Below are 68,111 nucleotides of genomic sequence, written 5' to 3'. Positions count from 1 at the left end.
AAAAAAAAAAAAAAAAAAAAAAAAAAATTCTAATAGATCTCTAAACTTTCAATTTTGTCTCCATCCGTCACTAATTTCTTTGAAAAATTTAAAAACCAACTGATTTATTAGGTTTGATATTGAATTTTATGCTCTAATCTTTCAATTTCGTGTTAGATTAAGAATCTATCTTATATTTTAGTTTAATAATGTTCATAAAATGTAAAAAATGAATCCGATAAACATATTTTTAATCATTAAAATATTACCATTAGAGTCTTAAAATTAACTAATTTAATTTTTTTAATATGGCCCAAAAATCATTATATATATTTATATGTGTTGAAAGGTGATGAAAATATAATCCCGTCTCCGACCCTTAATGGCCTCGACATTCTCTTGGACATGATTACTTTATCTACTCCTCGCTTCTAAGAGTGAAGATTATCTATATAGATCGACACAAGTCTTTCCGACATGTTTTATTTTCACTTACATGCATCTTAGGAAAATCATTCTTAAAATTGGTCTGAATCAGATGTGGTCTGGATTTATATATGTATCTCTCTTCTACTGGAAGTTGGTCTATTTAGTCCTAATGTTTTCATAAAATTCTAATAGGTTCTTAGGAAATTTATAATCCGACTATTTAGGAATCAATGTTGGAGCTGCTGATGTACACGTGGCGCCTTTTAAGAGCTCCAAATCAGCATAATTAATTAATTAACGATTAAATTCAATTCTCTTCAAAAGCAAAAAAAAAAAAAAAGAAACCGAAAGCCCTTTTTCCAATCTGCTTCTCTGTTTCCGAGGCAGAGCTTCTTCCCGTTTCAACAGCATGACAGGTTTTTCTCTCTTTCAATTTTCATTCTCAAGTAGTTGAATCAATGGTTGTTTAGATATGGTTTAAATTCGTAATGCACTCAGAAATTTGATTTCATTGATGCTTAGAATCATGGAGAAAGAGAGACGTTAATGGAATTCTCAAGCTTAGATTTCTGTTTTTGCGTTTTTGTGTATTATTCTGAGGCTCGGTTGAGTTGAAATTTTCCTTGTTTTCTATTTAGGTCTTTTCGTTGAGTTCTTGACGTTCATGGCCTACTGTTTTATTAGGGATTGTGGGTTTGAGTTGTTTGGAATGAGAGTGAAATCGTGTTTGATTCTTTTTGTTTTGTTTGTTCATTTAATGCTCTATTGTTAATCCATGATGAATTGATTTGAATCGTTTGATCGAAGTAGCCCCGTTAGCAATATGTTAATTCCTACCTGAAGAATGGTTTCTGACGGGATTTTTTTTTTTTTTTTTTAATTTTATATACTGTTTTTTTGTGATGTTTGGATGGCTAATTGAAGTGGCCTCCTTAATGCTGTACAGTCTCTTTTGATTTACTGGTCCGATTATACACATTCTTCTGGCAATCTCTCTTTGCTTTTGAAAAGAGGGAGATTGAAGATTCTTGAGAGTTTTTTTTTTTTAAGAAAATCTCTCTGTCTTTAAATATGTTCACTTCGTGGACACTGGCTTCTTCCATTGAGTCTATGAAGTACTGAAACTTCTGGTTCTTTATTTTCTATACGCTCTTTATGTCATGGTCATGGCCGTACATCGGATTTCTCGGTCATGCTTGTCCAAGACGTGTAATCATGGCCGCATATCCATTCCAAACCCCTTTTACATGCTTTCATCTTAGATAAACTTTTACTATTTAATGTTGTATCAATACAGGGGTGTATGATCCTTCACTAAAATCATGTGTACGATTGTCAAGGCTAAAATATCCCAAAATGTACTATAGGGGATATGATTAGTCATCACTTCTTCTGACCTGGGTTATATGCTAGCAAAACTGTTATTGTTGACTGATCGCTTTTAGCTTATAACATTGTTTTCAATGTATTTTCTTGATCACGTTTTTCAAAACATTTCTCTCAAACGTGACTTGAGGCTTGAGCATATGCCAACGTTGTCTGCGAAGTCCGAATTTCTCACGGCTGACTTGTTCGTTGGGTTAAAATAGGTGCTGCACAATCGCTGTCTCTCTACCATAAGAATGTGATTATGACCGTTGTCCTTGTTGCCCCTGTATCTTAGTATTTTTTAAAAAACTAACGTGTCAGCCTGTTTGTGTTGAACCGTGTGTATATCTTGTGTTTGTGTTCGTGCTTCTTTTCCATGACTTTTATGTCTTAGTTTAGCTTTTGTTCCTCAATGACCATCCTTTTTCTACCCCCAAAATACTTGTTTGCACTGTCAGTTCAATTATCCTCATGATCTGATTTCAAAAACCTATCCAGTTTCTTATTTGCTAATTCCATTTCCTTTCTACTCGTACCTAACTCTTTTCATTTTTACTTTTTTCCATATCAAATACAGATAACCAACAATCAATAGTGGAAGAAGAGGGAACTTCTGGTAATGAACTTCCTTTAGCTAATCTAAAACTCTTTTTATTTTTATTTTTTTCTCATATCAAATACAGATAACCAACAATCAATACTGGATGAAGAAGAAACTTCTGGTAATGAACTTCCTTTAGCTAATCTAAAACGCTGGGAATGGTGGCTCTTTGTGTCACTCAACATATTTTTCCTCATTGTGGGTCAAGCTGCTGCTGTTTTGCTAGGGAGATTTTACTATGATCAGGGTGGGAGTAGTAAATGGATGGCAACTATTGTTCAAACTGCTGCCTTCCCAATTCTTTTTATCCCCTTCTTCCTTATCCGTTCCCCCATGGATACTTCTTCTTCCGCTAACCCACCATCCATGCTAATTCTTTTGTTAATCTATTTTTCGCTTGGTTCCCTTATGGCTCTTGATAACTGGTTGTATTCAGCTGGGCTGGTGTACCTTTCTGCCTCCACTTACTCACTTGTTTGTGCTAGCCAATTAGCTTTCAATGCAGTTTTCTCCTACTTCATCAACTCCCAAAAGTTCACAATTTTGATTTTAAACTCTGTGATTATCCTTTCCTCGTCTTCTGCACTTTTAGCTGTCAACGATGATCCAGAACATCCTGTTGGAGTCTCTAAGTCGAAATATTTCATTGGATTCATTTGTTCCCTTGCAGCTTCAGCTTTATATGCTTTAATCCTTTCTCTTATGGAGCTTTCCTTTCAGAAGGTTATGAAGAAGGAGACCTTTTCTGTGGTGTTGGAAATGCAAATCTATACATCTTTGGTTGCCACAATTGTCTCTGTTTTAGCTCTTTTCGCTAGTGCTGAATGGAAGAGTTTGCCTAATGAAATGGCAAGCTTTGGCAAGGGAACAGTTTCTTATGTGTTGACTTTGGTCGGGACTGCTGTGGCTTGGCAGACATGTTCGGTCGGCATCGTTGCCTTGATTTTCGTCGTGTCGTCCCTCTTCTCCAATGCTATCAGTACTGTGTCCTTAGCCATTACACCCCTTGCAGCTCTTATAGTTTTCCATGACAAGATGAATGGTGTGAAGATCATTGCTTTGTTTCTCGCCATATGGGGTTTTTTTACTTATTTATATCAAAGCTATATTGATGAATCCAAGGTACAAAGAAGGCTAAACGACACTAATGAACCCCGTGAAGAGAGGTTCCTTTGTTGATATACACATCTTATGCAACCTGCGGACAAAGTCTTCTCGGTTCACAGGTATGTTACACTGTATTTTGTTATAAGTTTATTAGATAAGACCATTCATTTGGTATAAAAATTTTGGAAGTAAACAGGTTAGTCTTGAATTATTACTCTTCTGTGGCACTCATGATGTCCCATAATTTACTTAGTTTCATGGCAGTATGAAAAGTTAAGAATTTTGTGGCTTTTAAGTTTGTAACAGCTGACACGAGGTCGACGAGTTGGTAGAGATGACGAAATAACTTCGTCAGAGATGACGAAATAACTTGTGTGTTTGTAGTCTTTTAAACTTAGAATGCTGTTGACTGCTGCTGAAGTTTGCTTTCTTGCTTAAAGCGCATGAAACAATAGGAAGAACAGATTATTATTATTATTATTATTGTAATCTTAAAAGAGTAAGTTCTCTTTGTGCTTTGTTCTTTTAAAGACATTTGTTCTACGAATAAATATCAAATATTCTTATTCTGGTCATTGTTGTCTGCTTCTATATTTCAATGTTTTGGGATATTTGTTTATGGGACAATGTTTGAGGTTGTTGTTTATGGTGTTTGGAACTATCATGGATCCATATGGATCGGTCTTGTGGAAACAAACGGGTGTGTAAATAATGAAAAGCTTGAAAAAAAATTGATTCAAGTTAAGACTACCTAAGATCTAATATCCGTCAGAGTTGAATGTTGGGTATGTGATCACATGACTTGAACACATTCCTATGTAAACTCTCTTTTCATTAGTTGTGGGCAATTGGTTAAGGAAGAGAACAGTGGTTGAGCCCTTGGTTACGGAAGTAAGATTTAGATTATCTTGTTGATCAAATATTTCAGGTAAGAACGCTTGTTTGAGATTCGAATCACTTCACAAGCAAGATTGATATGTCAGGCTTGAATGATTCTAAGTATGCAATCTGACTACATAAAATTGCAAAAAACTTAGTTTTAAAGAGGAGCACAAATGCTTCTTTTACGACTCTTCTATTTTACAAAAATAACATACAGACTTTATATAGCATCAAAATGAAAATCCTTAATCTTCCTCTAAGATTTAGTAACTTTGTTATTTTATTACCATAATTAGCCACTATGTATATTTTACGTCATAATTAGCCCTTGTGTAAATACTCATAATTTGTTTATCGAAATTAAAGTATTTTAAGAATAAAAATATTTGGGTATTCTAGAAATACATATTTAAAAATAAATTTGGTGTACATTCTAGTTATTCATCCGAACCCAAACTACAACACTCCTAATTGAATCTTTTAAATGGAGAATGAGATGATTATGATGAAGCACATGATTTTGTTAGTCATTAAGTGGATTAATTTAGGTAACATAGACATAGCATCAAATGGCAATAAATACAAATACGACTAAGTCCAATGGTTCCAAATCAAAATTGAATCTTACTCAACATTTTTTTAAACTCATCTATGTAACCGTTCAAGCCCACCGCTAGTAAATATTATCCATTTTGACCAGTTACGTATCACTGTAGCCTCATGGTTTTAAAACACGTCTATTATTTCCACACTCTTATGAGGCATGCTTCATTCCTCTCTCCAACCGATATGAGATCTCACAACTAATTGATCGGACCAAGTTGTCTAACCCTATTACATTTGATTGTTAAGATCACCAAACGATGACATTAAATTTTAAGTGGTAACCATCATAACTTAAACTCATTTAATTGACCACTGAGTCAACACTGGACGATTTTTCATTTCTCCGTATAAGTCATCGCTAGTTAACAAAAGATCCGTGCTGGTCAGCAGGTACGACTTTCCAATTACGCAAGGACGATTTTGAATAACAAATGGTTGGTGTAAGGAACATTGAAGAAAAGCAAAAGAGGAATTGAATGCAATGGTTGAAAAAAGAGAGATGGGTGGAGAAGAAGAATAGGTTAGCCATATACATTAGGGTGTTGTATTGTTGCTATTAAATGTGGTAGAAATATGTTCATTTCATTCTCTCTCTCTCTCTATATATATGTTATATTTATATGCGATCTTTGCAGTTGATAAATAAAAAATATGGACGTGTAAATGAAAATGTTTGTTGAAACCACCCCACTTAAATAGTGGTGAAAGTTCTTTATTTATAATCGTCTACGGAATAGAGAAATATGGTAAATGAATACAATATATTTGCCTTTAATAAAGAGGCAAATATGGTAAGGCGTAATAAATGGTCAAGCTGAGTGTCGGATTTGAACGAACGTGAAACTTGGTTCTGAAAAATTCGAAGAGAGGTCGAGAAATACTTTTTGTGAATATGTCAGCAATTTAGAGATGGGAAGGTACATATTGTGTGTGAAGTTTGCTAGCAATAACAAGTTCTCGAAGGAAATGATAATCTAGTTCAACATGTTTGGCCCGCTTGTGAGAAACGGAATTAGAGCTAAAAAAAATAGCACTTTTGTTGTCACATAAGAGTAAGGGCTGCTGTGAAATAAGGATCTTGAGGTCATGCAAAAGATGCGTAACCCAAAGAAGTTCAATAGTAGTCGTGGCAAAAGCACGATACTCAGATTCACAGCTGGAGCGTCAAACGGTAGGTTGCTTTTTGGCACTCCAAGAAACGAGATTGTCACTAAGATAAATAGAATAGCCGGATGTAGAACGACGAGTATCAGAACAACCAACCCAGTCAGCATCCGAATAAGCATGTTTTCGTCGGTCAACTATCCTTAACAGTAAACATATTTTTGTCAAAAAAATTCAAAGAATAATTTTTTTCAAATTAGCTTGAGCATAACTCGAAAGGTCAAGAGATATGCTCTAAGAGTGTCGGTGGGTTGGGTTAGGTTAGATTGAACTGTTACATATTACGAAAATCCATAAATTAACTCAATACATAAAATAAATTCATAATCCGACTCAAACCGTATGAGTAGGATTGGGTTGGGTTGATCGAATTTTTCGGATCAACAAATTCAACTATCCAATCGATTCTCGACTTTAAATCGTTATCAAACCAGGATTCTAAAATCATCACTACTACGTCTAATTTTTTTTTAAAAAATCCAAAGAACATCTTTTTTGAGAGTGACTTTAAGTTAAACAACAAACCGCTCTAAAGGGTAAAAAATAATGTTTTTTTTTTTTTGAAATTCAAACAAAAGATAAATTATTTGTTTCCGTTAAAGCTGAAAAAAGTTAATTTTAAATTTTTGAACTATTAGAAATATTTGAATTGAAAACAACAAAAGTACTTTTATTTTTAATAATATTCAAATACATGAAATTTTTTTTTTTTATTTAATGGGTTTCGAAACTTTCGATCGAACAATATTATAATAATAGTAAAATCTCTCTCCGACGCATAGCAATAGTATAGTTTTCAACTCTTTATTAAAAACACGTATATAGCAATTACGAGAAGTCATTCGAAATGTAATAGCTACTTTTAATCATTTTCAAACTTTCATTGATCGATCATATCAGTTCGGTTAAAAGGTTTCTTATATATATATATCCGTTTTTTTTTTTTTAAAGAATCCTAAACAGCATCGAATCTTTTGCTAAAATCCAAGGCAAAATCAGACATGGAATAGAAGAAAAAAAGAAGTGAAATGAGATTGGGAGATTCGTCCTTTTTGAACTCCCCTATGCGGTGGTTGCTCCACCAACACCGCCGCCACCGCCACCATCGTATCCGATTCACGTTGACTTTTTGCGTAAGATGTTACTATTCCAGCGAGAATACGACATATAAGAAATTATAAATGAAAGTTATTAATGTCTTAATCATTTGAACAGACAATTTTTAGCTTTCTATTAAATGTAAGTTGGCCAAGAAATACACCTAATTCAACAAAAATTGAGAATTATAAAAAATTTCCGCTCTTGTTGATCTTTCTGGTGTGCGTGCAAAATTGTTGCAGCTAAATTCAAAGATAAACTTGTTTTAGATTAAAATATAACGTGTTTAACTAGTTGAATTATGTTTATTAATAATACTAATAAATAACTCCAAAGTTGGTTGGATTTTTTAAATCCAAAACTATATTCATTTTCTGTGAAATCTAACATGGGTCGTAGAGGAAAATGAAGCATTTCTTATAAGGGTGTGGAAACCTCTTTCTAATAGACACGTTTTAGAATCATGAGGTTGACGGCGATACGTAACAAGCTAAAGCGGATAATATTTGATAGCGGTGGGTTTGAACTGTTACAAATGATATCAGAGTCAGACACCGGATGATGTGTCAACGAGGACACTAAACCTCCAAAGAAGTGGATTGTGAGATTCCATATTAGCGGGAGAGAATCTCTTCTTAATAGACTTGTTTTAAAACAATGAAGATAACAACGGCGTAAAAGGAGTTAGAGAGTGGTGCGGCCACAAATAAATTTAACCTCATTTAAACCAATATATTTCTCTACAAAACTTTGTAATCGTATACGTGGCGCCGCCACATCAACTCGACAATCTTCAACCACCGGATCCAACCACGAGCCAATTGACAACAAGCATTTAATTTTGTTATTTAATATTTAAAATATTCGAATCAATAAATAAATTTAAAAAGATTAGAAAGGAAAAAAAACAGATTCTATATTTAAATCCGAATATTAACCGATAAATCATTTTCATTTCTGTGTAAATAACATTAATTAATTAATATACAGAAATAACAACAAATTTAATTTTTTTTTGTCTTTCTATCTTTCATTCTTTTTTTTCTTTTTTTTTACTATTTTGATCTCTCGATTTTTTTTTTCCTTTCAGCTTTTACGCTGAGGAATGGAGCTGAAGATAGATAAACAATTGGTGTAGAGAGGGAGGGCAAAACCGTAATTGTAGGTTTTTTTTCTCTTCTGTGTGTGTGTGAGAGAGAGAGATCAAATCAGCACCGTCTATTTTGATATATGTCAACGGTCTTAGAAATCAACGGTTGGTATTGACTCTTCCGAAGTCCGCAAGTTTTCGAGACCGGTTCGCGCTAAACGACGCCGCTTCGGAGAGATGAGGCTTTGTCTGAACCCTAACTTCGCCGGAGTACGCCAATTCTGGCGGCAGTCCTTTCTGGTTCCAGTGGAGGTGGTTAGGGCTAGCTCTCACCAGTGGACTCAAGCAAAACGCGAGACTCGAAACGTTCCGACTCAATCCTTGTCTCCCTCGTCTCGCCGTTGATCCGTGAGACGCAATTGGAGACGGTTTCCATTTCGAGGACTCAGAGGAGTAACCACTCGCCAACTGAGATCCGTCGCGGCGATCGTCGTAATCTCCGTCTGCCTCGCTCGCTCCTGCCGCCGGCGACATTCCTCGAGAGAAGAATCGCGACTGTGGAGGCTTCTTCCTCTGATCAACTGCTTCTTCAATCGTGCAAAACTTCGATTGTTTCTTCCTTTTCCTTCCGGAGAAAATCGACGAAATCCAAGACGAAGTCGAAGAGGAAGCAGGTTCACAAGAAGAATCACGAGGCACCGTATCCAATTTCTCGGATCTGGACCTGAAAAGACTAGACCAAAACGAAAATCTACTCCTCTGTTTTCTACTAACAGAGCCGGTAGTAACAAAAGTAGAAGTAGAAATACCGCCGCCGTAGTAAGTAGGTCCAACCTGCGGAGTACTATAGAAGCGGTGATGAAATCGACGATGTCGATCATCCAACGGACTCGCAAAGCTCCACGACGAGTCCTCAACCTTCCGCCGCGAGACATATGGAGAAACAGACCGCGGAAACACCAACGGCGGCGGAAGCGGCGGCGGCAGAAGAGTATCAGACTTCCTCGGAACATCCTCGGCCAACGAGAAGGCACGAAGACGAGATAACTGCCGTTGGCGTGCATCCGCCCTCGCCTGAGCCTCCATGAGAGAAAGTAACCGCTCACGGAGACACGTGCTGCAGACTCCAACGGCGCTTGTGGCGTCGGAGAGATGCTTCTTGCACCTCATTCCGCGACAGAGGAGGAGAAGATCAGAACAATAACAGAATCGAATCAAAATCAAACCAAAACAACAGCAACTCCAAACAAACTGAAAATGGAATTGAAATCAAATTAGGAGAAGAGATGAAGAAGGCTGATGAAGGTTTTGGATATGGAGAGGCATTTTAAGAACAGAGAAGAGATCTGAAGAAGAAGAAGAAGAAAGAAGAGAAGGTTTGCCTTCTATGGCGTCGGAGTGGAATAAAAAAGGTAATATCACTCATATCATACGTTTCTCAGACACACATTACTCCATTAATATATATACATACAACCAAATTAAATTACAAATTTCTCTTCCCATTTTTTTAAATATTAAAATTAATTCTTATAGTTTAATCCAATCATAAAATACAAATAATTTATGATAACTTTATCCCACCATCAAATATTATTTATAAGTTTTATAAAATTATTAAAAAATCAAAATTTTAACTAGAATTAGATTATAATTTTTTTAATTTAACCTTAATTAAATTATATATATATATATATATTTAAAAATATTCCTTTTAGAATAAATTAATGAAGACGTCAACCATACCCCGACTTTCATCGAATCGAAAACTTGATGGGAGCAACACTATTTTTGGGTGTTGGTTGCAGAGCATACGTTCACGATCATCAAATTTGAGCGTTCCTCACAATATTGACGAAAAATATCGTCCGTAACTCAGTTTTTTCACAGCGTGGTTCAAATGACACAATTACGGTTTACAAATTAGGGTTTCAATCTTAAGCTCGTATATAAGGTGTTATACGAACTCCTTTTCAGAACTGCCTCGAAACTCAAGTCCTAGTATTGTTCAAGTGGAAATATTAGGTTTTTAGAAAGAGAAATTAGCTTTTTAGAACTGCCTCGAAACACAGACAAAAAAATTGCCAATGGCACCCCGACTTTCATTGAACCGAAAACTAGACAAGAGCAAAATCATTCATTAATATATATATATAACTTTCATATTTAAATACACTTCTAAACATCTCCGATCTTTTCAGTTAGTATAACTTACGAGCCCTTGTTATCATTAGGTTAGCTCGAGTTTGGATAATTTAGCTACGTTCCTTATTGTTCCCTAGAATCATTTAAAATTATATATAGACCTTAAGATATAATGATATGGTATATCAATAGTAACAATCAATACGAGAAATCTATTAGTGGTGCATCTAACACTAATAGACCTCAGTCGTTAATACATATCTATCACTGATAGACTTGAACATTTTTACTTTTCGCACGTTTTAATCTCACAGGGCTTAAGACTTGGAACGTGTCATTTTATTAATAATATTTTGAATAAATCAACCACATATAAAAAAAATTAATATATATCCTTTTATTAATATCTTGAATATATTAGTAGTGTATCAAAGAAAGATCAACCTTCATTTATGTTTAAATATAAGCATATCATTTGACTAATATTTTTATTAGACATCAAGAACTTTTCAGCTAATTGTGTAAGTGGATCGGGTGCTAGGTGGGTGTCGAGATATCCCGAGATATTGGTAGTGGACGGGTCAAAGGCAAGAGCATGGTCTGCAACCTGCTTCCACGGTCAAAATGGATTCTGCATTCGCGTGAAAAGACCAACAACAAGTAGCTCCATCATCCACATCTCAAATGATTTTAGAATGTGATACACTTAATATGTATGAATCAGAGTTAATTGATGAAACATAGATGCAGTTGGGGAGGGGAACAAAACACTAGACGCGTTTTAAAGCTTTGAGAGGAAGCTCGAAAGAGAAAGCTCAAAAAGGACAATATCTGCTAGCAGTGGATCTGAGTCGTTACAAAATTTTAAGTGCAGTAACAAGCTATTTATGCGTGTATCGTTCTATCAAAATTTTACGTACATGAACGGGTTAATTGCAAAAGGTGGACGGGACGGAGTTGAAATTTTTTTTTAAATGGGTGATTATGATGACTCACCATAAATTAAGGTGAAGGATAGACTTAAAAAAATGTGGAAAATATTTAATTTATTTGGTCAATTTTAAAACCTTTTCTACATATTTAATTTAGGTAATTTGAGATACACTAAAATATAAAAATAAATAAATAAATAAATATGGATGGGCAATAGATTTCTATTGTAAAAGTAATAATGCTAATTTTTGTCTTCCTCATTATTTTCAGTTTATTTTATTATGTAAAAATAATTTATTTAATTTTAATATTTGATAATAAAAAATTAGGAAAATATTAATTGAAAATTAGATGCTAAGCTAAAATATTATTTTATTTGGTTAAATTAATAAAAAGATATATTTTTTTTGTCTAATAAATACTTTTAAATTTTCAAAAAATAAATAAATACATAAGAAAATAGAAAAAATCACATCAACCAAGAAAATTTATTCTTTTCAAATTATTAAATAAAAATAAACCAAGAAAAGAAAAAAAAAGTACAAAAAGAAGAAGAAAATAAAAAATAAAAAATAAAAATTTTTTTTTTTATATATTTTTATTTTTTATATAATGGTGGTCTTACCTTATATTGTTATTGGGCGGTGGAATTTGAAGGATAAAAGAGTAATTTGGAATGTTTCCATAAAATATAAAGAAATATATGGTAAATGACAGCTCATAGCATGGGCCCCGCTTCCACTATTTACTTTGGATATCTACCTTGTTACGGATAGGTTAAATTTTTTTTTAATAATATATATATACATAACTGTTCTGTTTTATTGATATTTTTGTGCATATTTTCATATAATTAAGACTTTTATATTATTTTATGCATTATTATTTACTAAAGTTTAAACTATAAAACAATTAATTAATTAATTAACCTAATGATATATGAATTATTCAAATTTCAAATTTAAAACTAAAAGTTTTTAATGTAATTTTTTGAAATAAAAAATGAAATAATTAGGATTAGAATAGAAATGATAAAAAGAAAAAAAAAATTATTGTAAACAATAAAAAACATATAATTTAACAAAAAAAAATAATACTAGGTTTGGGAATACAAGATAATTGTGTTTGATTGATGATGTCATGAATTAGAAATCCTACATCATCGATTTTGTTTCGATCTTAGGGTTAGCGTCTAAATTGAGTTTTGACGGCAGGTCATGTGTTGACTCTAGTGCAATGTCTTCACCAAGCTGACCTCTCGTTTCTCGACTTGTCTCCTTTGTGCCACTGTTTTTCCATTTAAGTTGGTTGATCTAAGATTATTTTTCACTGTCATCATGTCTCGTCATTGTCAAGTATAGATAACTAAGGGAAGATAATGTCACTGTCTATGTGCACAGCTGAGCGAGGAGGGAGGAGAACTGCTAGTGATTATACAACAATCACTGGAAGAAGCACGCTCGTGCGTTGAATGCGAAAGTTGTTTCATAGTAAACCAATTCGATTCTACAAGCTCCATTTTCTGTTAGACATTGGCCCGATTTAACTAGATCGGTTTGAGTTCGATTTGTTTGGACGAATTTGATTCAATCAATTTGTTGGTCTAATTCTCAAGGCTACTGAACTTCCATACCCTCATTTTCCCATCTCATTTCTCGTGTCCATACTCATTTAGGTCACAAGAAAATTTTCTTCATACTTTCATCTCATTTCTTTGTCCCGTTCAAGGCTGATCTCGTCCTTCCGAAAAAAAATTAGCATCCCGACTTGAAGGACATAAAAGGAATTAATGTCAACTTTTTTTCTCAAAACTAAAAATCAATAATATAAATTTAATAGTGTGTATGTATGGGCATTGAAATAAATAAATAAAATAGAAATAAAAGAAAATTTTAAATATGAATATTAAAATGGCTATTTGACTCTTGACTTAATATCCGTAAAAGTAATGACATTATTTGTTATTTCAAAAAAGGATTAGATCACACTCAAATATTTTATATTCACTCATTTAAATTTTTAAATATTTTATATTAATTTTGATGAAAAGTATTTTTAACTGTTGTAAATAATTGTTTTTACATATAAATTATTTAACTGGAAGAAATTTTAGGTAATTTACCTTATTAGCATTTTTTAAAATTTTTTTATGGGTTAATTAAGGATTCTTATTGTATTAATTAAAAAAAGTTGAGGATAATGCTTAATATTTCTTTAATGTAAGAATTTTATAGACTAAGATAAGATATTTAATTGCTAAAAGAATAAAATAAAATAAAATGAAATGAATAAAGTAAATTAAATTTAATATTTTGCTTCAAAGGTCAAATCTAGTATTTTTGGTTCGATGTTTTTTTCGTTGACTTCTTGAAGTGGTCAACACTTTTCTTTTAGTCAATCCTCTCTGATAATTATTTTCAAAATTTTTGTTCTTAAAGAATATTTTGAAATATGATAATCGAGGATGTGAATGAGTCCATACCACATCTAAAATAAGAGTGATCATAAAAATATGAGCGTTTAAAAGGAATTAGTAGTCAATTCTATCCCAATAGAATGTGGGTCGGGGATGAACAGAGGTGAAAGCTTGCAGACATGCGACGCTCGAGTAAATGAGGATATATCAATAAATTGATATGACATATGAATAAAATGATTGTGAAGATACGATGATTAAAAAATAATTTAAAAAGAATTGATAGCTAATAACTATGCCTGGTGCACCTCTAAACATGTTTAATTTGGAGCAATTTTGTACCGTGTGTGTGCTAGCAACAACTGTGATTTGTGAAAGTAAAAGAACACTGAAGGAGAGTGTATCAGCCTAAGCCCACCGCTAGTAGATATTGTCTGTTTTAGCCTGTTATGCATGGTATCAGAGCTAGACCCAGGACGGTGTACGAGTGAGGATGAAGTTAAACGAGTAGTTGGGTCCAAAGATTTTGATCATTAAAATCCCTAATCACGAAACTAGCTCCAGCTTCTTTGAGCAACTCTTCTGGGTTTCTTCTCCCAATTCCTATCACTTCCATTCCAGCTCCCACTCCTGCTTTCACTCCAGATACCGAATCCTGTTCCCACATAAAAAGGGTTTCGATCAAAACATTAGTAACGGTTCGGGTTTAGTTTTAATACGATGCATCGTTATCGCTTCAAAAAATGATTTGAACTTAGTTTCAATCTCGTTTTTATAGTTAAAAATTTTGAACTCCGGTTTCATTTAGTTAAACTTCACAAATCATTCGTAAAGTACCAATCATAATTCTTAGACCGAAAAACGAACCTCAAAGACAAAAGCATGTTGTGGAGAGACTTGGAGAGCTTGAAGAGCCTTTAAGTAAGGATCAGGGAATGGCTTTGCACGTTCACATTCATTCCCTATGATCACCACCTCAAAAAAATTTGTAAGTTTAAGCATAGAAAGAATTAGCTCGGCGTTCGGCCTTGGGGCATTCGTCACGGCGGCGCGTTTAATCCTGCACTCTTCGATCCATTTACAGACCTTGTCCAGCCCTTCTATGGCTTCCAACTGCTCTTCTGCTAGTCTGGTGGAGATGAGTTAAAAATTCCGATCAATTTTAGTTAACTAATCTTGATATCTATTCAATATGCATATCTAACTCTGACACGAAAGTGTGCACGTCATTTTTTCAAAATGATTTTCAAGTTATAGTGTAGGAATTACGAGTAGGGTTACGAAACTTTTAGTTATATGAATGTTCTAGAAAACACACGAACATAAGTACAATAAAACCGAACCCGAACCTGCAAAAGTAAGTTTCTTTATCTTGAAGGAATTTTCTAGCTTTGGGTAGGTCCCAATTTGGGAGGAGGATGGCACAAAGGTCCTCATTGTGCCTTCCACTTATGTTTTCTATGAAGAATTCCTCATTGATTGGGACTCCATTGTTGAATCCAACCTGCACCAAATTTTTTTTTTAAAAAAATAAGTAAAAAAAAAAAAAAAATAAATGAATGAAATTTAAAAAATGTAACGTTGATTTATCTTTCGTGTCGATTCTGAATTCATATACATATAGAAACACCGATGAAAATGTCAACATGTTGATAAAAAATTTTAGTCTTAGCCCATAGCCCACCAAGGAGAGGTTTCTACAATCAAGAGTGTTTCGTTTCCCTCTACAACCGAGATCTCATAAACTAAAAGCTTATGAAGGAAAAACTCAAAGAGAATAATATGAGCTAACGGTAGGTTATGACTGTTACAATGAAGATACCGAGCCCCGCAAAGAGGGTCAATTATGAGATCTCACATCTGTTGAAGAGTAAAACAAAACATTTATTATAAGAATATTTTAAAACTTTGAGGGAAACCGTGGAAGGAAAACCCAAAAAGAACCATGCTGGGGTTAGTTAAGTCTGTTACACCCATAAATTAAACGGGTAAAAGCAAAAAAAACAATATCTACTAGCTGTGGGTTAAGTCTGTTACACCAATAAAGTCAACCAATTCTAAACGTACCATTAAATTGATGCAATTATTAAAATTTTAATTTAATAAAAAGGGAGAGACCTGTTGAAGCATTTGGCGGAAGGCGTAGAAGTGGAGAGGATCAGAATCACAAAGTGTTCCATCAATGTCAAACAGAACAGCTTCAATAGGGCCCTTCTCCCACGAGCTGAGAATATTAAAATAACAATTCAATCCCTCAACAAACTTTATTTTATTTGCACATGAGCCCCTTCAAATTCTTCCTAATTGCATGAATCCCACAATACCAGTCGGAGGAGGGAGGAAGGAGCTGTGAGTACCTGCTTGGGGAGACAACCGCGGCCGGAGCTGGCGGAGGGCGGCGAAGATGTGGAAGAGTGGAGGGGAAATGGCTGCAAAAATGGTGGCGGGTGCGGTGGGTGGGGGGATGAGGAGTAGAAGGTAGAGGGACGATGGTGGGATGATGAAGAGATTGCATTCTTTTCTGTTTGAGTGTGTGAACCACAAATCTCCTTCATATTGGATCTCTCTCTCTCATTCTTAATTTATTTCTACGACTATTTGTATGGGGGAACGAGACTATTTGTACACGGGAACGAAACCTTTCTTATAAGGGTGTGGAAACCTATGTTTGGTAGACGCATTTTAAAAGTATGGGGTTGATGACAACATGTAACGGGTCAAAGCAAACAATATCTACTGGCGGTGGGCTTAAACTATTACAAATGGTATCAGAGTCACACGTCGAAGGGTGTGCCAACAAGGACGCTGGGTCCCAAGGGGTGGATTGTGAGATTTACTGGCGGTGGGTTTAGACTATTACAAATGGTATCAGAGTCAGACATCGAGGGGTGTGCCAACGAGCACCCCCCAAAGGGTGGATTGTGAGATCTATTGGCGGTGGGCTTAGACTATTACAAATGGTATCAGAGTCAGACATCGAGAGGGGAATTAAATATTTCTTATAAAGATGTGTAAATCTCTCTCTAATAGACGCATTTTAAAATCATGAGCCCCAAGTACAACCGACACAAAGTATATATTAAAATCTTATTAAACATTTTTTAATTTAAAATTTTGTTGGAATTTGCTATCAAACAATTAATTTGAATTTCCCAAAATTTGGAATTAGATTCTCATTCTCCAAACAAAATGGTATTTATTCTCTTTGGCCACTACACTTTTTTTCCCAAATTCCAAATTAAATGGTTGATTTTTTAAAAATAAAATAAAATTTATACACTGCACTAATTTTGGGAAAATTAAAAAAATGAATTTAAAATTTTTTAAAAACAATTTTTATTTTAAATTGCAAATTTAGCCCTTAATTAAATTAAATTTTTATGATTTAAAAAATATAAATGAAAAAAATTAAATTCTTATATTCTTTCTAAAAAACTAATTTTGAAAATTGCACTGTTCTTATGACTATTTATGAAAATATCCCAAATTGAAACCATAATCCTCGCCGGCTTTGCTTAGAATTTTCATCTCTGCTCCTCTATTTAATCTTCTTCATCTCTGCCTACTGAATTTGCGGCTATCTCTCTCTCTCTACAGTGAGCAGCTTCTTTTCTTTGCTGGTTTATGCCATGTGTTCATCGCTGTTGGTAATTTGTATAGTTTTCTTGCATTGATTAGATAACTTGCGACCTGGATTGGCTTTAAAATCGTGATGAAATGCAAAAAATCCCGATTTCGGTCACTGTATGTGTTTTTATGTTCACAAAAATGGAGGGGAAATTGTGGGAAATCGACTGAATTAATTTGTTGTTGGCCATCTGCTACAACTTAGATAATAATAGAATTTGGAGTAATTTTTTTTTTTTATATTTTTTTCTGTTGGATGATCATGTTTATCTTATTGAATGGATTTTTCACTTGTTTGTGTATGTTCTATGATGTTTTTGTCCGATTTCAGCTGATGAACTTATGATGTTCTATAATTTTTTACAATCATACCCAAATTTATTGTGTATTCAAATTTTAATGCATGTAGATCGTTCTTATTTGAACCATACTTAGTTGGGGCTCATGGAAACGGTTGTGGATGCATCCACCAGTGAGGTACTTGAAGCTGTTCTATTAAAAATTTAAGCTCCATTCTATATAGGTGTTCTTGGGTTGTTTATTTCTGAAATTAGGTTTTCTCACCCTTTGTTATAATGGATTTCATTTTTTAAAGGAAACCTTTGAATTCTTAAACAAATTTCAAAAACAAAAACTAAGGCCCCTCTGATAACCATCTAGTTCTTGGTTTTTAAGAATTGTACTCATTTTCTCATCAATTCTCTACCATGGGTTTCATCTTATTTAACAAAACATTTGATTTCTTAGCCAAATTTCAACTTGGATTGGTTTTTGAGAATATAGATAAAAAAGTAGACAACAAAACAAGAAAATCCATGGGTGAAACTTGTATTTATAGGCTTAATTTCGAAAACAAAAAACCAAAAAGCAAGTGGTTATCAAATAGGGCCTAATTTTCTAAAACCTGGCTTGAATGTTGCAAACATTCTTAGAAAGTAGATATCAAAGCAAAGAAATTCTTGAGTGGAAATGGTATCTATTAGTTTAATTTTCAGAAACCGAGAAGATTATCAATGAGGCCATAGGCTAGTTTCGAAAGCACAATGTGTATGTCACTCTTAACTGATATATTTAAGCTGTTTCAGGAAGCAAATGGAAGTGCAGTTGAGAAGAAGCCTACAGTTGTCTTTGTTCTAGGTAAATTTAACACTTTAATAATGGTTCAGACAAGATGAAAATATAGGATCTTCTTGTTTGTTTGAGATTCCAGTGGTCGAAATTTTCAAATTCGTTCTTGTTCATTGGATGATTCTCTGAATATCTTTCCTTTTCTGTATCTTCCTTAATTCTTCATTTCCACCGTTCCATAAGCTCCACAGTTCCCGTCGTATCGTCTTTTGAATCATCCCCAAGAAAAAGTTTTCAGCTAGCCATGCCGTCTCAAATCTTCTTCTTTGTGATGCTGTTCGAATTTGAAGTTTTGGTTTGTCTGGCATTGTTATTAATAGGTGGTCCGGGCAGTGGAAAGGGGACACAATGTGCATACATTGTTGAGCACTTTGGTTTTTCCCATTTTAGTGCTGGTGATCTTCTTAGGGCAGAAATGAATTCTGGTTCTGAAAATGGGTATGTGTGTTCTATGGCCTGCTCATATGCTTGAGAGAGGACTTATAGAATTTGAACTTTGGTTGATATACTTTCTTTTTGTTACCTTCAGTCTAATGATCAGAAGTATGATCAATGAAGGGAAGATTGTTCCTTCTCAGGTAACAGTAAATCTTCTCCAGCAAGCAATGGAGGAAAGTGGGAACGACAAATTTCTTATAGATGGTTTTCCACGTAATGAGGAAAACCGTGCTGCTTTCGAGGCTGATGTAAGCGTGTTTCCCCTATTTCTTTCAAACATGTTCTAGTTTCCTTTTACTACCTTGCTCGATTCCAAGTCTTCTTACTTACCACTTTTTGATCGTTTTTAGACTGGTATAGAGCCAGCTTTTGTCCTGTTTTTCGATTGCCCCAAAGAGGAAATGGAGAGGCGCATCTTAAATAGGAATCAGGTTGGTCCATTTTGGCACTCTTACTCAACTGAAAGGTTATACTGTCAACCAATTACCAAATAGGCTAATTAAGTTCAGTGATTTAGGGAAGAGAGGATGATAATATCGAGACAGCTCGCAAGCGTTTCAAGGTTTTCTTAGAGTCTAGTCTCCCTGTAGTTGAGTATTATGAATCAATTGGGAAACTTCAGAAGGTAAATCTGATATGAATCTGCATTTTGAAAATTCTATTCCCTTTAGCATACATATAGACCTGACATTTCCTATTCAATTCTTAGATTGATGCTGCAAGGGCAATTGAAGAAGTATTCGAGTCGGTGAAAACTGTTTTTGCATCGATAAATGAGAAGGTAAAGCCCCATGGTCGTGCCCAGAAGAAATTTACTCTATTAAAACTCCAACTAAAATGGAAAATGAACCTTTTACGAAATGGAGTTTGCAAAGGGTATTGATTGGGCATGTTTTTGAGACAAATGAAGCTTCTTCTGCTTCAAAACTAAGAAGGGTTGAATACCAGAATTATGGATTATGAACCTAAAGTTCTATGCAAACTTGTTTTGAATTAGAAAGTAAATTTATCCAATGAACCTCGTAAGACTGATCGGTACGACATGCTTCATTGTAATCGTATCACGTTCTCCAGTAACTTCTATGAATCGAAATAAATGCTGAATGAGAGATGAAAAAGAATTTCTCATCTGTGTAATTTTGTGATAGAAGTGCAGAATTCTTCTAGAATAATTTAGCTTATTCAGTTCAACTCTGGATGCATTTAACGTCATTCCTAACTGGTAGTTTCTCCAAGAGTAACATTTTTCTTCTTACTAGCAAGGCGCCTTTGCCATTAGGTTGATGCTTAAGTATGTAGTGTTCATACACATTTGATGTACATGTACAATATTGTACAATGAGGAATATGATTTCACATTAAACCATGTGGAATTAGTTCGAGAAGTTTAAAGATAGATGTTGAAACCTATGAATGTGATAGGCATGTGTGAGATCCCACCTCGACTGGGGAGGAGAACGAAACATTCTTTGTAAGGGTGTGGAAATCTCTCCCTAGCAAACATTTTAAAAACCTTGAGGGGAAGCCTGACAGAGAAAGCCTAAAGAGGACAATATCTGCTAGCAGTAGACTTAGACTATTATAAATGGTATCAGAGCTTCACTACCGTTTTTTTAGTTCAATAACATGTGAGGGGGAGTGCTTCGAACAAACCTTTGACCTGTTGATCAAGGGTATATGCATTATCAATTATACTATGTTTAGGTTGGCAGTTTCAATACGCTTATATCCCGATCAAATCCCACCCAAGTATAGCTTGCTACGGTGTAGGGAAAGAAAAGAAGAAGAAAAAACGCGCTATCACAACGAACCATAAACTGAAATTATTTGTTCCATTTTTCCACTTATATTAAGATTTTTATCTCTTAGTGACCGCTATTTGCATCTTATGCAGGAGGATTGAGAGTGCTGCGATACCAAAACGATTCATATTATTGAGGTAATCCCCCTTCTGATTAAGGCAAGTGTCTGGGACACCAGCTCTAGGAGTATATAGAAGTCTCTGTCTACATGTTACTTGGAGAGTGCTATACACAATTATGCAGTGTGGTTAGCAACCAGTAATAATTCTAATGACAGTACTGATGTTCTGATATTATTTTCCTTGAGCTTTGAGCTTTTCCTTTGTTTTCCTCATTGGTTTTTGATAAGTCCATGACTTGATGTGTTGTTGGACTTGATGTGTTGTTGTGAGATCCCACGTCGGTTAGAGAGGGGAACAAAGTATTCCTTATAAGGGTATGGAAACCTTTCCTAATAGACGTGTTTTAAAACCGTGTGACTGATGGCGGTACATAACGGGTCGAAACAGACAATATCTGCTAGCGGTAGGCTTGGGCTGTTATAAATGGTATCAAAGCCAGACATTGAGCAATGTCCAGCGAGGACGCTGGGCCCTCAAGAGGGGTGGATTGTGAGGTCCCACGTTGGTTAGAGAGGGGAATGAAACATTCCTTATAAGAGTGTGGAAAACTCTCCCTAGTAAACGCGTTTTAAAACCATGAGGCTGACGGCGATATGGCCAAAGCGGAGAATATCTGCTAGCGGTGGGGTTGGACTATTACAAATGGTATCAGAGCCAGGCACCGAGCGATGTCTAGCAAGGACGCTGGTCTTCCAAGGGGGGTGAATTGTGAGATCTCATATTGGTTGGAGAGAGGAACGAAACATTCCTTATTAGGGTGTGGAAACCTCTCAAAGTAGACACGTTTTAAAACTGTGAGGCTGACGAAGATATGTAACGGGCTAATGCAGACAGTATCTGCTAATGGTGGGCTTAGACTATTACAAATGGTATCAGAGCCAGGCACCGAGCGATGTCCAGCAAGGACGCTGGTCTCCCAAGGTGGGTGAATTGTGAGATTCCATATCAGTTGGAGAGGGGAACGAAACATTCCTTATAAAGGTGTAGAAACCTCTCGTAGTAGACATGTTTTAAAACTGAGGCTGACGAAGATATGTAACGGGCCAATACAGACACAATATTTATTAGCAGCGGGCTTGGACTTGGGCTTGGACCGTTACTAATCACGTGAATTCCTTCTTGTGCATTGTGCTGGGTCTTACATTTTTGCTTTGGATATATTTTTGTTTGAAGTACCCAATTGGGTTATGTTATTTGTAACATATTATTTGCTTCCTACTCCTTTCAATGATGTTTGTTAATAACCATAGCGTGATAGTACACGTTCTCGATATACCGTCGAACTATCGAGAAAAGTAAATATTATGTAACTATCAGACGTTCGAGAGGTTTGATTCTCTCGCTATGCTAAATATTTTTCTACTGAGTTTCACTCTCTCTTTCTAATGGTGGGAGCCGTTTGCAGAAAATATCACTCGTTTTCTCGTACGGTCAAATATGACTACTATTTACGAAAGTCCGTGTTTCGTTTATTCGAGTAATGTAAGTGAAAATGTATGATGTGTTTACTACTACTCGTACAATTTGACATTTGCTAATAGGAAGGAATCTAAAGAGTTTGAGTATATTTTTCATTTTTTTTTTTTTGTTTATTTTTACGTGTTGAGAAATTGGATTAGCGTCGTTAAGTTTGTAAATAAAAATGAATTATTAACAAATAAAAAAGAAATTATTTTGTTTCTAGTAATTATAATTTTCCTCCAACTTTGCAGTTTCGTTACTTTACTGACCGAACACAACTCATGCGTAAACTAAGTTTTGTTCGACCATACACACGGCTTGTGTATGCATGTTTCACTTGTTTACAACTCTATCCAGCTTGCCATCTCATCTAATTGTCTTGATTCTAAAAAACACGACCCACACTTAGTCAATGACATCACAACTTGGTATATATAACATAAATACAATTACAATTTTTTATGCTTGGGTTATTTTTACAAAATATTTTAACCAACAACAAACTTAAATTTATGTTAAATTCGAATCACTTCACAAACTACATCGGTTATTCGATTATATATTTTAACCTTAGGCCCAAAATCACCGAGAATATATGTAAATTAGCACTAGACTATACTTTGATTAAGGCAAAAAAAAAAAAAATTTAATTTTGTAGCGCCATATTCATTTTTGATAGCACAAGTTCTTTTTATTTATTATTCTTAACATTGGATTATTATACTTTATATTAACGTAATCATAACTGGATGATGAAAATAGGATATAGTAAAAATTTAATTTTGTTTTAAAAATTTATTTTAATTAGGCATTGGCAAATGGGAGATCTATCCGAACATTTTCACAGTTTTTAACGATCTTGATCGGAGAGAAGAAAAACGGGACAATTAAAAGGCAAAAGAACAGAGAAATTCAGATTACAGAGGCAATGGCCGTATCGGAGTCTGTAATTTGGCGGGGTGTTGAACAAACCTTGTGATCAATCTGCAACAAAACCCGGGAAGAAGAAGACGAACAAGAACAAGAACAAGAGAGAAGAAGAAACCTCCAAAATTCCATCACGAACCACATCGTATATCTCCACACTCTTCATCAAGCTCTCACCCATCTTCAAGATCTGTTCCCAATTCCAATTCCGCAACACACCCACTATTTGTTTCAAGGATTTTTCGTTTTGATTTCGATCGAACTCGTATTCGTTTTCGATTTCAATTGCGGGTTTTGCGTTCTCGTGGATACATTCTGAAACTCCCGAAGAAGACGTAAAGGAAGAGGAGAAGTGGCATCAGAAGCAGAGTCCAATGTTTGGATCTAGATTTTCCATTTTCGGAAGCGGTGCTGCTGCTGCTGCTGATAAGGTTGAGAAGTCGGCGAAGAGCGATGTTTTTCCTGGCCTGAAACTTCGCTCCGATAAAGATGTATATTGGCCTGGCGATCCGGTTGTTGTTACCATTGAAATTTCCTCCTCTGTCCCTCAATTTGACTGCTCTCTTTTTATCGAACGCCTTCGTTTTGAGATTATTGGCCTCCAGAAGTTGGACGCTCAGTGGTTTAGCACTCAAAAGCCAATCCCTGGATCCAAACAACGGAGAGGTTCCAACTCCCTTCTATATGATATTGTTCTTAGAATAGATATCTAAAAAAAGTTTGTAGATGGATTTTCCCTGCTGATGTAGTTTCAATTTCATGTATTTTGGCTTTGTCAGGTGAACGCATTTTCATGGACTGCTCGGTACAATCAATAGTTTCAAATCAGATAATATCTTCGGGGGCTACTAAGTCATGTAAGCCTATGTGTTCTATGCCCTGCATTTATCTATCTCAGTTGCTGATATGCATGTCTTTCACTTGAATATTGCTTATTTGGTACTTCGCCACTGTCGTTCCCTTTGTTTAATTCGTAGTACACTGTACGTTAGATTTCGTTATGACGTTCGGCCTACTATCAAATGACATGATGACCTTGGTGAAAGATTGTTCAGAATTATGAAGTGAATTTCTCGTTTCGAATTCTGAATTGCCGAAGTATTAATTTGAAGTATGATACAATTATTTGGAATTTCGATGGTAAACATTTTCAACTTCTGAATTCTGTGTCCCTTCACCTTGAATATGTCTCTTCTCCATAGAAGTTTGTCTAAAGCCATTTGTGGTAAAATTCATCCAAAAACAACTTGATGATTCGTTCTGTGAAACTTAGCCTCGAGAGATATTTACATAGGAGAGGTGCAACAAAGGAGAAATACTGCACTGGAAATCTTGACAACTTGCTGTCCACCTTGCTATAGAGGATAAGAAACTCAAAATTATTGGTTTTTTCATTCCCAGTTTATGCAAGAGCTTTACTGTTTTTTTGGTGCACCAAGCAATCTTTGGGTGGCAACTCTTTCGAGCTAAAAAGAAAGGTGTATCGGAATTGTGTGATCAAGAGGAAAAGTTTGACGGGAGAGTAATTATAGATTTTTTCATGATTAATCTAGAAATGAGTAGAAGTCGAAAACCAACTTGCATTCGAGTTTGTCAGAATTAAAGGACTTTCAGAAACAATGGTTAAACCACATACCGACCACCTATTTAAGATATTAATACTCCTAGCTATATGTTGGTGTAAATTGTCATTTCTTTTTGACTCACATTGGTTAGCTACTATTTTGTCCATTTGGTGAAGTTGCAGTATCTTTTCCTCTTTGTGGATGGTAAGAATTCCCAAGAAGGTTAAACTATTCAAGGGGCATGTACTTCATGGAAAAGTTAACACCTTGGATCAGGTCTTGAGGAAGTTGAGTTTCATCTGACTGAGGATCTTGATCACTTTGTGTGGAAATGTGATTACGATTTTCTTGGTTTTGAGGCGTTTGATTTTCACTTAGCTCAACCTAGAATTCGTAGTTCCACGGTTTGAGGAGATTGAGCTCCTTCATCTGTCTTTTTGTGAAAAGGGGGCTCTTTTTTGTGGCTTGCTGAAGTTTGTGCAATTTTGTGGGGCCTTTGAGTTTATAGGAACAATTGAATCTTTAGAGAGATAGAGAGACTTAGGACAGGGAGATTGATAGACTTAGGAGTAATGTGTGGTCCCTTGTTAGATTCTATGTGGATTTTACTTTTTAATTATTCTTTAGGTCTTATTTTGCTTGATCGACACCTCCTTTTGATTTTTCTTGGCTCTTTTTGGTTTTTTTTTTTAATACTCTTTGTATTTGTATTCTGAGTGGAAGCTTGGTTGTTTGTAAAAGAAAATGAATATACAAAAGAAAAAAAAAAAAAAAAAATCTAGAAATAAGGAGTTCATGGTCATGATAGTTTTTAGGTCTCCTTTTGGAACTCTTTGGTGATTTTTCTTTAACTATGTTTCTTGTTTCCAATTAAAGCCCGCTGGTGGAATTTTTGTAATGCCCTTGACTTTGGTTGATTCATCATCACCCTTGTTTTTTTTTTTATTTTTTAAATTTTTATCTTTCTTTCAATCTAATGGAAGTTTCTTCTGCTTCCTATCAAACAAAACTGTGAGTGATATCTTATGAATGATTAGTTTTCCTAGATTGGTCAGAAATGTGTCGAATTATAGTCATTGCTGAGTTTGTTTTTGTTTAGACTTGGATCCAGGAAGGCTTTCTGTTCAGCTTTGATGCTTTGAGAGCCACCTCCTCCTTTTTCGGATAAGATTAAAGAAAAAATTCCAAACAGGGATCGAAATAGAAAGTGAAATCCACTACGAGAGGAGCTCTGAAAAAGCTTTTACTTTGGAATGAATTAAAAACCAATACATCCAACACTGTTTGTCTTAAACTAAGGATTCATTTGTTTTTTACTCCATGCTTTGATTTACCATTTTGATTATGTACAGTAATTCTGAAAATGTTATTTGTTTTTACAGATGTGGTTCGAACAACACTTCCTAGCCGCATACCACCATCTTACAAGGGTGCCACTATTCGTTATATGTATTATGTTAAAAGTACATTACTAGGACGATGGCTAATACAGGAAAATGGTCGATCCCGTATAGAGTCGCTGAAGGATCAAATAGAAATGGTTTGTTTAAATTAACTTGCTTCCAAGATGAGTGAAAGTTCATTGTTTGGTTTGATGTGAATGAATATTAGGTGAACTGCAGCTAGGAATTTGTTTTTTACTTTGTTTTTTTTTGAAGCACGAACACTTTTGTGGTGCTTTCTAATCAAACTTTCTATGCCTGAATCCCCGTAAGTGTCTAATTTATCTGTTCTATATTATAATATGCACATTAAATAGGTATTTCTTTTTTAGCAAAATAAACACAAGTTCTTCAATTTTTTTACAATGCATTACTTTTTCACTGGTATATTTATGTTTTCTCTACTTGTCCGCAATAAGATTATTTATCTTCTTGTTTTATATATTTATATATTTTTATGAATTGCAATTTCAAATATTGTGTGTTTAAAGATAGTTGTTAACGTGGATTTCTCAATTACAGAATAAATCGGTGCATGGGTTTAAGATTGGACTAGAAAATTGGTGGACAGTACCTGACCATTGCCTCTCTATGCACGTTTTCTATATTTCTGATGAAGATACTATCTAGCTTTATTTATTATCTATGTAGGAAGCTCGGGTTCCATTACAAGTGTGGGTCACTCAGAAAATCAGTGGCATGCTAATGGAAGAAGGTCAAAATGATGGTGATCTTTCTTCTCTCTGTTCTCTGTCGTTGTGAAAGTTGTATTTTTCATTGCATCCATTTAGAAGTTCAACGTGATTTCTGGAATTACACATCCATGGGAACCTTTGCATTTATGCAGGTAGCCCATATAGGTACTTGGTTATAGAGGGACTGGGCTTTATCTTCTCCGAATCGCTTGCTAACATGAATATAGGTTGAAGGAATAGGAGGCTGGTTAATGAGTAAATTTAATTCATCAATGACTAAATGGGTGCACAGGGACAGATTTTGAAAATAAAGTTTATTGAATACATTTTAGAGTTAGATTCATTTGATTATATGTGTATTAGAGTATTCATGATTACTATAATGATTAGTACATGTATTAGGTAGATTCATTACTTAATATTTGGTATCTGAATGGTCAGGGAGGATGTTCCAAAAGGTCTATTTAAGGACATTACGAAGGATTTCAAAAAGAACTCAACTTAAGAAGTGAAAACATCTCTTCCAACAAAAAAAAAAAAAGAAAGATTTGAGTGTTGAGAGATTTTTGCCCCCTTTTGCGTAAAATTTTACGTTGCTCCAACAAGCTTGACTACGTTTTACAATAAACTAATGTTATCCACTGAGGCTCGTACCAATCATGCTAACAATTATAAGAAGAAAGGAAACAATTTTCTTCAACTACTACATAATCAAAGTCCTTAATAATACTAAAGAAAAAAAGAAGGGATTCAAGTTTCTTATAGGATTCTGTTAGGGACTTTTGGACATTTTTTAAGGAATGCTGAGGTCTGAGGGGTTCAAGTGACCGACTGGTCTCTTAGGCATTTGGTTTTTTTTTTTTTTTTTGTAGTGTATTCTTTTAAGTTCCTTGTGTATCTATTCCCATTTTCTGATTTCTATCAATTTGGAGCTTTTTTGAAATCCTCCTATTTTTTATTTGCTCTTCATTGAATTAATTTCTATTCACGTTGTCTGTATAGGATTGGACTAGAAAATTAGTGGTGAACCATATCAGTGGAAAAACTGAATTATTTAAAACCCTTGTTGTCTCTTGGACTCTGATACTTAACTACAAATAAAACTCAATATGATATGATGTTGTTGCATTTATTTGTTTAAGCCTTTCTATACTCATGTTCATGTCGTAATAAATGGATTTCTTCACTAACCATCCTCGTTTGATCCAATGGTCAAATGAATAAGCTATAAACCCACTTGTCTTTGAGGCCATTGATTCAGAATGTTTTAGGCATCAAGTATTTATTTTGTAAGGTATTGAGGATGTAGCATATCTTAGGAACTCTTTGGATATCACTGTCATACCGTCCGGTGATAGTACTGAGACACCAATATGATGAGCATGGGATTATTAGATTTTCAGTTATATAGTATAGAATGCGTAATTCACCCTTCGATTTCTCCCCAGCTTTTTGGATTATTCATATAGTTTCTTTTCTGCACGTACTATTACTGGTAGCGGACAGCTTGAGAGGTTCATGAACTTCATGTCATTTAGAATCATTGAGACCACTTAAGAAACAGTCTATTTATTATTCAATTTCTGTAATTTCTGTTTTTTTTTTCTTAATTTGATTTTAGTAGTATTAAATCAGTTTGGTTTCTACAACAAGATTATGGTAGAATGAGAATCAGTCTGCTTGTTTTTAGTAGTATTTTAGTTTAAATGTTTTTCAATGGTTGTTTCTTCTGCAGCCTTTCAAATGGATGTATTTTGGAAAGAGATGGAAGGTGACACTGATTGGGTATGCCACTTACCAGGATTCATTGCTGTTCAACAAGTTTGTTTTATCATTTCATATTGTTCTTGTTCTTAACGCTTTTGAATCAAATACTTTTCTTCATTTGTGATGTTCTGAAACAATTTTCAGATCTCTGAAAAACGATAATCGTAACCTTAGAGGGATATGTTTTTAATTTGGGTAGAGACAATTAGATTTTTAAATCAGGTCGAGATGAGGTGCGGATGTTTGACATTTAAAAATATAGTAGCGCATCGATGTTCTGTTCGTGAGGAATGATAGATTTAAAAATTTTGAAATATAAAGAAAATTGTTGATCATTAATCATTTGCTACTCACATCCTCAGGTGCTTGTGAATTGAGTATATATCAGGCTGTAGTTAGTATATTCTTCAAAGTAATGCCTGATGTTAGAGTTTTGAACCTCAGATATGAATACACAACCATTTCCTTGCAGGTCAGAGCAAATGATATATATGATGGCATTGATGAAGGATACGAAAGCTCAAGGGATGAGTTCTCTTCTGTCTCATCATACAACCCAATGAGAGAACCTTTTCATAGAAACTTTGGAAGTTCACTGTCGTTTCAATCATCTGCTGCAAAATTTGGAAGATTTTCAATGAAGGATTCTCCTTTTACCGAAGGAGAGCGATTAAGTTTATCTTCTAATGTTGCACATCCTGGTCTCTCTGTTGCTGAGGTCCTATATGATTCCGCCGGTGGGTTTTTATGAACGAGCTATATTTTGCTCGAGGCATTTGGCTACAATCATTCTTTTTCATCTGCTTGTAAAGTCGTCCCAATTAACGTTTTTGGTAGTAGAATCATTTCACTCTAGAACGGAGATAATAAGAGATTTAATTGTTATTTCGTTCAAGACAACGATTTCGACTAATAGGTTCTGTGGAAACAGATGGCACATCGCCGCAGAAGTCATCTGCAGTTGGAAGCCAGGCGTTGAACTTCGAGAAAAATCAGTCAAAAGATGATGATGCTGGAGTACCATCTTCGCCAAGGCCGAAAACTAATGAACCTGTAGCATGTAAATTATTAACTTTCTTGCCTCCCTTTTGTAACTCTATTTTCTGATAAAAACCTTCTCGTTATCATTTAGTTTTATTTGTTGTCATGATGATATATCAAACAAATAATGGAAACTAATTACCTGCAAAAATTTCTTGCAGCAGAAGGCTTTATTCGAGGAAGATCTTACAATATCAGGGTAGATGACCAAGTTTTGCTTAGATTTTGCCCAAAAAATTCTGATTCAACCTATTATTTTAGCGATATGGTAAGTTTTTCTTCCAATATGACTAGGTTGAGCCCACTAATAGACATGAAGGTTAACTAGTTTCTTGTTTTTCAAAATTCACCAGATAGGTGGAACTCTTACCTTTTTCCATGAAGAAGGAGCAAGGAGATGCCTTGAGGTAACTATGGTGTTTAAATATGGACTGATTGGTTGGAGCATTAATAGGTCCTCTCATACAGGTTTCAATAGCTTTGGAGACTTCAGAGACTGTATCACGCCGTTTCGTTCATCCGTCCCGGAGGAACTCTCCAACAATTGTAAAGGTACTTTTTGAGAAGAATGCCGTATTTTGCTTGTCATTCTAAGAACTTAAGGGTTGAAATCATTTGACTTCTACTTGGGGGTGCTTTTGCTTGAGAAACCTTCAATTTTTTTGGCTCAGCCTTTTGGGAATATAGTTTATATCTTTTTCTTGGTGAAAGTCGGTTGAGGGGTGGTAAAATGGGCGCATTATTTGTTTTAGTGGAGCAATGGGACCTCCATCTTGTGTTGTTTTCAGATGGGAGATGATGCCTTAAGGGATATCTGTTGCTTTCATTTTGTGTACGTCCTGAGCCTATTCTTGACATATTATTGGGATTTGTAGGTTCAAAGTGATCATTATGAGGTTGTTGCTGATTTAATTCAGACAAGCTTTCTTTTTTCAATTCCCATGGATGGGCCAATGTCCTTTTCCACTCCACATGTATCTTTGCAGTGGGCACTTCGTTTTGAATTTTTTACCACCCCAAAGAATGTGGATTGGACCAGGTACTGACCCAAAAACTTCTTATACTCGCCCATCTTACGTAAATGAAATGGTAGTTTTTACCATTACCTGCCACGATACGACTGGATATTATGCCCCGGATCTTCGTTCTTATCACTTACCTGAGAATTTGTTGACAATTTTTCGTATGCTTTAATTCAAGTTTCACCATTTCAGATATGAGCATCCTCTCATGATAGAAGGAAGAGAGAAAAGTGAATGGATTCTTCCAATCAATGTGCATGCTCCTCCATCTAGCTCTGCAGCTGCTCAGAACAGAAATGAGAGGTCTTTCTCTTTGGATCCCTTATGGATGCACAGCTGAGGTAACTGATTTAATTTGTTATATACCATGAAGCCGTATGTCTTCACTTTTTTCTTCATTTGTATCTCAAACCAGTAACTGGAAAAAACGTGTCAAGAATTCAAATTACTGTAGGATCTTTTTGGACATGTGTTCTCCAAATATCTCCATTTGTTCTGTAACAGCACAAGCCCACCGCTAACATAAATTATCCTCTTTGGGCTTTCCCTTTTGGGCTTCCTCTCAAAGTTTTTGAAATGCGTTTACTAGGGAGAGGTTTCTACACCCCCTATAAAGAATGTTTCGATCTCCTCCCCAATCCATGTGGGATTTCACAATCCACCCCCCTTCGAGGCCCAGTGTCCTCGCGACACTCGTTCCTCTCTCCAATCGATGTGGGGTCTCATGATCCACCCCCCTTCGTGGCCTAGCGTCATCGCTGACACACCACCCGGTATCTGGCTCTAATACCATTTGTAACAACTCAAGCCCACTGTTATCAGAGATTGTCCTCTTTGGACTTTCCCTTTTAGGTTTCCCCTTAAGGTTTTTAAAACGGGTCTGTTAGGGAGAGGTTTCCACACCTTTATAAAAAATGTTTCGTTCTCCTCCCCAACTCAGGTGGGATCTCACAATCCACCCACCTTCGAAGCCCAACGTTCTCACTGGCACTCGTTCCTCTCTCCAATCGATGTGGGATCTCACGATCCCCCTTTGTGACCCAACGTCCTCGCTGGCACACTGCATAGCGTCTGGCTCTGATACCATTTGTAACAACCCAAGCCCACTGCTAGTAGATATTGTCCTCTTTGGGTTTTCCCTTTTGGGATTCCCCTCAAGGTTTTTAAAACACGTCTATTAGGGAGAGGTTTCCACACCCTTATAAAAGAAATAATGCTTTGTTCTCCTCCCAAATTGATGTGGAAACTCACATGTCCCATCTTTATTTTTTCTCCATCTTATGATGAAGTTTCTTTAAGGAACATGAAAACTATAGCGAAGAATGTTGAGGTTCCTTTTGTGTGGTTTTGCACTACAAAAAGACGAGTGTTTTTATGACAGTTTTCTCACGATCACAATTGTGGTAGATGTTCTTCAAATAGTTCAAATAGGACTTTTAAGGCATTTGTGAATGCCCTCGAAACCACAGCATACATATGGATCATCAATGGGTTAGTCTAGTAGCTTTCGAAGGCGATTGGACTCTGCGTCGGGTTTGATAAGGCTGTGTTGTGCATCACGCAGGTGCTTATGTTAAATGAAGTGCTTATAGAATTCTCCAGCAATTTTAGCATCACCTCGACGTCTCGCTGCCAGGAAGTTTTCTGAAGAAACTAACATCCAGCAAATGCAGATGTCGAACTGAATCGCCCGAAGAAGATGATGGCGATGAGCATATAGGCCATTGACGTTGCAGGTTGACTATGATATGTTGCAATTTATCGCCAGATGGTTCAGAGTATTTTTCCTTCAGTTGTGCTATACATGTAAAGCAATATTATTTTGTGCTTGAAATTATTGTTCATGATCTTTCCTGAAAGCTTCCAATTTCAAGACAACTAAATAAATTAACATTTTTTATAATATTAGTAAATGACCTAAATGGCCTATATTTTGCAAGTTCTTGTCATTACTATTTTCTTCCAAACCAGGGTAGGTGGTAATTAAAGCATATATTTTTCCATTCATTTTTTCCTTCAAAATGAAGGCAGTCATCTTGTATCCCATTTGGAAACATTCTTGTTTCATTCTGACATCATTGTTTTTTATGATTAAAGAAACATAAGATATATATTTGCGCAATGCTATTTTAGTTAATTTTAGTCATTCTTATGGATAAAGCAAATCTGGGAGGGGCAACCTTAAGTGCCACCCATTCGGCCACGAGGGCTAAGATTCAAAAGTGCTGTGGTGTAGGAGGAGGACGGTGCATCATTTAACACACCAAGAGTGTGCCTTCAAGCTAAGTCGAGGCATATGCAAGGTTTGAGAGAACAAGGTGACACGAGTGTCGAAGATAAGTTCGAAGAGGGCCAGGTAGGACTTTAGGCTATAACTTCAAAAGTCGGAATTTTCATATGAGTTTTGACATGCGACTCTAGAATTTAGTTTGTCTATATGAAAGATGAATGTTCACCACATTTGGTGTCAATTGGATACTTGACATTGAAAATGTATTATAGGGGAGGAATGATGTCAACTTTCCATCACCCCTAGGTTTTATGGCCTAAGCGAGCTATCCCGTGGCACATGTGTGGTTCATAGTGAGGGTGAACATTTCGAGATGAATGTCTCAGGCGACTTCTTTTGGAATGGATTTTTTAAGGACAATTGAGTGTGCCGATATTGCGGCCCAACCCATGTGTCGAAGGTTGGATTACGCACCTGATGTTCAGTATGAAGTCCGTAAATGACATGACATAAGCACGGGAGGGCCAATGCCTCAAATAAACCTAGATGGATGGATGTTCGGGATGTCCCGAGATTATAAATGACACATGGGCCCACTCTCGATGGCATGTCTGAGTGAGTTGCAATGGCTAACGATACCCTGCGACTTGAAATGACGTCAAGACATATGAGCCATGTTGATTAGGAACCAAGATGACAGAATGACATGCGACGTTATAGTGAGAGATCTTAGCCTCAAATAGAGGCAAGGTCGAGCCGAATGACTTGGCTTAGTGCAGAGGTTAGTAAGTTGTGTTGCACACGATTGAACATGCACGCGTAGATAGTGTGTGTGACAAGACAAGTTTGGATTTCGCACAAGTAATGTTCTGCTGGCGAAGACAAACCTCACCTAAAGTTCGACAAAGGCAAAAAGTAGGGCGAAAAATATGAATGAGACTTGAGTTTCCCCCTAAGACTTGACGTTAGCGTGTCAAGATCATGACGCTACACAGTTAAAGAAATACAACTATGACAAACTCACGTCAAAAAATGAAAGAAAAAGCTAATATAGCCCATAGGCAGTACTTTGAAAATGTACTGCATTGTTTGTATTCTCTCTTACGGTACGTACCTGAAGTCATCCATATAAATTTTTAGTCAATATTCCTCTTTGCATTTATCTCTCATGTCTTTGTATTCATCTAGATCGAATGTATACATTGTTGTGCGATCCTAACCTTAAGGACTAGTAATGGTCGCGTTGGAGGGCGGAAGGTTCATCATCCATGGCCTTCTACTAAGTAGGCAACAATAATGCATCATGGAAGGAATAGGGTTGAATTTGGGACTAGTATATGGCACGCTTTGGCATGTATGAACATGGAGTGTGCATCATGGAGTGTATGAACATGTATGAACAGGGCCAAGAACTAAATGGCAAGGAAAAGCTAGTGAAAAAGATCAAAGCCTTGTACCATTGGCAGCCATGGCAGTAGGAAGTGTTGATTAGAGCTAGCCTCATAGTATAGCTACCGATCTTATACGATCGAACGAACTAAAAATTTGAAACTAAACTCAAACCATGTTGAATAAAATCTAAAAAATTCATTAAAGTTATGTAACAGCCTAATCCCACCGCTAGGAGATATTGTCTTCTTATGGTTTTCCCTACTAGGGAGAGGTTTCCATACCCTTACAAGGAATACTTCGTTCCTTCTCCAACCGATGTGAGATCTCGCAATCCACTCCCTTTGGGGCTAGCGTCCTTACTGGCACACCGTTCGGTGTTTGGCTCTGATATCATTTGTAATAACCCAAACCTACTGCTAGCATATATTGTCCTTTCAGTACTTTCCATTCCAAACTTCCTCTCAAGATTTTAAAACACATCTACTAGGTAGAGGTTACCATATCCTTATAAAGAATGCTTCATTCTCTTCTCCAACCGATGTGAGATCTTACGATCCAGCCCCCTTAAGGGTCAGCGTCCTCGTTGGCACATCGTCCAGTGTTTGACTCTAATATCATTTGTAACAGCCCAAACCAGTGGTTGGCACAAGGTTTTAAAATGCGTCTATTAGGTAGAGGTTTCCACACCCTTACAAGGAATACTTTGTTCCCCTCTCCAACCAATGTAGAATCTTACAATCCACCCCCCTTAGGGCCAGCGTCCTCTCTGATACACCGCTCGATGTCTGACTCTAATGTCATTTGTAATAGCTCGTTGCTAACAAATATTGTCATATTTGACCTTACCCTTTAGGATTCTTCTCAAAGTTTTAAAACGCGTCTATTAGGGAGAAGTTTACACACCTTTATAAGAAATGTTTCGTCCTCCTCTTCAACTGACGTGGGATCTCACAAACTATAACACGTATATCACTATATTTGTTATATTAGTTCAATCAGTTCAATAGAACATTTCGTTACCTTCTAAGACATAAAATTTATAGTAATAGCAAAATATTATTAGGATCATGAAATAAAAACACAAACACCAAAAGTTCTCTTAATAACTATTAGTACTAAAATAATCCCAATGTGTGCTTTTTGGAGGGTTTTAGAAGGAAGATGAAGAAATCTCCAAAGGAATAAACCCATTTTGAAGGCTTGCCTTCCATGCATCCTCCAAACTCAACATTGTTTCTCCAACCTCATGCATCTCTCTTCCTTCCAAAGCATGCAATATCCCGGCCATTCGCCACGCGCTCATCACTCTTCTCGGCAACCAATTCTATAACCAAACAAAAATCTTAGTACGTTATGTTCTAGTCATCGAAAAGTTTCATTTTCATCCTTAAAATTTGATATCACGTAAATTCACATAAAAACTGATAAGAACTAACCTCACATGAGTCAACGTTCTCGAAACAAGAAGGAACTTTCATGGAAGGAGTGATGTGATAATAGCAATCTCTCCTAAGTCTCTTTGGAGGAAATTGTGAAAAGGGAATAAAAATTGTCCCTTTTGGTGCATTTAGTTGTTCAAACTCTTCCAATCCATCTCCCACTATCCATATCTGTCAAATATACTTCCCTTAACAAAAAAAAAAAAAAAAACTTATCTTTACCTATATTTTTCTCGTTCGATGGTTCAATATTTACCTGGTGAGTAGTAATTTTCGTGACGATCAAGTTGTTAGAACCGATAGTAATCTTCGATTTAAGCTTCTGATACTCGTTTTCGTATAAGGTACCCACCTAATAATTTATAAGAGAGAGTTATCAAACATAAACATAATTCATTTAGTTAAGAGAGTTATCAAACATAAACATAATTCATTTAGTTAAAACATATACTCGATTAGGACGGACCTGCAAACCCATATGACATAGAGCGTCTGCGACGGCATAAGCGACCTTAGAAAGGTTCCCTCTAAGAAGCACTTGGGTTGTGCCTTTGGGGATGGTATTGACCACAATAGCAGCTGCTAAGCTGCTTCCATCAACCAATTTTAGTTTCAATTTTGGATGTTTTTGTATGTAAAGCTCTCCATATTCATTTAGCTCTTTTCCCTGCATACAATCATGATCAAAATGGTTAAGTTTTTGTTGGTAAATGAATGTGGGTGTAATAGAATGGCCTATTAATTAGTGGCTTGCCTGATTCAAAAGGCCTAAGCTTAGAACCTTGACTCCCTTTTGATCAGCATCTAAAATTGCTGCTTCTATCATGTTGTTGATGGCTTCTCTTCTCCATTCCATGAAATACTTCAAAACCCATGCAAAAAAACACAAAGAAATTTCAAATTATTTTCCGTTTTCGATGTTGATTTCAAAGTTGGTAGCTTATTTGTAACGGCCCAAGTTCACAACTAATCGATATTGTCATTTTTGGGCTTTCCTTTTGCGGGTTTTCCTTCGAAGTTTTTAAAACACGTCTGCTAGGGAGAGGTTTTCACGCCCTTATAAAGGATGTTTCGTTCTCCTCCCCTACTGACGTGGGATCTTACAATTCACCTCCCTTCGGAGTCCAACATCCTAGTTGGCACTCATTCCTTTCTCCAATCGATGTGGGACCCCCACCAAATCCCCCCGCTTCAAGGCCTAGTGTCCTTGCTGACACACTACCTCGTGCTTACTCCATTTGGGGAACAGCCTCCTCGCTTGCACATCGCCCGGTGTCTAGCTCTAATATCATTTGTAATGGCTCAGGTCCACCGTAGCAGATATGCAAATATTGTCCTTTTTTTACTTCCCTTTCTGGCTTCCCTTCAAGGTATTTAAAACGCGTCTACTAGAGAGAGGTTTCCACACCATTATAAAGGGTGTTTCAGTTCTCCTCCCCAACTGATGTGGATTTCACAATCTACTCACTTGGGGGTCCAACGTCCTCGCTGTCACTCTTCCTTTCTCCAATCGATGTGGGACTCCCACCAAATCCACCCCCTTTCGGAACCCAACGTCCTTACTAGCACACCACCATGTGTCTACTTCCCTTCGGGGAACAGCCTCCTCACTGGCACATCGTCCGATGTCTGGCTCTAATATCATTTGTACAGGTCCAAGCCTACTACTAGCAAATATTATTATTTTTTTACTTTCCCTTTCGGGCTTCTCTTCAAGGTTTTTAAAACGCATCTACTATAGGGAGAGATTTCCACACCTTTATAAAGGGCGTTTCATTCTCCTCCCCAACCGACGTGGGATCTCAATTATTTTTGACGTTAATAACTATTGCTTACTTGAAGATTGAATCTAGGGAGGACCCAAGATTGCAATTTGAGAGCCTTGAATGTGTTCCTCTCAGAGACAAAAGTGCGTCCAAAGAAGCAAGTGACAATCACAGACAAGCAAGTGAAAGGCCAAAGCAGGCTCAGCCTCCATTTTGTGGCAAAGGGCTTAGAAGCCACCGCTGCAAAGCCAAGCCTCATGTGGTAAATGGATTGTGGGGTTGTCAAATGGCTCAAATGAACCACATGAGGCACTTCCTTTGCTCTTGACAATGAATTCTCGTACAAACTCTCTGTACTCTTATCCCATGTCCCATAGATGTAGTCATATATAGGCATAAATAGACTCAAGTTTGTTCTGAATTGGGTGTGGTGAAGCGAATGGTACCTGCATTCAAAATCTCGTTAAATCCGACCTCGAAATTCTAGATCATGTATACTAATTGAACTATACTCAAATTGACTGACAAACGCTAGTCTAAGCTCTTACTATACTCAATTTTTTTTTTAAAAAAAACTTTTTTACGATTCTAAGCCGTACCCAACACGACTATTAAAATTTAGATTGAATTGATCGGGTTTATGAAATGATAGCTTTGTAACGAAGCGTAATAAATGAGAGAGAGACTTACGAGGGGGTGTAGATGAGATATTTAAGAGGAGGGAAGATGATGAAGAGGATCTTAGGAACAAGCTCGAAGTTGCAGTGGCCCATATTGTTCATGAAATCAATGAACATCACATAAAGAGAAAAGGAGACAATTGAAGCTGTTTCTGTCAGCACTGTCGTCAACAATGGTATTGCAAACAACAAGAAATACACTATGTGTTCTGCAAATGGATGTGTCACAGCTGCAAAACCAAATCTTAAATTACAATCATTTATAAACATTTCAAATTATTAAGGTTTCGTGTAACTGTCTAAGCTCACTGCTTGCAGATATTGTCTCGAGCTAACAGCCAAGTCTACCCCTAGCTTTCCCGCAAGGTTTTAAAACGCGTGGGAGAGGTTTCTACACTCTAATAAAGAATGATTTGTTCTTCTCTCCAACCGAGGTGGGATCTCACAATCCACCCCCTTTTGGGGTCTAGCGTTCTCGCTGGCACGCATTCCTCTCTCCAATAGATGTGAGATCTCTCTTCAATCGATCTACGATCTCACAATCCACGCCCCAAACCAGGTCCTTGCTGCACAGCTCCTAGTGTCCACCCTCCTTCGAGGCTCAGTGTTCTCACTGGCACACCGTCCCGTGTCTGGCTCTGATACCATTTGTAACAGCACAAGCCCACCACTAACAGATATTATCCTCTTTGGGCTTTCTCTTCTGTGTTTTCCTTGAAAAAACGCGTCTTCTATGGAGAGGTTTCCACACCTTTGTAAAGAATGTTTTGTTCTCCTCTCCAACCAACGTGGATCTCACACCTAGTCCCAATTCTATTAACAGGGAGAAATCTCTCTACACTCCCTCTCTCATTCTCCATCTAAATGGTAATTTTTCAGCCCGTTTCGAGTAGATTCTCGGATTCAATGAATATCTCTACCACATCTAATAAAATCCCAGTTGGATTCTCCATCCATACGACTTCGAGTTGATTTCGTTACAAATTTAAATTCGATCGAGTTAAAAAAGAGGAGAGAAAAATTACACGTAATGGGCTCGGAAACAATGGATGAATGGTGGTGAGAATGGTAGCGAGAATAGAGAAAATGGTGATGAAGGGCTCTGTGAAACCAGTAGTACAAAAACTCCACCGGACCGGCGTGCAGCAGCGCCGTCATAACCACCCCGTCCGTCCTCCAAAACGGTAGATTTTCACTCTTCAGTGCCATCCTCCCCATGTAAAGCAGCAACCCATTGAACAATATCTGGTCATCCCTGTAAAAACCATCACCAAGTAAGCTCCGCTAGGCAGGATGGAGACTCGGGCACATTTAACTCCGGATTTCCTACTCTGTTCAGAGTTAAATGGACATCTCTAAATCTATCAAAGGGTTTTACCAGACTGTAACTAATAAACAATTTTATGACTTCTAATAGATTTTTATCCCCGAATAAATTTTTTAGCTCCATTTTAGAAGTAGTGTAGTTCACGAGCTTAATTTTAAAAAATTAAAAAATTAGTAGACTATTTAATGGTTACGTAATATCGAGTATTAAATTTACGAAACTAACGAGTCTAGAGAGAGAAAGAGGAAAAAAGGAACTAACCATGAACTTTCTCTATCAACCTGTTCGAACTCAATCGGTTTATCGACGATTCGTTTGCTTCCTTTAGCGGTTTGGTAACGTGAGAGAGAGATCCAAATTTGATTGTGAAGCATTCTCACCAATAGAAATGGAAATATAAGAAAATAACTCAAATCTCTCTTCTCTTCGTCCCCGTTGAAATACAAGTACGAGCTATGAATCGCCCACGGAGCCAAAAGCACGTACTACATTATTCATATCAACCCAAAAAAATCCATCAAGACCATGTCGTTTATATATCAATCAAATCGTTAAGGTCAAACAGATTCTATGAAAAGATTAGAGATTTGAATCATATACGAACGTTCGTGTATACGTACGTGCATACCTTAAAACTTCCGAGTGGCTTCCATGGCCAATCTGTGAGAATGCCTGGTGTGGTCGCCATTGTTGTAGAGCTTGGAGCTTGTGCTTTTTCCATGGCAACGCTCATGGTTATATAGAGAGAGACTTGGACTAGAGAGAGTGAAATTACCAAATTGGACAGATGTTCATTGAGGGTGGTTTGTTTTGAATTAATGATGTGTTATTGATGGTTGGGATAATTTTTTTTTTTTTAATAAATATTTTTAAAAAAAGAATTAAAATTTTGGGATGATAGGATAAGATGACGGACAAAAAATTAAAGAAATAAAAATTACTTCAACAAGATACAGGTTCCGTGGTTCAGACATAGAAACTCTATAATTAAACATGTTTTGTTTGAAGTCATTTTATAATTAAGCATGTGAGGGAGACAAAACATGTTGGGAGGACAGATGTTGGTCTGTAATGATAGTTTTCACTTTTAGAAGCGAGCAGATTATGTGGCAGGAGAATGTCCTGACCATTAGATGCAGAATCGGGATTCCAAATCTTAATCAAAATCCTGAACATGAGTTGTTACATCCCGTAACATAACTTCCACATTTACCTATGACGTAACTAACAACCTGCTCATTACTTGTTAAAGTACATTCCTATTATTACTTGAAAAACAAGATTTTGAAAAAGATCGAGTATTCGAATGATATGAACACGTAGAATTCGAATGATATGAGTCGATCATTTCAAATTTAATTTACTCAAATTAGGTTGAAACAAGTCATCTTCAAAATAATAAAATTGATGTTAGCTTGTGAGAGGAGGTTTCAAATTTGTATTGGATAGACAAAAAAATAGTTGTAGGAAAGCAACATTTTTTTTATTTTATTTAAAGTGTTTATTCATTTATTATGGAGAACAAATAATTTAATTTTCATGAAAGAGACGAAAATACAGTTGTAAGAAAATTAAACCCAAAATTTCGTATTTGTTAACTGGATTTTAGTTGTACTCGGATAAAGATGTTCACTTTATTTATAAAGTCGGTCTCGCGGTGACCTACCTCAAATAGGGAGGAATGAAGAGGCACGGAAGAACACTTTTTCTTCATTACATAAATGGAGCTGGGAAAGGAATTATATTCCCTGTCTCCGTCTAATCTTTTGTCTTATCCCGTTTAATATAAATATATTTTCAACCTATATTAATATATATATATATATATATATATATATATATATATTTTTTGATATATTAAAAAAAGGGTTAATTTTGAAATTCAAATTATAATATTTAGACAATTGTGGTTGATTTTTTTTTAATGGTTATAAAATTTTGAATTTTTAGAAATTAATATTGATTTATTAGGATTTTTTTTATAATTTTTAATAATGATAATATAAAAAATGAAAACTTTAAAATAATTATTTTTTTAAAAAAAAATAATAAACAGCAGAAAAAAAAAATTATATGCAAAATAAGAAATAGAAATAAAAATAGAATCAGAAAGGTGTAGTCTTATTGATATTTATTAGCTTTGAATAGGATACAAGCGAACAACTAATACCTACTAAATATAAATTAATTAAATATTGAGAATAAAATAAAATTTACTATAAATCAAATTATAAAGGAAAGAATATTACAATAAATATCTAAGATATATTCCATAAATAATATATTCACTAAATATTATATCTCAACAAAATTTGATCTCCACGAATTTCCAGCAAAAAAAAAAAAAAAATTCCTACAAAAAAGAGACGAAAAAATTAGTGGGATTTCCCGTCCTTGTCGAGTGGACATCCCTACCTTCCATCCATGACGAACTGCAAAGATCGTTTCGTTATCGAACGAAATCGATTCGACCGATTGTTTGGTTACTTTCTTTTTTTCCTTATCCTTTGAGTTTGCTAGAGCTTCTTTCGCCTTACCGTATAACTTTTTTGAAGTTGGGATTAATAAATTTTTAGTTCAATAATACGTGAGGTGGGAGACTTGAATAATCAGACCTCTTAGCTAAAGATATATGATTTATGTCAATTTAATTATAGTCATGTTAGCATATGTTTACGTTATGTATAGATGGACAAATATTTTTTGAATTATTTTAACATATCATGTACTGTTTAGAGACCCGTTGAAATCATTGTTTTTGTTATTCTTACGTTCATTTGTTATATTTCGAACTTTATAGTGTAATGGAATAAAAAATAATTAAAAAAAAAACAGAAACGGCACTTACTGGAAACGCGAGATTTGACCTTATTAAATGTAATTAAGGTTGGTATAAGTCTCGTTTAATTAATTTAAGTAATTATGTAGGACGTAGGACTATTGGAAGAGTTAGATAGATGTCTTTAATATAGTGGAGTGTTTCCATGTAGATCGTTACGAATTTCGAGGGACAAGTCAAACAAATTTTGAAAATAGGATAGAACGTCGGCTAAGGTCAATCAAGTAAGTGACCCTACCATCGATCAGAAGAATTGTCTTATGTATGATGACACATGCCCAGTAGTCCCTACAATGTCATGTGTTTGATATAATGTGTAATGATGATATGTTATGCTATGATGATATGTTATGCTATGATGATATGTTATGCTATGATGATATGATATATTATGATGCTATGATATGTTATGATGAAATGAGATGTATGGCAATACATTACGTTATGATAACATGTCATGTTATGATGATATGTGTGTATGAGATGTCATGTTGCACTATGACATGTATATGAAATTAATATAATACATTTCTATTATAATATTTTTCTTGGTTTATTTTAACTTACTTAAATTAATACGCTACCATTTGGGACGAGTTAAATATACATCTCTAATTTTATTAATGAGAAATTAAATTGAATATTATATTCTATAAATTATATCGAAAAATGAAAATTATCCATTAAAAAAAATTCTTCAAAAGGAATATTTTAAAAAAAATTCCACCACGAACCCAATCCCCACAAATTCTCGATGGAAAATCCTCGCCTAAAAGGCAGAGACATGAGTGTAGAAGGCTTCCACATCCCGACCCCGAGATATCTCTAGCATATATGTCATTTACCATCGAGCTAAATTCACTTCAACTTTCTTGAATTGATTGCTATGTCACGGGTGGTCTAATAATGATTCAAATAAAAAAGACTATTAAATGTGTACACGTTTGTTCCCATCATAACCACTAAATATAATTTTTAAAATATCTTAAAAACCACGAGAAGCTAGGCTAATCTAAAGTCTAATGGTCATTCAAACAGTTATGGTGACTCTGATATCAATATCCCGTACCAACCAACATAATTGTATAACATAGATCACTTCCTTCCTAATTTATTAAATTCAATTGAGTTCATCGATCTGATAATTGAGTTAACTATTAATACAATTATTTCAACAAATTTAAATTTTATTTTTCATCAAATACTTTATTTAAAAAATAACTTAAATTAAAAAAAATCATTAATACACGTCCCATTTTTTAAAGTTAAAAAATATGTTTACTAAAAATACCCATAAAATTTTAACAGTTGTATTAATACTCTTTTACTGGTCTATCAACACGGAGTGGATTATCTCCAATGAAAAGTGGTACTAACAATAAGGATATCTTTGAATTTTTTTTTTTTAAAGTTAAATATTCTCGACTCACAAAACATCACCGCAAGTCCCTTTTCGTGTTATTATAGTTGTTAAGGATATTTAGTAATAAATTATACTTTCTCGTATATATTATATTTGATATTTTATTATAAGACAAATATCTAATATTTGCCTTATTACTATAGATATCTTTCCATTTATTGTTATTTCCATTTATTACTATTTCCATATCCTTGTAATTTATTTGATTATAAATAAGATAACTTTCACACCATTTAGGTGTGGTGGATTAATCAAACATTCACAATAGTAGATAACCCCACAAACAGAGAATTGAAACGTTTTTATCTTTTTGTATTCCTACTGTGTATTCACTATAGATGAGAGTGTGAGAGCTTTTGAATGATTTACGAGTTGAAGACACGAGGTTTTGTAGCGTTCGTGGACAGTTGTTTTCACGAGATTTACATCATAGTTGGTATTTATTCTTTTATTTTATTTTCTTCGTTCCGTTACCCACATAAACCTGAAAGTTAAGGAGCTAACGAGACAGATATTCATTCATTTAATTCAAAAAATCTAAAACCAAAATAAATAAATAAATAAAAAATCATTCCATTTATTGATAGAAAATTTAGAAAACCCTAATTATGATGAATTTCATCACCATCATAGCTAAGAACAACTCCCATCTTGTTTGCATTGATATCAAAAGTGCTTAGCTGCGTGCTTACACAGCTTCATTTTGAAGACACCCATTGGCCACCTCACCCTATCTTATTAATAATGCTTTGCGAGACCAATAAATTATGTTCATCTCACTTTCTAACTACAATTCATCACAATTAATGTACTTTATTGCAAAAATAACCGTACTACCAATAATATACATTATAACCTATTTTAATTATTCATTAAACTAAGCCTTTAATGAAGATCTTTTTCTGTTCCCAAAATTGTTTCAAAAATACCCTTTTGAGAACTTGTGCTCAAAGTCGACAATATCATACTATTGTGAAGAGTCGTGATTCTTAATATGGTATTAGAGTCGTGCCCTTAAATTAGCTAAGAACAAAGGGTGTACTTTGTTTGAGGGCTCCAAAGAAAGGAGTCGAGTCTCAATTAAGGGAAGGCTACTCAAGGGCTCCATAGGCCTTAGGAGAGACTTTATATTGTACTTGGTTCGAGGGGAGGATTGTTGATTGTTGGGAGAGGAGTCCCACATTGACTAATTTAGGGAATGATCGTGGGTTTATAAGTAAGGAATACATCTCCATTGATATAAGGCATTTTGGAGAAGCCCAAAACAAAGTCATGAGAGCTTATGCTCAAGGTGGACAATATCATACAAAGATATTTTTACCTCTCCCTATATCTGCTAGTAGTCAACTTGGGCTATTACACATGGTATCAGTCACTGGATGATGCAAGGTATTGGTCGAAATAGGGTTAGACCCTGTCCATAGTAGACACGTTTTAAAACCGTGAGACTAATAGCGATACGTAACGGGTCAAAGTGGACAATATATGCAAGCTGTAAGCTTGAGCTATTACACAAACCGTCTTTTATCTCTTATACAACCAATAATTAATAAATTTAATGTTTACCACAATGAATGTGTAACCATTTCTCGACAAGATGTTGAGGGGAAAAGATTAAATATGGGTCCAAATACATGTTGATTGTAGGGTTTTATTAATTGATACGACAAATATTTGGTATAAAAATTTGAAGTTTTCATATAATAAAAAATGAATATCCACTATCACTCACATTTTATTTTGCACGGTTCAAAGTAACTAAAAAGTACAACAAATACTTTAATGCGTAGTGGGTGATCTTGAGATTGATATTAATCAAAACTAAAACTGAACCGAAGAGTCTCGGATGGGAGCGTACATGACGAACGTTCGTTAAGGGAATAGTTCTCTATGGATTTGACCTGTTACCGAGGCCGAGGAGGGAGAATTGGGTTGAGTGGAATTCTCTTCCTCTCATGTCGCTCTTCAACCTATTCCATATGTTATCTTTCGTTTTTTTAATGAGTAAATTATGAAATTATTTTGAAAGATCAAGGAAAATAGTCCAATAAGGCCTAAACCTTGACGATGGATAAATGGACCAAGAATTAGCCAAGGCCCGATCAAGATCTAAGAAAAGAGAGGATTGGGTCATTTTGAGCTCGAGTTTGAAGCGGGACAAAATGGTTAGGTTGACTTTGACCGAATTTTTTTAGTTTTTCACTATTTTCTTTTAAGTTCTTAAGATTTTTCTATGCATTTTTTTAAGTTCGAGTTTAAAAGTAAAAATCAGGTATTTGATACCTGCTCGGGACTTAGGTGTTTAACTCTCATACGTGGCAAAGACCGCCTAATCAAAAGATCGGAACTTCAAATTTTTACTAACGAGAACGGGAGGAGGGATTTTTATTTAAGTAATAGGATTAATAATTAAAAGATAAAATTTAAGAATTGAATTGACAAAACCATTAACCTTAATTTTATAATTTAAACAAATAAATATTTTTTGTTTTGTCATTAAAAAAAATAATAATAATATTATGCTCACAAGAGCATCGGGAGGGGATTGCAGTCACCGCCACAGACCAAAACGGAGGCTCATTCTCTGGTTGGGGTTTCACCGGAACGGCTAAACTGAACGACGGAGGTCGGCGGGAAGTGCTGGATGGCGGCGAGAACAACGCCGATTGTTCTACCGGCCGTTCAATTGAAAGCGACAGACTCAAATGGCGTAATTCCTCCTTCGAACTCAACCTCTTTTCCCCGTCTATCAATTCCAAAGCCTTCTTGGATAGTCAGAACTGAGGTAATTCGCATCGCTAAACTTGAATTCTTGTTGTTTTAGGTCTTCGAGATTAGGCTGCGAGATTAGGCTGCGGAATGCGTGAATCATTTTGTTCCATTTGGCCGGAATTATTCGCTTTTGTTACTAAACCATTTCGATTGAAAATCTTGTCGTTGTAATCTTTCGTTTATCTCATTTCCTGAACTCTCTATTGAAGAGTGTGTGTGTGTGTGTGTGTGTGTTATAAATCTCTGAAACTGCATAGATTCAAAGCCCGTTTTTGTTCTCTGCTCTTGAATTCTCTTGAGGTTTAGCTTATCTTAATGTATGAAGGTTTCTTATTTCAACTTGACATATTTTTAAGTCTTTTTTGGACCCTTCCTCTACATGGGACAATGATTACAGCTCTTAATTGAAGTTAGGGTGTATTTTCAGCAGAAAAGTACCTAAAATTGTGCTTCTGTTTAGTTTATTGATGAGGAAAATGGCTGTACCTGCTGTTTGATTGGGGTCTGATAGAACAATCTGTGACTAATTTACCAAATACTATTTCAGATTAAAGGTCTACAAGGGAATATATGTATTATTGATTGTAACTTCAATTGTAGTTTCATTATTCATTTATGAATTGTTTGTTCTGAAGACTGTTGAATCTACATAGATCCTAGTTTATTCAATTTTAAGGTTCTGGTCACGATGATATACTCTGCAAGTAATTTTTCTTTTGATATAAATGATTTCCTACTTGTACTCTGTTGTGTGTGCTTGGTTTTTCTGCATTCCATATAAGAGGGCTGGAAGTGTTTTATTTCTGAATTTTACTTGGAGTGTTATAAAGAAGTACAATGAGAGGGATTTACTAATCGAACCAAGTGACGGTTGAAGAAGAGGTCAAGTGTTGGAGCATGCTTGGGAGTAGCTTTTTCCATTGCTGAAATCACCTCCAACATAGTTATTTTTGGCATTGGTGTGAACATGATTTTGAAAATATCCAAAATCACTTAAAAGTGATTCTCAGTCACGTCAATTGCTTCGGAGGTTGTTTTGTTGAATAATCGACTAAAAATCACTTTAGAACATAAATAACCATGTTTTTTAGTAATTTGATGAGCCTAAATAACTTTTTAAACCAGACATTAAGTGTGAGATCTCACATCGGTTGGGGAGGAGAACGAAACGTTCTTTATAAGGGTGTAGAAACTTCTCCCTAGCAGACGCATTTTAAAAACCTTGTGGGGAATCTCGAAAGAGAAAGTCCAAAGAAGACAATATTTGCTAGTGGTGGGCTTGAGTTGTTACAAATGATATCAGAGCCAAACACTTGGCGATGTGCTAGTGAGGAGGTTGAGCCCTGAAGGGGGGTAGACACGAGACGGTGCGCCAGCAAGGACGCTGGGCTGCAAAGGGGGTGGATTGATGGGGTCATACATCAATTGGAGAAGGGAACGAGTGCCAGTAGGACACAGGGTCTCGAAGGGTCTTGAAGGGGGTGGAGTGTGAGATCCCACATCGGTTGGGGAGGAGAACGAAGCATTCTTAGTAAGGGTGTGGAAACCTCTCCTTAGCAGATGTGTTTTAAAAAATCTTGAGAGGAAGCCCGAAAGGGAAAGCCTAAAGAGGACAATATCTACTAGCGGTGGGCTTGGGTTGTTACGTTAATCATTCAATTAAGTGTAAAACCAAACATAAATGATTTAACATTAAATGTTTCATACAAAGCCCTTATTTTGTTTTCCTAGTCATCAGGGTAGTGTTTCCTCTTTCATTGCAGTCAAATGTTAGGAGAGAAAAAAGAAAGAAGCCAGATCCACCTTGTGCGATATGCCATGGAAGTGGAAGAGTTGATTGTCACGACTGTTGTGGAAGAGGTTTCTCTCCTCTCTCTCTCTCACTTTCTCTCACACATTCCCTCCAAGATGTTATGTTACAGAATTGAATTTATTTGTTCAATCCCTTTAAGTAACATGTTCATATGCTCTCAAACTAGGGAGGACAAATTCTGTTCACCTAGAAATGCTTCCAAAAGGGGAATGGCCAAAATGGTATGATTGTTTATGATCTTTTCTTTCTCAACTGAAAACATCATAATTGTAATCTCTTTTCACATTACCAAACTTGATATCAAATGAACTCGCCTTTAAATACTGTTGCAGGTGTAGAGCTTGTGGTGGGAGTGGTCTTGGCTACTGCTCTCGTTGCCTCGGGACAGGAGAGTATCGGTATATTATGGGGTTCCAATTCATGAAGATGGAGGACAATGAAAATGAAACTCAGGATGTCATGAAGTATGAAAATCAAACCAACCAACAACGTCGAGGTCCCGGAGGCGCAGAGTCTCTTCTACATGATGAGTCGAGTTCAGAGCCAGAAATTTGAGAGAAGGTACATGGCGTGGTAATGGTAGAACAGCTAGGATACAATTTGACTTTACATTTTGGATGGATCATAAAAACGCAGTCTAATCGGCCAATTTGACATAAGCTTAAAGGGGGCAATGGTTCATCTGTATCTCTCACTTCTGTAACCGTTGAACTAAAAAAAAATCAGCTAACTTAGATAAGACATCATACCCTCAACGACACATTGAGAGACATGAATCCAATCTAGAAAATAATTGGATTATCTTTTTTTCTTCACAACTTTTTTATAATACTTATTTTTCCTTTTTACAGCATGAGTATTTAAATAGGGCCTGAGTTCGTAGAAACTAAGTTTAGATCGTTTGGCACGCAGTTTTAGGATAAAAAAAAAACGTGTTTAGAGTGCAGGATGGATTTAGAACTCGGGATTTGACGATTTTATGTTTTATGAATCGTAAATCCCAAATTTTGAATGAAGTATTTAGCTTATGTTATAGTCTAAGAATATAAAAATTGTTCGTTCCAATAACTAAACATGTTGATTACCATCAAAATGAAAAACATAACATGACTAATTAAAGTTTTGTTATTTTTTTTTTCATGGATTGTCATGTAGTGAATAAGAAGAAAAAAATACACAACTTCGATCATAGTTTACAAAAGTATGACATTAATCAAGAAATTCTCTTGCAATTTTTGAGTTAGTGATTTTGCCAAAGTAATTTGATTACCTTTAGTGTTTGATTATAAATTGTTTTGAATGTTTTTTTTTTTTCACAATTTTGATCAAATTAAAAGCGTTTTTGAATGGTTAATGTTCGTTTCCACAATAATTTTAGAATAATCAAATTGCTAAAAGGCATTATAGTTGAAAGAAAGGGAAAAAAGATGTTGAGAGAATAAATAGAAAGCTAAAAAAACCTTAAAGAAAGTATAGTACTTTTTTTTTTTTTTTAATCTTAGAATAAAATAAAGTAAAGTTCAAAAAAGATTATGTTTAGAATGGAATTCATTATAAGAAGTCGATATCTCAATTACTCATCTAAAACCACTCGTGAATCGCCTTCCAAGTGGTTTAGATCCTCAACTATTACCCGACACCACCACTCGAAAAGGAAGACAATTTTAGACATGTCAAAATCATTTCTAAACATACTCCCACGAACAACTCGAAAAGGAATGGTATATGAAAGAGCCAGCTTCTAAGATAAGATAAGATAAGATAATCAGGAAATATGTACTTAATTTTCGTGCACGTGTATAAATCGCCAAATGCTTATTGCTGAAAAAAATGAATGGCAGGTTTTGATAATCACAGTACATACAGAAAAAAAGAGAGTATTACTTGCCAGTCATGCTACAAATGACTTTGGGAATGCTTGAGGCCGAGAAGAACTCTGCAGTTGAGAAGCATCCATATAAAGAATGTCTTCATCTGCCTCTGGGATTCATGAAGAAACTCCATAAGGCAGAAGAGCTGCAGCTACAATTCTACCTTCCTCATTTAAGATGTTGTATGTTGATGCTGCATTTCTCTGCAAATAACCCAATTTTGTTGGTATAATGAGCAATAACACCACGTTTCATGTATCTTCATTATTATCAAAACACAAGGGATGCAGCAAAAAGAGAATGTCCATTTTGCCATAAGAGCTCATGTTTCATTCCTATGTACGTATTACCCTGATTTTACAGATAAATATGGATGAGGTTTCTACATCAGTCCCTACATGATCATGGTTATTGATAACTTACTCAACTCCACCCCCACTTAGTTTCGTTTCTTTTGCGACCTGATATAGTTCCAAAATCTGATTAATATATTTAGGTGTGTACCAAGAAGTTTGAACCAAACTGATGAAGTGATTGTAAGGAACATAGCAGATTACTTGTAACGGCCTAAGCCCACCGCTAGCAGATATTGTCCTCTTTGGACTTTCCCTTTCAGAATTCCCCTCAAGGTTTTTAAAACGTGTCTGCTAGGGAGAGGGTTCCACACCCTTATAAAGGGTGTTCCGTTTTCCTCCCCAACCGATGTGGGATATTACAATTCACCCCCCTTCAAGGTCCAACGTCCTTGCTGGCACTTGTTCTCTTCAATCGATGTGAGACCCCCCAATCCATCCCCTTTCGGGGCCCAGCGTCCTTACTGGCACACTGCCTCGTGCCAACCCCCTTCAGGGTTAAGCCTCCCCGCTGACATATCGCCCAATATCTTGCTCTGATGCCATTTGTAATGGTCCAAGCCCACCACTAGCAGATATTGTCCTCTTTGGGCTTTCCCTTTCAAGCTTCCCCTCAAAGTTTTTAAAACACATCTCTGCTAGGGAGAGGTTTCCACACCCTTATAAAGGTAAAAGGTGTTTCGTTCTCCTCCACAATCGATGTGGGATATCCCTAACCAGACAATACAGTAACGATTCTACAATCTCTTTTGACTAGGCCACTAGGGTTGGTAGATGTTTTTTCCCTCCTCGTTTTATAGTTAATGTTACAAAATACTATTTCTTATCCTAAAAAAAGAATATACCGTTTTCCCACCAATCAGTCTCAGGCACGTAAAATAGCTCAATATCTAGATTTTGAGTTGCATTAAAAATATTTATCTTATCTCTACGATACCATAAACAGGTCTAATTATAAAACAAACCGACGTAATTTCAAACCGTAAGTACCGAGTCTACAGCTTCCAACTTCATGCCAGTGGAACGAATGAACTGCCTCAATTGAGGATTAACTGGTTCAATATATCTCCCACAGCCAAGCACTAGAATTTCTGAAATTAGAGAGAAAATAATCAAGCTTTCATATGAAGAAAAGTAATCAGCTAATGGTAGAAATCAATAAATTTTGCTTGCACAGAGCAACATATGAACAGTAGATGCATTACGGTGATGACTGAGTGTTGAAAAGTAAATACAACATTTGGTTAACAGGGCAGCTTAAGACATTAGAAGCATGCCTAAGAAAGGAAGCCATCAATAGTATGAACAACAAAAGTACACCATATATGTGTCATCCACAGGCTGCTAACATTATATTTTGATATATCCCAGACTAAGAAGCACGGACACTTTAGTTTGACTAGTGTATCTATGTTCGAGTTAGCACAATAATATGTTAGACATTGGTTGTACAAAATCAATATAGACGCAATATTTATCAAACACATCAAACAAGATGTAATTTCCTTTTTGTATAAAAATGATAAACATTTTCAAAGTTGTATATTTTCATAAACATGTCCTTGTCGCGTCCATGTCCGTGTCCTAGATTTAACAAAAAAACGGCGTGTCACAATATCCGTATACTCTCCGAAAATTGGAAGTTTGAATTTCTACTGTGACATGTGGTAGTACTACAAAAAGAAACAAATTATGAAGTTTGTCTTGTGCTCAGGCACAGAGAGATCGAACCATTAAGGACCTTGCTCGTTAACAGACAAGAAAAAATATCATAACCAAGAAATGAAAACTCAGAGAAAACTAGCTCAAGAGAAACGTCAAACTAGGTAACTCCAGACATTAATATTTGAACTACTTAAACAATGTTCAATAATTCAATCCTTTATTCAAACACAACACCAGATTTTACCTGGAATAGGCCGCATAATTTGGAAGATAGATAAGCTGCAAAAGATACATTTCAATCACCATAAAAGAAGTAGTTAGTAAACAAAATATTGTAAACTAAATAAGAAGAAATGCATAGCAAACCTCTCAGGCGTAATCTCCGAAAATTTCTTAGGACTCCAAGACATCAACAAATTCCCAACGCATAGCAAGCTCCCCTCATAATCAAGTCCGTTCACAGTGAAACCCGTCTCAGTATACCTTAAATTCCAACAGGAAAGAAACAACAATATGAAATCGAGGAAGAAATTGATGCGAAAGGAGAAAAAAAAAAAAGAAAAAAAAAGTTAGGGTTGAACCGTTGAAAGCGAAGCTGATCTTCAGGAACATTATCGATGAGATTGATCTGATCGTACAGTGAAAACGCGCGTCTCAATGACGGTAGAGGCTGGCTGAGACCAGGTCTCCGGCGATCTTTTCTAATGCTTCTGATGAGATTCGGCAGCGTCGCCACCGCTTTCTGTCTCGCCGCCATTTTTCTCGGCCCTTTTCTCCGTCCTAAAGTTTACACCTTGTTCCGTTTAGTCCCAAATCCTTTTTCGTTTTTTGTTTTTCTTTTTAGGTCACAACTTTTCTCTATTTGCATTTGTGACCCGCCTTTCTTTTTTTTTTTCTTTTTTTTTTTTAATTGTTACAAGTCATAACTATTAAAAGTATTTATCTTCAAATTAGATAGAAAAATAGAAATTATGCGAACTAATTTTTTTAAAAAGAATAAAAATATGGGAAAAATATCAGTCGGAAACTCGATCTTCTTGCATTCTATGTGGGGATTCCTCACTCCGATCCCCACAGAAATAAGTAGAGATTTTCACGGGATGGAGGATGAAAGAGGGTGCGGGGATGTGGATGGAGAAGGCTATCTTGTCCCGTGGATATCTTTATCTATGACCTCTTTAACCGACGTTATCATCTGTATATGACTATAACAAAATTGTAACAAGCTAAAGTTGAAATAGTTTGAGGGTCTGAAGTCTAATAGCACAAATCCACCGCTAGCACGTATTGTTTTCTTTGAGTTTTCCCCTTTTGAGCTTCCCATCAAGGTTTTAAAACACAACGCATCTACTAGGGGGAGATGTTTCCACACCCTAATAACGAATGTTTCCTCCTCCTCCTCAACCGATGTTAGATCTCACAATCCACCCCCTTCGGGGCCCAACATCCTCAATGCCATTCATTCCTTTCTCCAATCGATGTGGGACCCTTCAATCCACCTCCCTTTGGAGTCGCACACTGTCTCGTGATCACCCCCTTCGAGACTCATTCATCTCTCCAACCGATGTGAGATCTCACATTCTACCCTCCTTCAGGACCCAACATCCTCGATGACACTCGTTATTTTCTTCAATCGATGTGGGATCCTCTAATCCACCCCCCTTCAAGGCCCAGTATCCTTACTAGCACATCGCCTCATGGCCACCCCCCTTCGAGGCTCAGCCTCCTCGCTGGTACATCGTCTAGTGTCTGGCTCTGATACCATTGGTAACAGCTCAAACCCATCGTTAGCAGATATTGTTCTATTTGAGCTTTTCTTTCGGGGCTTCTCCTCAAGGTTTTAAAATGAGGGAGATGTTTCCACACCCTCATAAAGAATGCTTCGTTCTCCTTCTCAACCGACGTGGACTATCACACAAAGTAGAAAGGCATTTATATAAAATAAAAAGGGTGTTAAACTATTTATATGAACACACATGAACACATAGTGCATTCCAACCAGCTAAAATCCTTAATAGGTGATGTTGAAGCAAGGATAGGTAAGCAAGTGGGGGAGATGGTGGCAACAACTTGAAGCCTTCTATACCATAAATACCCAATCTATTACTTCTTGTGCTCTAACAAAAAGTGATGGTCAACGATGAGTGTTTGCATGTCTAAAGACATTATCATGCTTTTTTAGAACCAAATTTTAAGATTAGATAGGATATGTCTTGTCCTTCCTATCCTACTCTTTTACCTAGATCATCATTTTTTATTATTATGAATTTTATAATTTTAAAACGTTTATTTTATTTCAGACGTGTTTCAAAAATTATTGAAATATGATATACATTATGGGTTTTTACTGTATGTACGTTTGGGTCAAAATAATCGTTTTTCTAAAAATATAGAGATAAAAAAGACGTATAGGAAGTCTAGAGAGAACAAAAGTTGAGAAAATTTATGTAACACCCGTGTAAAAGAAAGGTACATGAATGAATCGAGACCACATTTGAACGAGAGTGATCCTATGACTAAGAAAAGCTTAAAAAAATTCTACCTAAACCCAACAAGGTGCACTGTGACAGCCCAAGCCCACCGCTAATAGATGTTGTCTGTGTTTGGTACGTTGTATATCGCTGACAACTTCACGATTTTAAAACGAGTCTATTAGGGAGAGTCTTTCACACTCTTATAAGGGATGTTTCGTTCCTCTCTCCAACCGATGTGGGATCTCCACCATCCGCTTTGGTGGTTCAATTATTAAAAATTTGTGAAAGAGTTCGAGTTGGTTTACGAGAATAATTTTTACTCTCAGAAGCAAAGAGTAAGTAACCTAACCATGTCACATCAAATGACAGTGCCATCCCACGTTGAATTTAGATATTAAATCCTAATCAAAATCTGGGCAGAGACCTTGCATAACTATAAAAATAAACCATAATTAAAAAATCTTAATTTTTTTATTATAAATTATTCAATTAAGCAAAATTATAATAGGTTAATTAATTTATACATATATGTTCGATGACGAGATTAAAAATTTAAATTTGACCTAACTCAAAAATAATAATAATAATTCAAAATAGCATTATTTTAATAATCATTGTGTCCCACTTTTCCAATCGGTGAGAAGATCAAGTTCGAAAGGAATCTAATTATGAAGGATTGGAAAAAATATATATATTTAATATTTATTTGTTAAAAAATAAAAAATAAAAAATAAAAAAATTTTGGGTCCGGTTCTAACTATTTATTCTCGTTTCTAATAATTTAAATAATGTACTTTTAATTTTGTAACAATTTAAACTCTAAAATATTTTTCTTTAAGAACAATGAAATCCATTATAGAAAAATGACGAGAAAGCAAGCATATTTCTTTTAAAAGAATGATTATATGAAAAATTAAGTAGGGGTATAATTGTCACAATTTTTAACGGAGACTCTAGCTCTCTACGATGTATATTTCTTCATAAATCATCTGTACAATAAATCTTCTCGAGTTTATCCCTTTTAGAATACAACAACTCATAGCTCAAAACCACTCTTCCAAAACTAATTACTCATAAAAGTATGAAGAAGATAAACACGAAAAAATCGAAAGAAGAGAAAACTGCAAGTATCGTACATTTAAAAGTGTGAGATCCCATTCCAGTTGAAGAGAGGAATGAATCATTCCTTATCACGGTGTAGAAACTTCTCCTTAACAGACCAATCATTCCTTGATCGGTTACATAAAGTATTTATAAGATAAATATTTACACCAAAATTTAGATCTAAGAACTCAATGCAAATCGAGTAATCAATTCATCAAATTTTCAATTTGATATGACATATATATATATATATTTATTGTTTTTAATGTTCATTTAATTTTTTTTTCTCCACCTTACAAATTGGGAGACACGTTAGGTAGAAGATTTATGTACCTAAAAAAAAGAATAATTTTTAAGAATAATAAAATTAATAAGAATAGTTTCTTAGCCACAAATGCAAAAAGATTAAAGAATAATATTCATAATTAATATAGTTCTCCCTTTTTTTTTTCTTTTTCTTTTTTAATGAAATGACTTATTAATAATATATAAATTGAATTTTAATGATTTGATTCATTTTACTAAATATTTAACTTTTTCAAATTTTTTATATATTGTTATAAAAAATTAAATATTTTTTTAATGGACCATTTTTGTTTTTCGATATAATTTCTATTAAATATATATATATATATATATAAAACATTCTATTAAATTCAATAATATATAATTAATAAAAATATAATATAATTTTCAAGTCTCTGAAAATTTAAATTTTAATATTACAACAATAAAAAAAAATGCTAAAATTTATTCTTAAGCTAAATATTATTTTTATTTAAAGCTTAATATTATTTATTCTTTTAAAGATATTTGTATTAAACTCATAGGTCTTTGCCACGTGGCTTATAGTACAATCACTTTCCCCTTCCACCAAGGACCATAGCCAAGGAGGAATGTCTCTCGTACCCTAAAAAAGATGCTCGAGTACTAATATGAAAAAAAAAAAGAAGCTCATTAACCTATGACTTACGAACAACTGACCTTAACATATATTCAAAATGATATGATATTATTTGTTTTAGGTACATATTTAATGATTTTATTCTCTGTTACAGCTAAAAAGTCTCATACATAATAGAGATAGGGAGGAGGTATGACTATCTACCAAAATCATGTCTACCAAAAAGTTGAATGAAAAATAGATGTGTCGGTGTGACCTCGACTTTCCACTGTTGTTCTACTTCCAAGTCAATGTGACCTCGACGTTCCATAATGGTATGATATTGTCCATTTTGAGCATAAGCTCTCATGGCTTTGCTTTGGGCTTCCCCAAAAGGCCTCAAACCAATGGAGTTAGTATTGCTTACTTATAAACCCATGATCATTTCCTAAATTAGCCGATGTGGGACTTCCATCATTCAACAAAGACTATCCCCTCGCCCATGATTTGAAATTTGGATTCGACACCTGATGGCCTCGACATTTTCCTACATCCCTTGCGACATGACTATCCCCACAAACCAACACACGACATGGTCAGGTTACTCGTTCCTCACTTCTTAAGAGTAAAGACTATCCTCATGCCCAAGATTCAGAATTCGAATTTGACACCTAATGGTCTCGATATCCCCCCTACATCTCCTGCGACATGGCTATCCCCATAGACCAACACGCAACATGATCACGTTACTCATTCCTCACTTCTTAAGAGTGAAGACTATCCCACATCCATAATTCAGAATCCATATTCGACATATGATGACCTCGACATTCCTCTACGTCTCCTGCGACATAACTATTACTAACAGAGTTTTTCCATCATGTTTTGTCATCAAACACGTAAAATTCCTGTGATTGAACCACCGAAAAGGAAGGTGCACGATGTTGGTATGAATAATTTTTTAAAAGTTTTTCAGGAATTATTTAGAAAGAAATAGAAAAATTAAAGGTTGAGTTTTTTATTATATGTATATAGTTCCTTTAGCTATTTGTACAAAAAGAGTGGAAAGAATCAAACTCCAATTCACAAAACGACAATCTAAAAAGCTCCCACCATTATAAATATCCACCCATAACCTTCCCCCACTTCGATCCATTTCCTTCCCCTCTCCTAAAATGTACACGGCGGTGCTCGCGGCGGCGCTGGTAGCTGTAGCGGCCACAGTCTGGGTGTTGAAGAATGCGAACCGGTGGATCCACGAAACCTTCCGGTTGGGTTCAAAACGGTTCAACCTCCCACCCGGGGATCTGGGCTGGCCGTTCATCGGCAACATGTGGTCCTTTCTCAGAGCTTTCAAGTCCTCTCGTCCTGATTCCTTCATGGAGTCTTTCGTCGCCAGGTCTCTCTCTCTCTCTCTTCAATTTCTCTCTCTTTCTCCATTGATCTGCAACTATGGAGCTTTTAAGCTAACGACCTCAAAAGTGACGTGACAATAAAATTAAAAAAAAAAAAAAATTATTTAATAGATTCTTAAAATAATTTTATTCTTCATATTTATAATATTTTATTTATAAATATTTTAATCTCGTTAGAATCTACGTCATTTATTAATAATACGGAAAAGTATTTTTAATAAATTCCAAACTTAATCCAACAATTATTTAAATTTTTGAACTCATTAAACTCAAAATTAAATTTTATTATATTTAGATATTTATTAAAGAAAAATTAAAAATTAAAAATTTATTTTTTATTTTTTAAAAGTGAAAGATTATTTTAAATTTGTTTATAGGTTCACTCATAATTTTGTTTTTTTTTTTAAATATTCGATGTAATATATTTCTAAACTTCTAATTTTGTTTAATAAATTTTTAAACTCGGAAGTCTATGCCTCCATGTTTATTTTAAAATTTAAAAATATTTAATTTAACCCTAATAAATCACTATTAGAGTTTAGTGTTTTAATTCTAATTGTTGGATGATAAAAGTCTCACGTCTGTTAATTTAGGGAAGGATCATGGTTTATAAGTGATGAATACTAACTTTATTGGTGTGAGGCCTTATGCAGAAGCACAAAGCAAAACCATGAGAGCTTATGCTCAAAGTGGATAATATCATACCATTGTAGAGAGTCGTGTTCGTCTAACACTAATAAATTATTAATCTAAAAAATATTAAGATTAGAGGGGAAATATTGATTATTTTGGAATATTTAAAAATTAGAACGGTTGGAAACAAAATTTTAAGCGACGGAGGTTATGTCACTCGCTTTGAAACGGTTGTTTCGTCTTTGCAACCGTTCCGGTGTGCTCAATCCTCTGAAAATGTTTACATTATTCTACACAAAATTAATTTAAATTAATTATATATTTTTTATAATAACGAGTTTAGAGATTAAATTATTATTATTTTTTGGGTGATTTTATTCAATTAAGTTTAATAATAAGAAATTAAATTGAATATTTTAAATTTTCGGGAAAATCTAAGCTGGAAGACAAAGCTTAGTTTTGTCATATCAGCTGTCGGTTTCGGTTCACCAATGGCTGCCGTTTCGGCATTGGCCTGCGGATCAGTCCAACTTTCCCATCTTGGCCCGCTCCATCGTGGGCCCAATCAAATTTGACTTGGCCCATCATTGCCCCAGAAAGTCATTCTTTTATTAAAATTATAAAAAATAAAATGGCCTTTATTTATTATTATTATTATTATTTAGTGTTTGTCGTTTACTAATAATAAGTGAAACATCTTTTTTCATGTTTTTTACAAATGTTTGTTGAGATAAGATAACAATATTAATAAATTGATATATATATATATATATATATATATATATATCTTCTAAACCACCTTTTTGTTTTTACCATTTTAAAATGGTCGTGTTGTCTATTTGCATTTGGGAATGTCTGAAAAGTGGCATTTTTCTTAATTTTTGTGCTTTTAAGCTTTGGATGCTTCAATTACAATAAATATTACGTATGTATATATATATATATATATATAATCTTTATTGAAGCATTCAAATAAAAGCATGTTTGGTATCGTTTTTGTTTTCGAATAGGTAAAGAAGTTAGCGGTTTGTATTCATTTGTTCGGGGAGTTTAAAAGATATTTTTTTAGGTATGGACGTACGGATATGTACAAATGTTTCATGTTTGGAAGTCCAAGTGTGATTGTGACATCAACTGAAGCATGCAAAAGAGTTTTGAATGACGATGATGCGTTTGGTTCAGGATGGCCTCGTTCCACCCTGAAACTCATTGGAGAGAAGTCGTTCATTGGGATTTCTTCCAAAGAACACAAGCGTCTTCGTCGTATAACTGCCGCGCCGGTCAATGGCTACGAGGCATTGGCTACGTACCTCACGTATATAGAAAATATGACGGTTGCTTCATTGCAAAAATGGCCTTCCATGGGACAAATAGAGTTCTTAACTGAGCTACGTAAGCTTACTTTCAAGATCATTATGTACATATTTCTTAGCTCGGAGAGCGAGGTGGTGATGGAGGCTTTGGAGAGAGAGTACACAACCTTGAATTATGGTGTGAGGGCTATGGCTATCAACATTCCCGGTTTTGCTTACCATAAAGCACTCAAGGTGACTCTTTTCTATAGTATGGTTATCAAACTAGATCTTAGTTAACTGTTCGAAATTGAACTTTAGCAACTCATGATTGATCGAACATATCGTTACAGGCACGAAAGAACCTCGTTATGACATTTCAATCAATTGTGAGTCAGCGAAGGAAGAAAAGGGATAATGACGTGGCAACGACGAGAAGAGATATGATGGACGCTTTGCTAGATGTAGAAGATGAGAATGGTAGAAGGTTAAGTGATGAAGAAATCATTGATGTCTTGATAATGTACTTGAATGCAGGCCATGAATCTTCAGGCCATACTATGATGTGGGCAACAATTTTCCTACAACAACATCCCAATTTTCTTGGAAAGGCAAAGGTATATATACAAATTAGGGTTTGCTACAAATCACATCCTAAGCATTTGACAATATGATCCAACTCTCGAATAGGCCGAGCAAGAAGAGATACTTAAAAAACGACCTCCGGGGCAGAAAGGTTTAACTCTTAAGGAAGTTCGAGAAATGGACTATCTTTCAAAGGTACATTACCTCCCTTGATATAAGAAGAGATTTATCATAATCCATCATCTGAAATTTAACTTTTGCAGGTAATCGATGAAACACTACGAGTCGTAACATTCTCCCTCACGGTATTTCGAGAGGCAAAGCATGACGTGAACATTTGTGGTTCGTTTAGGGTTTTCATGTTCTTCTTTTGTCATAGTATGCGTTAGTAGCTTAAACCCTGTAACTTTCTCGTTTGAAGGTTATACCATTCCAAAAGGGTGGAAAGTGCTAGTTTGGTTTCGAAGTGTTCACTATGATCCTGAAACTTATCCAAACCCTAAACAATTTGATCCTTCACGATGGGATGTAAGGACAATTCAACTCGACATTATTTATTATGATTACCTGAAAATTATATTATACGTTATGATCTCATATATATACACAATTTGAGTACAGGATTTCACCCCAAAAGCTGGTAGCTTTCTTCCATTTGGAGGAGGAAGTAGATTGTGTCCCGGAAACGATCTTGCAAAGCTAGAAATCTCCGTCTTTCTCCATTATTTTCTCCTCAATTATCGGTGAGCTCTCTTCATAACTACACGTGTATGACTATAAGTTGAACTATGTTTAGATTGGCATAAAACGAGCTAACGAGATGAATTGTTTTTGTGGACAGGTTGGAAAGAGATAATCCAAATAGTCCCGTGAGGTATCTACCCCACACGAGGCCTAAAGATCAGTGTTTGGCAAGGATCAAGAGAGTTGGTGCTCCATTTGATTGAAGATTTGGATGAAATGAATGGTCTTGAAATAGTTGAGATTGTTTTTACCTCGATTATTGTTTGGTAATGTGATTACTCGACTTTAATTGTCGTTTTAAGAGTTTACTTTGCTGAAGGACTAAAATTGGTAGCAATGTGGCTTTCTATCTTCGAGAAAGGATCTTTCACTCTCATTCAATAAGCAACCTACTTATAGGTACTTAGCTTATCGCATCTAATTCTTAGTAAGTTACCACGTATCTTAGCTCGGTTTGAACTATCTTTACTATTCTTTTGACTTAGCCATCTTGTAGTGCCACAAAGTAAGTGAATGGAATCATGGGTTGAGGCGGTACCTTATAAAATATGTTAAGACAATATGACATCTACTAGTTTGAACTATCATACATGGATGGTTAACGAGCAGATTCTTTCATAGAGCCATAGAGTTACTTTGAACTTGGGAGAGTTTATAGCACAGAGGCCATGTTCAGGAGATTCCTCGCCATTTCCGTTAGATAAAAACGCATGGTTTCCTCGACGTGCTACACTATTTAGCCTAGGCTTGGCTCCGAGGTTCCTATCACTTGGCAGGGCACTAAGGTCAAACTTAGGTTGCTGATAGTGCTAATAACGTACCAGAGGGGATAGGAGGTGGAGGCTTTGTTTACACGGTTGACACTGCTACTAGATCTGTTAAGTTTCCTTAAGCATCCTTGGATGCCATGGAGGTCTAGGTAGTTTAAATTTCATCTCATTCCATGAAGCTCAAAACTAATACAATTTTTTGGAGCACTTTCATCGATCGATGCTCACGATCCTAAGGTGCTCGGTCTACTAGAAACATATTGACCTAAGTCAATGGGAAATCACTCTAGCTTTAGCACCCTAATCTTAACTTGGTTCACTCATGCATACTTTAGGAGGATAATCGTATCAATCACCTGAAGCACGAAATACATAATCTAAACATTCATGTAAGCTCAACAAGGAGATAACATTCACCAACCACAAGCTTGTTTTTCTACTTGCTATGAGCGCCAAAATTTATGAAATTTTCTTGGTAGGTCGTAGTTCAAGTCAAATTAAGGCTAGAAATCTGAGTGAAAAACAGATGAACAGAAGTAAAACCGACAAACATTCCAAGCTCACAAGCCCTCTCGCGCAGCTAACTCATGCATATCAGAAGGGGAGCTCTCGCCCGCTGTGCGACACATGGCACGTCACAAGCCCTCTTTCAATTTTCTCCGTTTGACACGTGTCTATCGTCTTCGCTTGAAGCGTGCCCTCCGTTGATGCTCGACATGTGTCAAATAAATGTTGACCTACGTTTCATCTTCCACAAATTTATTTAATAATTTTTTTTAAAAAAAATCATGTTTCTTAAAAGAAAAAAAAAAATCCAAATAAAGTAAGAGTTTAATCCACACGAACGATGGGCAGGTTGTTCCAAATTGGATGAAACACGTGATACCTCAAAATTCTCCTTCATTACTAATGTGATTACTTAGTTTTAATTATTATTTTTCTCTCTTTCTTTTACCCTTCCTTTCCTCTTTCATATATGGAAACATCCCTCAAACCTATCCTTCCCTCTTCTTATTTTTTATTATTTTATTTCGTCTTTCCGGCCATCGTTACGATTTCATAACCTCGACCAAAAAATTAAATGCTCGAATCCGGGTCACTTCCATCTTTAACTTTATGGGTCGATCGATTTATAGCCCAACTGGTTATGACTTGATAACCTCGACCGAAAGATTAAATACTCGAATCCTGGTCACTTCCATCTTTAACTTCATGGGTTGATCGGTTTACAGCCCAAATGGTCAAGACTTCATCACCTCGACCGAAAGATTAAATACTCGAATCCTGATCACTTCCATCTTTTATTTCATGGGTCAATCGTTTTATAACCTTAAGGGTTAAAGACTTGATAACTTTGACCAAAAGATTAAATACTCAAATCCGGATTACTTCCATCTTTTATTTCATGGGTCAATCGTTTTACAATCTAAATGGTCAAGACTTCATCACCTCGACCAAAAGATTAAAGACTCGAATCCTGATCACTTCCATCTTTTATTTCATGGGTCGATCGTTTTACCGTCTAAATGGTCAAGACTTCAGCACACTTCTATCTTTTAGTTCATGAATCGATCGTTTTACGGTCTAAATAGTCAAGACTTCATCACCTTGAGTAAAAGATAAAATACTCGAATCCCGAATCCCGATGACTTCCATGTATAACATTTTGGGTGGAGTGGAGGGTATCTTTTAAATATGAGTTTGGACTAGGCATAACAAAATATGGAGAGTTGGTTCAAAAAATATTCCCTCTCATTTTAAGGTCAAAGGAGTTGTGTCACATTCTCTCACCATTTCTCTTACACCTTCCAATCAAAGAGAAAACGCTTACACTTACAATCAAAATGAACAGAGGTGCGATCTCTGTAACTCCGATTTCAAACACAAAACGACACCAACCCATCTCAACTTTTGCATCCAAAACCACACAACAACAATTTCAAGAACAAAAATGAAAAAATGTTCTTGCTCTTGTTCTTCTTTTTGTTCTGGTTCTTGTTCTTTGATGCTTAAATTATTGCATTATATGTAAAGGAATCTAATGTTATCAACCCTTGAAATCAAAACATAGAGCGCACACACATAGAACAGTGGGTGTTGTGTCCTGAGGTCCAACGTTAATAATGTCTTTTCTTGATATTTTAAAACACAAAGTCTTTGTCTTGTTGTAAACAATTGTCGTTCTCCAAAAGCGGGTATTTGCATGTAGCCCAAGTAGCCATTACTGAGGGTGTGGTGCAGAGCAAAATAGTTGTTTCTTTGTAAGAACCGTGAGATCATCTTTCATAACGCTTTTAACACTCATTTATGATTGGCCGTTGGGTAAGCATTATACAACACTCAAAACTCTTTATTCCATTGCACATTGGTTTCTAATTTTCCTTAATTTACACACTTAGTCCTCAACTTTTACATTTTTTCTAGTGGGTCCCACTTAATTTTTTTTTTCTCGAACTTATCGGATGCAAGGTTAAAAGTTTGAAGCTGGAGCTGAACTGGGTAAAAATCTGAATCTCTAAATCTTTAGTCAAACATGTTTGTTTTAATTAGTTGAACTACGTTAGGTTAAGTGTTCGAAAACAAGAAATCAAAATCTTTTCTTTCTCAAATTAGTTTGCACATAATTATGAAGAAAATACGAGACGAAAAGAGATAAAAATTACGAAAGGGACGTTTTATCGAAAATAATGGAACGTAAGAAATCGAAAGTATAATCCAACGTGACATTTCAATTGAACTCGGGCGAAAGATACTCTGATGCAACAACTAGGTAGACATTTAGTATGACGTATAACTATAATAACTATAATAAAAGGGTTATTTAATAGGTTTTCGTTATTTGACGGCTATTGTCGTAAATAAGAAATTAAAATAACAAAGAAAAAATCATTAAAAAAATCCTTAATTTATATTTAGAGTAAGCATTGGAAATGTTTTATAGCTTTGGTAATTTTGTTTAGATTTTGAATTGAATGAGCATTTTTTACTCTAGATTTTGCCAGAATTTATTACTTTTTAAAAAGGGTTTCAAATTGGGGTTTTTTTTCCAACAAATTTTCACTCTCTCTTTCATCTCTCTCTCTCTCTCTCTCTCTCTCTCTCTCTCTCTCTCTCTCTTCTTCTCTCTCCTCTTCTGTCTCTTTGTCTGTGCTTTGATCTGTTCATCATAGTAATTCCCCAGACATTTTAGTTCTGTTCAGAAAGCTCTGATCTCTAGAAGACCCCATGGACCATCAGCAAGTTGAAGACTCCAACATTATTGTACCTCCTGTCAGGGTTCATGTCATGGTTATTGATGATGATGCTACTTCTCTTGCTATTGTTTCAAGCTTGCTCAGAGCCTTGAATTATGAAGGTACAACGTTGCTGAAACAAAATTCAAACTTCTTTCTGTTTGTGTTTTGTGTTCTGTCGTTTGTCATGTTTTTTTTTTTTTTTTTGAAAGAAATAAAAAAATATCTGGGTTGGATCTTGATTAATCCTCTTTGTTTATGCCTTTTCTTTAAAGGGTTAGAGATTTAACAACCAAAAATCTTCAATTTTTACCTTAATTTCATTTCGACATTGATTTCTTGTTTGTATCATCATTAAAACGATATATTTTTGTTAACGTCTTTTAAGTAATCTATCGATACATATTGCATGAACACGTGTTTGTGCGTATCGATACTAACGTTTTTCGGTAGACATAAAATCAAATCTAGAGTAATTTTAACTCATTTAAAAGGGTTTTTTTTTCTCAATTTTTTAGATCTTCAAATCCATCATAATTTTATCAAACCCTAGCTAGAAAATCACTTTAGCTAAAAGGGTAACTTTTAAATTTATGATTAAAAAAATGATTATGAAGATGGGTTTTCAAAATTATATATCAAACAAGGTTTTAGTGTTGTTTTAGAGATGCCCAAATAATGACAACTTAAAAGTGATGATGAAGATGAAGACTGTTTTGAATTACAAATGGAATGGGTTTCTCTTTGCAGGCTACCATGTATGAAATATTCCTTTTTCTTTTTTCTTTTTTGTTCTTTTGTTTCTTAATTTTGATATGAATTTGTGAATCAAAATTTAAAGTATTTTATATTTTGTTTGAATTAACTCTTCGTTGTTCGAATTTCAGTCTCTTCGTTTTACGACCCGATTAGAGCTTTGTATACACTTCGGGTGGGGAAGCAATCTTTTGACCTAATTTTGACGGCTCTCTACATGCCAAAGATGGATGGTTTTGAGCTAACAAGGAGAGTGAATGAAGAATTCAAGATCCCTGTGATTAGTGAGTGATTTTGCAATCTTTGAACCAAATCATTTAGCTATATTGATTTTTGTTAATGACCATTTTTATATCGATTTTGAAATCAGTGATCTCGACCGACGATCGAGAAAACGTCATGGTTAGAGCTATCGAAGAAGGCGTTGTACTTTACTTATTGAAACCCTTTTCTTCAAATGACCTAAGAAACATTTGGCAATTTGCTATAAGTACCAAATCAAGAAGTATACCAAACTCGGACTTGTATACTCCAGAAACCGGAAGCCATGGGGTTAGATTTCGACCGATCGAATCACAACCAGTCTCGTCTTCGAAGGGAGTAGTGTCGGGAAGAAAGAAGAAGGATTCGAAAGGAAAAAATGGGAATCAAGAGAAAGTTATTGATAAAAAAGAATCAAACCCTATGAAAAAGAAGGCAAAAGTGGTTTGGACAGATTTCCTTCAATATAAATTCCTACATGCTGTTCATTTCATCGGATTAGACAGTAAGAACATCCTTAATCCCATCAAATTTCTCTTTTTTTTTTTTTGTTTGGTTTTCTTGACAATTTGACATGTTTGGGCAGGAGCTGTTCCAAAGAAAATCCTTGAAGTCATGAATGTTCCTGGCTTGACAAGGGAAAATGTTGCTAGCCATTTACAGGTTCTCGATTTCTTTACAAAATTTCGACGTTTTTTAGCTTTATCGAAATATGAAAAATTGAATCGTCGACCTCAAATAAAGAAATACAAACCGACAAAGTTTATCAGTTAGGGTCTTAGTATAAAATAAATGAAATTCATGTTAAAAGACATATAAATGCATGAAGGGAAATCTGTCTTGTTCTTATGAAGACAAGTTTTTGGAAAAGAAAATGTTGCAAATATGGGTTATCCATTAAAGCTAATCTCTAAATTTAGCAACAAAAATCTTGGTCAACTCAAAAAAAGATTCTCAATTGAGCTTATCTTTTTAATTTCTTCTCTTAAAAAACGTTAATTTTTCAAATTATTTGTTCATATCTAATCTTTGTTTTTGTTTGTTCAATTGTTTTCAATCAGAAATACAGAATTTTCCTTAGAAAAGTGGCAGAGCGTTGCATGATCTCATCCGACAAGACAACTGAAGAAATCATTTGGTCTAAATTCCTCTCCCGACATGCTTCATTTGTGTTAGAAAAAATCCAACAAAAACGCTCCTTCAATCTCAATGCTTCTCAAAACCCTAATTTCCCTCCTTTTCCCAACCGTGATCAATGTTCAAACCCTAACAATGGCGACCGTTGCCGGTTCACGAACGGACAGTTGAGTTTCGCTAAGAAGCTCCCACTTTATAATATAGGCCACACGGCGAGTTTTACGAACAACGTCGATCCATTGCCAATGAACGTCGACAATAATGCTCAAGCTTTCAACTTTTCTGGATCCCAATTCCAAAATTCTACTCCTTTTCAAGACCCTTATCTCGGTTCGAGCTTCTCGAGTAATAACATTTACCATGGCGGGTCCTCGGTCGGCTTAAACGGAGAAATCTTGA

At 35.3% G+C, this 68,111-nt stretch overlaps 10 protein-coding genes across 16 annotated transcripts in view; 6 read left to right on the top strand and 4 right to left on the bottom strand.

Moving 5' to 3' along the window:
- The first annotated feature begins 733 nt into the window (after window positions 1–733).
- Window positions 734–3,963, top strand: LOC111464447 (probable purine permease 11). Of its 5 annotated transcripts, XR_002714039.1 has the most exons (5): window positions 734–824; window positions 2,354–2,392; window positions 2,460–3,419; window positions 3,500–3,603; window positions 3,738–3,963. XR_002714039.1 is itself a non-coding variant. In XM_023108651.1 (4 exons), exons 1-3 carry the CDS (start codon window positions 818–820, stop codon window positions 3,554–3,556), a joined length of 1,143 nt encoding a protein of 380 aa, XP_022964419.1. In that variant the 5' UTR covers window positions 734–817; the 3' UTR covers window positions 3,557–3,603; window positions 3,738–3,963. The 5 variants fall into 5 exon arrangements, 4 of the variants coding, with proteins under 4 accessions (XP_022964419.1, XP_022964421.1, XP_022964418.1 ...); XM_023108651.1 differs by having other exon boundaries at window positions 2,460–3,603; XM_023108653.1 differs by having other exon boundaries at window positions 3,500–3,774.
- Window positions 3,964–8,483: 4,520 nt separating this feature from the next.
- On the bottom strand, window positions 8,484–9,494 carry LOC111464205. The gene has a single exon (XM_023108300.1). It carries the CDS (start codon window positions 9,492–9,494, stop codon window positions 8,484–8,486), a length of 1,011 nt encoding a protein of 336 aa, XP_022964068.1.
- A 4,521-nt stretch (window positions 9,495–14,015) lies between these two features.
- Window positions 14,016–16,367, bottom strand: LOC111464435 (haloacid dehalogenase-like hydrolase domain-containing protein Sgpp). Its single transcript, XM_023108634.1, has 5 exons — window positions 16,176–16,367; window positions 15,937–16,042; window positions 15,168–15,322; window positions 14,686–14,947; window positions 14,016–14,473 (listed from the first exon to the last, which is right to left on the bottom strand). Exons 1-5 carry the CDS (start codon window positions 16,331–16,333, stop codon window positions 14,318–14,320), a joined length of 837 nt encoding a protein of 278 aa, XP_022964402.1. The 5' UTR covers window positions 16,334–16,367; the 3' UTR covers window positions 14,016–14,317.
- A 925-nt stretch (window positions 16,368–17,292) lies between these two features.
- On the top strand, window positions 17,293–21,157 carry LOC111464555 (UMP-CMP kinase 3-like). 3 transcript variants are annotated; one of them, XM_023108806.1, is made up of 9 exons: window positions 17,294–17,414; window positions 17,855–17,922; window positions 18,531–18,582; window positions 18,894–19,011; window positions 19,103–19,259; window positions 19,362–19,442; window positions 19,529–19,636; window positions 19,721–19,792; window positions 20,906–21,157. In XM_023108806.1, the coding sequence occupies exons 2-9, from the start codon at window positions 17,890–17,892 to the stop codon at window positions 20,912–20,914; spliced, it is 630 nt and encodes a 209-aa protein (XP_022964574.1). In that variant the 5' UTR covers window positions 17,294–17,414; window positions 17,855–17,889; the 3' UTR covers window positions 20,915–21,157. The 3 variants fall into 3 exon arrangements, with proteins under 3 accessions (XP_022964572.1, XP_022964574.1, XP_022964573.1); XM_023108804.1 differs by lacking the exon at window positions 20,906–21,157 and having other exon boundaries at window positions 17,293–17,414; window positions 19,721–20,158; XM_023108805.1 differs by lacking the exon at window positions 20,906–21,157 and having other exon boundaries at window positions 17,304–17,465; window positions 19,721–19,894.
- Window positions 21,158–23,224: 2,067 nt separating this feature from the next.
- LOC111464493 lies at window positions 23,225–32,784 on the top strand. The gene is made up of 13 exons (XM_023108715.1): window positions 23,225–23,989; window positions 24,103–24,180; window positions 26,271–26,428; window positions 26,982–27,057; window positions 28,761–28,810; window positions 29,265–29,529; window positions 29,724–29,852; window positions 29,995–30,101; window positions 30,187–30,240; window positions 30,302–30,385; window positions 30,709–30,872; window positions 31,048–31,196; window positions 32,420–32,784. Exons 1-12 carry the CDS (start codon window positions 23,698–23,700, stop codon window positions 31,193–31,195), a joined length of 1,605 nt encoding a protein of 534 aa, XP_022964483.1. The 5' UTR covers window positions 23,225–23,697; the 3' UTR covers window position 31,196; window positions 32,420–32,784.
- A 2,709-nt stretch (window positions 32,785–35,493) lies between these two features.
- LOC111464399 (protein ECERIFERUM 1-like) lies at window positions 35,494–40,405 on the bottom strand. Its single transcript, XM_023108597.1, has 10 exons — window positions 40,318–40,405; window positions 39,951–40,174; window positions 39,388–39,617; window positions 38,373–38,592; window positions 37,753–38,128; window positions 36,671–36,778; window positions 36,383–36,583; window positions 36,173–36,268; window positions 35,914–36,087; window positions 35,494–35,801 (listed from the first exon to the last, which is right to left on the bottom strand). The coding sequence occupies exons 1-10, from the start codon at window positions 40,375–40,377 to the stop codon at window positions 35,628–35,630; spliced, it is 1,863 nt and encodes a 620-aa protein (XP_022964365.1). The 5' UTR covers window positions 40,378–40,405; the 3' UTR covers window positions 35,494–35,627.
- A 6,066-nt stretch (window positions 40,406–46,471) lies between these two features.
- On the top strand, window positions 46,472–49,337 carry LOC111464401. The gene is made up of 4 exons (XM_023108599.1): window positions 46,472–46,736; window positions 48,487–48,583; window positions 48,703–48,757; window positions 48,869–49,337. Exons 1-4 carry the CDS (start codon window positions 46,596–46,598, stop codon window positions 49,089–49,091), a joined length of 516 nt encoding a protein of 171 aa, XP_022964367.1. The 5' UTR covers window positions 46,472–46,595; the 3' UTR covers window positions 49,092–49,337.
- A 959-nt stretch (window positions 49,338–50,296) lies between these two features.
- LOC111464400 (NADH dehydrogenase [ubiquinone] 1 alpha subcomplex assembly factor 3-like) lies at window positions 50,297–53,278 on the bottom strand. Its single transcript, XM_023108598.1, has 5 exons — window positions 53,007–53,278; window positions 52,792–52,908; window positions 52,670–52,704; window positions 51,751–51,851; window positions 50,297–50,610 (listed from the first exon to the last, which is right to left on the bottom strand). Exons 1-5 carry the CDS (start codon window positions 53,180–53,182, stop codon window positions 50,524–50,526), a joined length of 516 nt encoding a protein of 171 aa, XP_022964366.1. The 5' UTR covers window positions 53,183–53,278; the 3' UTR covers window positions 50,297–50,523.
- Window positions 53,279–57,946: 4,668 nt separating this feature from the next.
- On the top strand, window positions 57,947–61,968 carry LOC111464585 (ent-kaurenoic acid oxidase 2-like). The gene is made up of 8 exons (XM_023108863.1): window positions 57,947–58,285; window positions 60,004–60,481; window positions 60,580–60,843; window positions 60,917–61,006; window positions 61,075–61,153; window positions 61,233–61,339; window positions 61,433–61,554; window positions 61,653–61,968. The coding sequence occupies exons 1-8, from the start codon at window positions 58,062–58,064 to the stop codon at window positions 61,756–61,758; spliced, it is 1,470 nt and encodes a 489-aa protein (XP_022964631.1). The 5' UTR covers window positions 57,947–58,061; the 3' UTR covers window positions 61,759–61,968.
- Window positions 61,969–65,403: 3,435 nt separating this feature from the next.
- LOC111464452 (two-component response regulator ORR22-like) overlaps window positions 65,404–68,111 on the top strand; it is a 4,429-nt gene continuing 1,721 nt past the window's right edge. The window contains exons 1-5 of the mRNA XM_023108659.1: window positions 65,404–65,680; window positions 66,446–66,598; window positions 66,685–67,080; window positions 67,162–67,238; window positions 67,637–68,111. The exon at window positions 67,637–68,111 is cut by the window's right edge and continues 182 nt beyond it. Of these exons, the coding sequence (XP_022964427.1) occupies window positions 65,551–65,680; window positions 66,446–66,598; window positions 66,685–67,080; window positions 67,162–67,238; window positions 67,637–68,111 (1,231 nt within the window). The 5' untranslated portion in view covers window positions 65,404–65,550. The remainder of the gene's footprint in view (window positions 65,681–66,445; window positions 66,599–66,684; window positions 67,081–67,161; window positions 67,239–67,636) is intronic.

This window comes from Cucurbita moschata, unplaced genomic scaffold (genome assembly GCF_002738365.1).
Source record: "Cucurbita moschata cultivar Rifu unplaced genomic scaffold, Cmos_1.0 Cmo_Scf00030, whole genome shotgun sequence".
Lineage (NCBI taxonomy): Eukaryota > Viridiplantae > Streptophyta > Magnoliopsida > Cucurbitales > Cucurbitaceae > Cucurbita > Cucurbita moschata.
This window is presented reverse-complemented; position numbering and strand designations above follow the sequence as displayed.

What these genes read in the sequence shown, in the direction of transcription:
- LOC111464585 (XM_023108863.1), top strand. Translation starts at nt 58,062, where the DNA reads ATGTACACGGCGGTGCTCGCGGCGGCGCTGGTAGCTGTAGCGGCCACA. An exon ending in CTTACCATAAAGCACTCAAG is followed by an intron (nt 60,482 to 60,579) that starts GTGACTCTTTTC and finishes ATATCGTTACAG; the next exon opens with GCACGAAAGAACCTCGTTAT. An exon ending in TTGATCCTTCACGATGGGAT is followed by an intron (nt 61,340 to 61,432) that starts GTAAGGACAATT and finishes ATTTGAGTACAG; the next exon opens with GATTTCACCCCAAAAGCTGG.
- LOC111464400 (XM_023108598.1), bottom strand. Translation starts at nt 53,182, where the DNA reads ATGGCGGCGAGACAGAAAGCGGTGGCGACGCTGCCGAATCTCATCAGA. An exon ending in TCGGAGATTACGCCTGAGAG is followed by an intron (nt 52,705 to 52,791) that starts GTTTGCTATGCA and finishes TATCTTTTGCAG; the next exon opens with CTTATCTATCTTCCAAATTA. An exon ending in AATTATGCGGCCTATTCCAG is followed by an intron (nt 51,852 to 52,669) that starts GTAAAATCTGGT and finishes CTCTAATTTCAG; the next exon opens with AAATTCTAGTGCTTGGCTGT.
- LOC111464435 (XM_023108634.1), bottom strand. Translation starts at nt 16,333, where the DNA reads ATGCAATCTCTTCATCATCCCACCATCGTCCCTCTACCTTCTACTCCT. An exon ending in GCGGTTGTCTCCCCAAGCAG is followed by an intron (nt 16,043 to 16,175) that starts GTACTCACAGCT and finishes TAATATTCTCAG; the next exon opens with CTCGTGGGAGAAGGGCCCTA. An exon ending in AAAGAAACTTACTTTTGCAG is followed by an intron (nt 14,948 to 15,167) that starts GTTCGGGTTCGG and finishes CATCTCCACCAG; the next exon opens with ACTAGCAGAAGAGCAGTTGG.
- LOC111464205 (XM_023108300.1), bottom strand. Translation starts at nt 9,494, where the DNA reads ATGAGGTGCAAGAAGCATCTCTCCGACGCCACAAGCGCCGTTGGAGTC.
- LOC111464401 (XM_023108599.1), top strand. Translation starts at nt 46,596, where the DNA reads ATGGCGGCGAGAACAACGCCGATTGTTCTACCGGCCGTTCAATTGAAA. An exon ending in CTTGGATAGTCAGAACTGAG is followed by an intron (nt 46,737 to 48,486) that starts GTAATTCGCATC and finishes CTTTCATTGCAG; the next exon opens with TCAAATGTTAGGAGAGAAAA. An exon ending in AAAGGGGAATGGCCAAAATG is followed by an intron (nt 48,758 to 48,868) that starts GTATGATTGTTT and finishes ATACTGTTGCAG; the next exon opens with GTGTAGAGCTTGTGGTGGGA.
- LOC111464493 (XM_023108715.1), top strand. Translation starts at nt 23,698, where the DNA reads ATGTTTGGATCTAGATTTTCCATTTTCGGAAGCGGTGCTGCTGCTGCT. An exon ending in TGGATCCAAACAACGGAGAG is followed by an intron (nt 23,990 to 24,102) that starts GTTCCAACTCCC and finishes TGGCTTTGTCAG; the next exon opens with GTGAACGCATTTTCATGGAC. An exon ending in GGTCCTATATGATTCCGCCG is followed by an intron (nt 29,530 to 29,723) that starts GTGGGTTTTTAT and finishes CTGTGGAAACAG; the next exon opens with ATGGCACATCGCCGCAGAAG.
- LOC111464447 (XM_023108651.1), top strand. An exon ending in GGAAGAAGAGGGAACTTCTG is followed by an intron (nt 2,393 to 2,459) that starts GTAATGAACTTC and finishes TATCAAATACAG; the next exon opens with ATAACCAACAATCAATACTG.
- LOC111464555 (XM_023108804.1), top strand. Translation starts at nt 17,890, where the DNA reads ATGGAAACGGTTGTGGATGCATCCACCAGTGAG. An exon ending in AATTCTGGTTCTGAAAATGG is followed by an intron (nt 19,012 to 19,102) that starts GTATGTGTGTTC and finishes TGTTACCTTCAG; the next exon opens with TCTAATGATCAGAAGTATGA. An exon ending in CAATTGGGAAACTTCAGAAG is followed by an intron (nt 19,637 to 19,720) that starts GTAAATCTGATA and finishes TTCAATTCTTAG; the next exon opens with ATTGATGCTGCAAGGGCAAT.
- LOC111464399 (XM_023108597.1), bottom strand. Translation starts at nt 40,377, where the DNA reads ATGGCGACCACACCAGGCATTCTCACAGATTGGCCATGGAAGCCACTC. An exon ending in GTTGATAGAGAAAGTTCATG is followed by an intron (nt 39,618 to 39,950) that starts GTTAGTTCCTTT and finishes TGGTTTTTACAG; the next exon opens with GGATGACCAGATATTGTTCA. An exon ending in TATCTCATCTACACCCCCTC is followed by an intron (nt 38,129 to 38,372) that starts GTAAGTCTCTCT and finishes TTTTGAATGCAG; the next exon opens with GTACCATTCGCTTCACCACA.